At 53.3% G+C, this 68378-nt stretch overlaps 4 protein-coding genes and 1 long non-coding RNA gene across 6 annotated transcripts; 2 read left to right on the top strand and 3 right to left on the bottom strand.

Moving 5' to 3' along the window:
* The first annotated feature begins 239 nt into the window (after positions 1 to 239).
* TCFL5 (transcription factor like 5) lies at positions 240 to 17606 on the top strand. 2 transcript variants are annotated; one of them, XM_061436957.1, is made up of 6 exons: positions 240 to 991; positions 1940 to 2126; positions 2405 to 2567; positions 5050 to 5296; positions 7147 to 7288; positions 16825 to 17606. In XM_061436957.1, exons 1-6 carry the CDS (start codon positions 333 to 335, stop codon positions 16945 to 16947), a joined length of 1521 nt encoding a protein of 506 aa, XP_061292941.1. In that variant the 5' UTR covers positions 240 to 332; the 3' UTR covers positions 16948 to 17606. The 2 variants fall into 2 exon arrangements, with proteins under 2 accessions (XP_061292941.1, XP_061292942.1); XM_061436958.1 differs by having other exon boundaries at positions 241 to 991; positions 5053 to 5296.
* Positions 17604 to 38599, bottom strand: COL9A3 (collagen type IX alpha 3 chain). The gene is made up of 32 exons (XM_061436954.1): positions 36492 to 38599; positions 35822 to 35890; positions 34612 to 34647; positions 33959 to 34030; positions 33210 to 33263; positions 32056 to 32091; positions 31820 to 31843; positions 31523 to 31576; positions 31128 to 31181; positions 30683 to 30724; positions 29499 to 29555; positions 29067 to 29120; positions 28404 to 28457; positions 28160 to 28213; positions 27694 to 27747; positions 27250 to 27303; positions 26526 to 26579; positions 25930 to 25983; positions 25785 to 25838; positions 25595 to 25639; positions 25422 to 25475; positions 25286 to 25339; positions 24770 to 24823; positions 24593 to 24664; positions 24236 to 24271; positions 23726 to 23770; positions 22484 to 22516; positions 22171 to 22317; positions 21958 to 22012; positions 21316 to 21498; positions 19212 to 19289; positions 17604 to 18416 (listed from the first exon to the last, which is right to left on the bottom strand). The coding sequence occupies exons 1-32, from the start codon at positions 36735 to 36737 to the stop codon at positions 18226 to 18228; spliced, it is 2223 nt and encodes a 740-aa protein (XP_061292938.1). The 5' UTR covers positions 36738 to 38599; the 3' UTR covers positions 17604 to 18225.
* A 625-nt stretch (positions 38600 to 39224) lies between these two features.
* OGFR (opioid growth factor receptor) lies at positions 39225 to 47180 on the bottom strand. The gene is made up of 7 exons (XM_061436955.1): positions 46667 to 47180; positions 44448 to 44516; positions 43833 to 43911; positions 42852 to 42930; positions 42043 to 42109; positions 41294 to 41442; positions 39225 to 40571 (listed from the first exon to the last, which is right to left on the bottom strand). The coding sequence occupies exons 1-7, from the start codon at positions 46811 to 46813 to the stop codon at positions 39554 to 39556; spliced, it is 1608 nt and encodes a 535-aa protein (XP_061292939.1). The 5' UTR covers positions 46814 to 47180; the 3' UTR covers positions 39225 to 39553.
* Positions 47181 to 47272: 92 nt separating this feature from the next.
* On the top strand, positions 47273 to 52683 carry LOC133259430 (uncharacterized). The gene is made up of 4 exons (XR_009740387.1): positions 47273 to 47693; positions 47824 to 47900; positions 51285 to 51403; positions 52327 to 52683. It is a non-coding gene; the product is annotated as an uncharacterized LOC133259430 (long non-coding RNA).
* On the bottom strand, positions 49109 to 53677 carry MRGBP (MRG domain binding protein). The gene is made up of 5 exons (XM_061436959.1): positions 53474 to 53677; positions 52835 to 52956; positions 51013 to 51094; positions 50683 to 50757; positions 49109 to 50275 (listed from the first exon to the last, which is right to left on the bottom strand). Exons 1-5 carry the CDS (start codon positions 53619 to 53621, stop codon positions 50088 to 50090), a joined length of 615 nt encoding a protein of 204 aa, XP_061292943.1. The 5' UTR covers positions 53622 to 53677; the 3' UTR covers positions 49109 to 50087.
* Positions 53678 to 68378: the final 14701 nt, after the last annotated feature.

Consider the following 68378-nt stretch of genomic DNA (forward strand, 5'->3'; position numbering starts at 1 on the left):
TGGACTACAGTGGTCTCGACTCGCGGACGCGCGAACCCAGGTAGTCCAGCCCCGCGGCCTCTGGACCCGGAGGCTCCGCCCCACCCCCTTCGCGCCCTCTACCTGCGCGCGCAGCCCGGGAGGTGGAGCCGTGGCGGAGGCGGGGCGGGGCGGGCGGTTGGTCCGGCCGGGCCGCGGGGCGGGGCCGCGGGGCTGGGGCGGGGCCGCACCCGGGAGGGGCTGCCGTTGCGGGCAGGCGGCGCAGGCGCGCTGCGGCTGGCGGTTTCCGCGCCCCCGCCCGCCCGGCCTGGCCCCGCCGGCCCGCCCGCGCGCCCCACGCCGTTGGCGCCGGCATGTCGGGCCCCGGGCCGCGGGAGCCGCCGCAGGCGGGCGGGCCGGCGGGCCCCGAGGGCGCGGACGCGACGCTGGGCGAGGCGGGGCTGAGCTTCACGACCACCGACCTGAGCCTGGTGGAGATGACGGAGATCGAGTACACGCAACTGCAGCACATCCTCTACTCGCACATGGAGGCGGCGGCGGCCGACGGCGAGCTCGAGACGCGCCTCAACTCGGCCTTCTTGGCGGCGGCGGCGCCCGGCGCGGCGGCGGGAAGCTTCGCGGCGGCTGGGGGCGCGGCAGCCGCGGCGGCGGGGGGCGCGCCGCCCGTGTACCCAGTGCTGTGTCCGCCCACGCTGGCCGACGGCGGCTTCGCAGGCGCCAACCAGTGCCTGGGCCACATCGACTTCCAGGAGCTGCGCATGATGCTGCTGAGCGAAGCGGGCGCGGCTCCCGCCGCCGAGAAGACGCCGGGCGCCGACGGCCCGGGCCCGGGCGCACCCCGGCCCAAGGCGCCCGACGGCGCCGGCAAGGAGAACGCGGAGGGCGCGCCGGAGGCGCGGGCCAAGTCGGCGGTGCGCGTCCGCCTGGAGGATCGCTTCAACAGCATCCCTGCCGAGACCCCGCCCGCCCCGCGCGGCGCGGAGCCCCCGGAGCCCGGCGTGGCGCTCAACAAGTGGGTGCATCCCCCGGCGACCGGGCCCGGCCGGGTGCGGGTGTAGACCAGGGCCCGGTGCAGAGAAGCACCAGCCTCGGTCTGGGTGTAGACCAGGGTCATGTGCAGAGGCTAGCAGCCTCCGTGCAGCTTGCATCATAACAGGAAGCAGGCCTCAAGAGGGCCTGGGGCCGACCTGAGACGTTGTGTGCTCTGTGCAGGCAGAGTGAGCAGGTCTTGCGTACACACCACATAGCATTTCCTTTATGGTGTGCACTCTGTCTGCGTCTGCACGTGGAAGAGAGATGAGTTAAGTGCACAGATGCTCCTGAGGATCAAGGCTTTTCCCCAGATCGCCTACCTAAATGTCAGGAGAAGCCTCCGCTTCCCCTTGCATTGACTCAGGCTTAGGCTGACCTCACGCTGTGCAGATACAGCCCTGGAAAGAGAGAGGTCATATTGTGAGGCTTCGAGTGAAAAGCAGCTTCATCCTGCAGCCAGACTGCCAGCTCACAGGCACTCTCCCAGCGCCTCCTGGAGGGGAGTAACCTGTCTGCTGGGGTGTCTCCTCAGTTTTCTGACTGTCCCCACACTGTAGTTTTCCCCCCATTTTGCCCATAGTCGTCAGATTTTGGAGGATGGCAAAACAAAACAAAACAAAACAAACCACCAGAGATTGGTGTCAGAAGTGGGATGGGAAGGGAGTTGTAACTGAAAGATGACACACAGCTTCACCTTGCATTGTGAGGAAGATAGTTTGAACTTGTCCCCTACAACACTAGCGGATAATTGTTTTATAGAGATTTCCATGATGAGGGGCCTTTCATGGTAACAGATTCGAGTTAGAATCTGTTATCTAGAAAATCTAATGTTAACCACGGAAGTGTGATACTAAGTGATTGTGGTGTTTGAGGAAACTTACCCGCCACACACACTTCACGTGTTTCTGGGTTTCTTTTGTCTTGGCAGTTTGGTTACTCTTATTCGCCATCCATCCGAACTAATGAATGTTCCTCTTCATCAACAACAAAACAAATGTACAACATTAGTGAAAAATAAAACTACTGCTGCAACTACTGCTTTGCAATTTACATACCCTCTGTTTACTACAAATGCTTGTGCTACTAGTGGAAATTCTAATATTTCACAAACACAGGTAGGGAAAATAATTTGTAAAGCTTTGCTCTTTTGTATTAAAAGGATAAGTTGTATTTTAGTTAGGTCCCAAGGATTTTTTTTCCCTTTCATTAAGCGCAATAACATTTTGAAATCGAGAGTATTTATGTGGTTCGGGGATACTTAAAAGTGCTTATAAAAGTTCTTCAAGTTCATATGAATAGTTTTGGTGTTATTTCTATTAAAGTGCATTTTATTTGTACGTAGAGAGAAGATTGTCACATGTTGATAAAGTTCTTATTGCTTCATTTTCTCTAGAGTTCTAGTAACTCATGTTCTATACTTGAAACTGCCAAGCATCAGGATATTGGATTGCCAAGAGCATTTTCTTTCTGTTATCAGCAAGAAATTGAATCCACTAAGCAGACTTTGGGTAGTAGAAACAAAGCTTTGCCTGAGCAGGTTTGGATTAAAGTAGGAGGTAAGTGATACGGCAGAAGCTGGCAGATGCTTTCTCTTCCTGCCTGAGCTTTGCCCTTGATGTTGGGTGGGTTTAATTGGCCATGGGTGGGAGAAGGGGGAGGTGGTTTATAAACATATGAAATAATCTTGGAAGTCTGCTTGCATTTTAGGAACCCTTTCCTCCCTCTGCTTTAGTCACCTCACTTTGAACATTCATACCAATTTTGAACATCGAGTTTATACTTGGCCTGGAAATATTCAGTTTAGAGGCTGGTTTTTCTTAACAGTAACCTCTTTAAACAGAAAAACGATAGACTTATGTACATTTTTCGTTACCTTCAAGTTGCTGACAGATGTAAAGTTTTTTTTTTTTTTTAATTTCATACTTCATGAATGAGGCATGAGTCTGAAATCCGTTCAGAGATTTTAGGGGAAGAGGAACTAAAAAGCTTCTTGATGAAAGTGAAAGAGGAGAGTGAAAAAGTTGGCTTAAAGCTCAACATTCAGAAAATTAAGATCATGGCATCTGGTCCCATCACTTCATGGGAAATAGATGGGGAAACAGTGGAAACAGTGTCAGACTTTATATTTTTGGGCTCCAAAATCACTGCAGATGTTGACTGCAGCCGTGAAATTAAAAGACACTTACTCTTTGGAAGGAAAGTATGACCAACCTAGATAGCATATTCAAAAGCAGAGACATTGCTTTCCCAACAAAGGTCCATCTAGTCAAGGCTATGGTTTTTCCTGTGGTCATGTATGGATGTGAGAGTTGGACTGTGAAGAAAGCTGATTGCCGAAGAATTGATGCTTTTGAACTGTGGTGTTGGAGAAGACTCTTGAGAGTCCCTTGGACTGCAAGGAGATCCAACCAGTCCATTCTAAAGGAGATCAGTCCTGGGTGTTCTTTGGAAGAAATGATGCTAAAGCTGAAACTCCAATACTTTGGCCACCTCATGTGAAGAGTTGACTCATTGGAAAAGACTCTGATGCTGGGAGGGATTGGGGGCAGGAGGAGAAGGGGACGACAGAGGATGAGATGGCTGGATGGCATCACCAACTTGATGGATGTGAGTTTGAGTGAACTCCCGGAGTTGGTGATGGACAGGGAGGCCTGGCGTGTTGCGATTCATGGGGGTCACAAAGAGTCGGACACGACTGAGTGACTGACCTGAACTGAACTGAGTGGTGGTGGTTTAGTCGCTCAGTCGTGTCTGACTCTTTGCCAGTCCATGGACTGTAGTCCATCAGGCTCCTCTGTCCATGGGATTTCCCAGACAAGAATACTGGAGCAGGTTGCCATTTCCTTCTCTAGGGGATCTTCCTGACCCAGGGATCGAACCCACGTCTCCTGCATTGCAGGCGGATACTTTACCAGTAGCACCACCTGGGAAGCCCTGGTGGGGACAGTCTGCAGATGGGCAAAGGATTGAGTTGGGAGCAAGAGGCCATAAGGTGATTCAGAACATTTTAGACATAAAGAAACTGCTGAAGACAAACTTTGCTTACCTCTGACGTTAACTCTCAATCCATTTTTCCTGGGAAGCATTCTTTTTCATGTTGTCCAACAATAACACAGCTCACACAGTGTGCTTTCTGAGAGCTGATGGAGACAGGATAATGATGGAGTGCTCCTGCTTTCTCCCACATCAGTGATTAATTTTTCCTGGTCACTGTGACGTTGTATGCGAAAGTATACGTTAACATTTGTAAGGTACAAAGGTTAATATTAAAATAGTTCCTGTACTGACTATTCAGCTTAAGAAACAAAACATCACTGATACTTGTGAATTCCCCTCTATGTCTTTTTAAAAGTTATCCCCATTCTGAAATTTGTGTTCAGCAATTATGTCACTGTAGAAGATTTGGCTTTGTATGGCACCTTGGGAATGCTCATCACCACTTGTATTAGCTAGACCCCTGTTTGATGGGAACTTGACATGTTTCTGTAGCACACGTCACAGCTATGATGTGATTACTGGTTTTGTAGAGGGAAGGAATCTCATTTGTAAGGTGAGGGCATGTTTAACCCTAAACCACTTAGGTTTTGTCCTTTTCTGAACATTGCAGTTATAGTATCAGTTGTCATTTTAGAATAATTGCATATCAAGAATTGGAGAAAATACTTCTGGGTTTAAAAAAAATCCCAGATTCCATCCTGAATATCAGGAAAATCAAATAGCTTCTTGGTTTCTCTATTCAGAGATCCCAGTTAAAATGCCTCTTGATTTAAAGGAGAGACCTTTAACAAACTCTATTGATCACATAATACTCAGTGTATTTTAATTTGGTTTATGTTCAGTTTTATAGTTTGAAACCTGGAGCTCTGTGCCAGCTGCCCCTGTGGAATACTGAGGCTTCCTGTTCAGTTCTGTGTGCACCTTACCCATTCATGTTTACATCTTGGATTGAAAATAACTGAAAAATATATTCAGCATTTACGAGGGTAAGTTAAGAAGAACTGAAAAATTAAAATACCACTTTTTCCTTCTTTTGCAAAGAAGAAGCGCTATGTAAACAAGCCATAAGTAAGAGGAATCGGAGTAGGATACGTCAGTTGGACACAAACGTAGAACGAAGAGCCCTTGGAGAGATTCAGAACGTGGGCGAAGGCTCCACAGCGGCACAGGGAGCTTGGCAGTCAGCAGAGTCATCCCAGGCCACCCTTGGAGAGCAGACCCAGAGCGGGCCGCAGGGGGGCCGGTCCCAACGCAGGGAGAGGCACAACCGCATGGAAAGAGACCGAAGGTAAGGCCTGAACATCGGCAGCATAGGGTTGTCTCAGACGCCAAGCAGGTGGTGGGCAGTGCTGGTGGCAGGTAGCCTTTTGTAGAAAATGACGGTGTCACCATTTCTATATTCAAAGGGAGAGAAAGCCGGCAGGAGTCAGCGGCCACTGTGTTTTGTGAGGTGGGAGTACTCACAACGACCCCCAGACTTGATGAATCACTGGGAACACTCGTGGCTCTGGTCTATTTTGGACAAAGAACCCAGCAGAGCCAGCAGAGGCATGTGGGGAGAGCCAGGGGACCAGGCACCAGCTCCCAGGAACCCCTCCCAGTGGAGCCACTCGGGATGCCTGTCAGCCCCAAGCCATGGGAGTGTGTCCCCAGCCAGGAGAGCGGTTGAGAGACTTGGCGCCCTGGGATCCTACTAGTAGGGGGCTGACCGTGGGGGCCTTCCTTATCGGCTGCAGCCAGATCCCAGACCCCGGAAGGAAAGCTGGTATTTGGCATAAGCCGTGTTGTTTGCACCATGGCTTAGTCACAGGGTGGTGACTGGTGGTGGTGGGATCCCCCAAATCTGAGTTTCAAGGTGCAGGCCAGGGTCACTGGTCACTGAGTCACTCAGTTTTGTTGGGTTCTTCTAATAATGTTGGAGAAGGAGGAGGTTACAGCTTATGTGAGTTGTTTTATCTGTTGATTTTATTTGTGCTGTTTTGCATAGATCCAAAGGTGGTTATATTTTCCATTGCAGCTGGGTTTTTACATGATGATTCCCTCACATATAGTTAGTTAGTCATTTGTTGAGTACTGTACTAGTTTCTGTTTTAGGCTCAAGAACTAGAGCACTGAGCAAGACATATATTCGTCTCTGAACCTATAGTGTTGGACTAAGGCAATTTATTTCTTTTTAAAGGGAAATATTAAAGCTAGGCAGCTAGACACCTAAATATGTGTCCACACATAACTGAACTCACTGTGAATTATAATGGGCATTGTTCCCACTCTGACATGTATTTAATAAACATTTACTGAGTACCTACCATCTGACAAAAAGCCTTTTACTTACTACTACCTGTTGACAGTGAAGGTTTGAATTCTTCCTCTGCCATTTCCTAGTTTAACAACCTTCTTGTTCCTCTCGTCTCCTTATAAGTTCCTTGTGTATGAAATAGGTGTTTGAAGTGGGACGCCAGCATCAAACAAGCTGAGACGTTGGGCCTGGTGCCTGTGGTTGCAGAGCATCTAGTGAATTCCCACTGTTGCTACCTTACAAAGTTTCTCTTAAATTCTGAGTGTACACATGGGAAGATGAGCAACAAGGGCCATATTGTATCAAGTGTTCACATCAGCTCGTGCAGCACTGAGTGTAATTTGTGAAAGTTAAAAATAGTCTAAGAGTAAGCCTCCAGTTATGTAAATCATCTCTAAAAAGACCAGGTTTGGGAACATTAACAGGCTGGTAGTCTGTGTTCTAAATGAACTGGGACCCCTTGAAGGATGAGTGCTCTGAGTCCTAGCTTGTGTGAGCTCCTTGGCACCTAGCGGGCAGGTAAAGGCCTGTTGAGTGAAAGAACATTCTGCCCAGAAGAAGCACATACACAGTTTTGCTTCTGGTTTTGGGGCTTTGGGTCCATCCTTGCTCTAGAGGCTTGGAGCTGGCCCTTGCATGTACCCCAGGAGAAGTAAAGAGGGGAGACTCTCCAGGGAGCGTGACAAGGCTGAGTTGGCCCTCAAGGGGGCCTGGTGCTGCAGAGGGGATCCTGGTGAGGGAGGAGCTGCTCTTAGCTAATTCCTTGAGGAACATAGGCATTCACTTTATTCCCTTGTTCTGCATCAGCTTTTTGATGTGATTAATTTGGGTTTTGACCATAGGCGCAGAATCCGCATTTGCTGTGACGAGTTGAACCTTTTAGTCCCGTTTTGCAACGCTGAGACAGATAAGGCCACGACTCTGCAGTGGACCACAGCATTCCTGAAATATATTCAGGAGAGGCATGGAGATTCTCTTAAAAAGGTTAGTATCTAGGCCAGGAGACTTTCAGTCCTATAAATGGGTCAGTATTGCTATTTATCCTTTTCCTTGAAGATGTCCCAAACTGTCCTTTGTTTCCTGGACTTTAATATCAGATACTGAGTCCAGTGTGAGTAACACCCTGCTTGTTAATGATGGAATTATCTATTATCAAAGTACGAAGCACAGCTGGGTTTGTCCACCAACCGCAGAGCATGAGCCTGCATTGTCAGTTGTCAGCTAGCAAGGAGACACCTGCTCTGTATGGGGGCTCAGTGGGGTTTCAGAGACAGGCCTGTAGGGAGTGAATTTTTGCCCTCAGAAATTGTTGTGAAAGGGATAAAGCACAAATAGAAACAAAAAGAGGCAATTCATTGTCAAAAATAATCAAACAGTCTGGTTATCAAACGTGTTGAGAAGACAGAGCAGAGAGACCCTTCGGCCCGGGTGATGGAGGACTATGCGGGGACCTGCGGCAAGCATCTCAGTTTCTTGGTACAGTGAGCGCCTCAACCTTGACCCTGTCTTTTGGGGCTGAGGAGCCATTGATACCCTGCGAGCCAGCTGGGCTCCTGGTGGGACCTGATGCTGGATGTTAGCGAGGGTCCGACCCACCCCCTTCCTTGGGGTTTCAGATGAGAGAATGTGCCCGGCAGTGGCTCCTGTGCTCTGCCTCGGGGAACCTTGGGTCCAGGTGCCTGCCTCAGACCTTGAGGTGGGGGCACGTGGTTAGTGGAGAGCGCCCTGGTTTTGCTCCTGGTCCCAGCTGTCATGCTGCTGTTGACAAAGCATAAGTCTAATAAGAGAACTGAGCTGACATTGGTGTAATAAACAGGGAATCATTTCAGAACCATTTTAGAAAGAGCCTCCTATGTCTAGATCCTGGGGGCCTGAGCATGCCTCTCCCACAGCCAGCCTGTCAGGCTGAGTGCTGAGAGTTTCTCTTCTCCATTTCCTCTCCTCTGCCCATGTGCATTTCCATCTTGTGAGTTTTGTAATTTCGTCAAGTTCCTTATTTTCATTGTATATTTTTAATTGCCTTTTAAAGCCATACCTATGTTAGATTTGTGCTAATTGGATCATTTATGGTTATTTATAATGTGGTTATTCTGGTTATTTTTTTAACATTTTTTAGCAATATACTTGGTTTATTGTAATAAAATAAAGCTTCTATGTTTAAAAAAATGAATTTAATGGTTGGTTCTGTGTACCTTGTAAATGGTGAATTATTATTCATATGATTGATTCAAATATGATGATGGTGTTTACAACAACCAAAAGAACTTAACTGTCTCTATATTCAAAGATTAAATAGTTTAAAACATATTAATTTTTGTGTGTATTAGGTTTCCTGAATATTTCTGAAATTTAATTACATTGAGTTTGTAAATTGTTTCTGTGTCGGATTACAGGACCCATCAAAAAACAGGCTGAAGTAATATCAGCAATTTTGGGGAGAATTAGACTGGAAAATCCTAAACCTTTGTGTCGTTACTGTTTCGTTAGTGACATCCCCCCTCCCACTTACATGAACATTTTTGTTCTTAAAGGTAAAATACATAAAAGTCTTAAGTAATTTGCCAAGATTATTTCAGTATACATCTCATCCCACTGCCCTTTCTGGATCACCAGGGAAGTCCAAGACTCTGCTTTTTAAGAATAGTATTTTGTCTATTTTATCTATCCTGTTTCTCACATTCTGATCTGTAAAGATGGCAGTTTTTAACAGCTTGCTGAGACTTCCATTGTGACCGCTTATGTAGTCAAATTTTTAAAAATTCTGTGTTTATTTGGAAAGGACATGCATTCTCTGTTTGGTGAATTCTGTACGTTTATTAGGTCAAGGTTATGAAATACGGTTCAGGCCTTTCTTGTCCTCTCTTTGTCTGTCACACCTGTTGTTCCGAGAGCCCATGTGGCACTTCCCACTGTGATTCGCCGGTCCTGTCTCCTTGGGGCTCTCGTGCAGCTGAGTGTTGGGGCACCCCCTCCCCCCTGGGCCCTGAGGCTTGTCACCCCTCTTGATTTCATTAACCTTTTGCCTTTGATTCTCTCCTCTCTGTCTGTGGATGACACCAGTTTTCTTCCTCTTCCTGACTTCCTGATATAATTTCTTGACATGTAACTGTAACAATCTTTCTTTTTCCTACTAAAAATACAGATTTTATCATTGGCATTCTCCTACTTACAAATGTAATGTGAATATCAAGTTTGACCAGATATCATTTCAAGGTGTCTGATGAGTTGTAAAAATCCCTTAGAACTCAATTATTTCAATGAGGTTTTGTTGAAATAGATGCTAATTGAACCAGGCAGAGTGATAGTTTACCTTTGGTGCACTCGAGGGCAGGAGACATCCACTTGTCTCCCTCTCTCACTGTCCCTCCAAGTTCCCATGAGTCAAGTCCCAGGGACTGTGTGAGAGTCTGGATTGAGCTACACCTGAACTCTACTTCCGGCAGAACTATTGAGAATAAAGATGGCTACCCAGAGGTAGTCTGCTCATTGTGTGAAGGTTGTTTAGAAAATCTCTTGAAGAACTTTCTTACATCTGAGAAATGATGACTTCTGTTTAGTTATTCTCAAAGGTAAACTCTACCTTCTCAAATAAATATTTTATGTTTTATAAAATATATTTATAAAATATAAATATTTTATATTTCGGCTTGGGGTGTCAGAATACAGAAAATGATCAAAGCATGGTTCATTTTATATTAAGATCCACTGAAAATATTTTAAATATTGGGAAGAAAATTAGAGTATATTTATGTACAGATACAGCCTCTGAGCGTAGGTGGTTGTTGTAAATGGCAGAAGGCCTTGGGCGGGCTGGCCGTCTCGGTCACCATTTGGTCAGGCGGAGCACTCCAGCAGCTCCAGATGACTTGGGAGGTAGAGCAGTGGCAGCAGACACAGTGCTTACACTTCCCTTCGTGGTCATAAAATAAGTTTAAATCTACTATAGTCCAGCAGCAAAAAGACGACACGATTCAAAAACGGGCAAAGGACTTGAATAGACATTTCTCCAAGGAAGATGAGCAAATGGCCAATAAATACATGAAAAGATGCTCAACATCACTAATGATCAGGGAGATGCAGATCAAAAGCACTTTAAGGATATGAGATACTAGTTCACACCCATTAAGTGGTGGTGGTGGTGTTCAGTCGCTCAGTCGTGTCCAGCTCTTTGCAACCCCATTGACTGCAGCACACCAGGCTTCCCTGTCCTTCAGTATCTCCCAGAGCTTGCTCAAACTCATGTCCATTGAGTCAGTGATGTCATCCAACCATCTTGTCCTCTGTTGTCCCCTTCTCTTCCTGCCTTCAATCTTTCCCAGCATCTGGGTCTTTGCCACCCATTAGGTGTGGCTATTACAAAACAAAATAACAAGTGTTTGTGAGGATGTGGAGAAATAGAAAACTTTGGGATTGCTGGTGAGAATGTAAAATGGTACAGCTAGTGGTTCTTCAAAAAGTTAAATGTAGAATTACTGTATAATCCAGCAATACCACTTCTGGGTATTGTAAATACCCATGAGAGTAGAAAACCAGGGACTTGAACAGGTACTTGTATACCAGTGTTCATAGCCACGTTATTCACGGTCACCAGAAGATGGAAACAATCCAAGTGGTGGAGATAATCCAATCAACAGGAGAATGGATAAGCGGAATGTTTCTACAGCCAATAGAATACTATTCAGCCACAAAAAGGAATGAAGTTCTGACACATGCCTCACAACATGAATGGACCTCAGAAATAGGATGCTGAATGAGAACAGACAGACACAAAAATACAAATACTGTATGATTCCACTTATATGAAGTCATCCGGTTCATACAGTCAAAAAGTAGAATGGTGCCAGAGGCTGGGGGAGGTGGATGGCGAGTTAGTATTTAATGGGGACAGAGTTTCAGTTTGGAAAGATGAGAAAGTTCTGGAATAATGATGATGATTACACAACTTTGTGAGTGTACTTAAGCCACTGGATTTTACACTTATGAATGGTAAAAATGGCAAGTTTTATGTTATATATATTTTACCACAATAAAAATAGATAAACCTAGACTTAATTGTGTAAGAATGCTGTTCTTTAAAAAACAAAAAAACGGAAATGGATACACGCACAAAAATGGAGAGACTGGAATAATGAATGCCTGTGTCCCATAGCTCAGCCTCAGGCATAACTTCATTTTACCGATTCATCCCCATCCTCCCACCCTCACCAAATTATTTTAAAGTGTTTCCAGGTGTCACATCTCTTCATTTGCAAATGTGTCTCTAAAAAAGGAAAGTGCTGGTTACAAGCACAACCGCATCATCATCCTCTTCCTTAATCTCAATCCCTGTCCAGATTTTTCTGGCTCACAACTGTCGTTTTACAGTTGACTTATTTGAGTCAGTATCCAAACACTGTGTTTGGTTCATAGCTCTTAAATATCTTTTAATATGCAGTGGCTCCCTTTCCTATTTTCCTTATTGTTTTTTAATTGATGAGGTTGAAAGTCACTGAATGAAATTTGGGTCTGCTCGCCTGCACACAGTGAAGCCAATCTACTGACACCGGGTTGCGGTGAAAGAAAGGGGCAACATTTATTGCAGGTGCCAAACAAGGAGTCTGGGTGGCTTATGCTCGAATGACCCGAACTTGTTTTGGCGCCTGCAATAAATGCTGCACTTTCGTTCACCACAACCCGGTGTCAGTAGATTGGCTTTACTGTGTGCAGGCGAGGGAACCCAAATTCTGTTCAGTAACAGATTTTGGCACCCAGATGCAATGGAAATCCCATCTGGGTCACCAAATATTGTTAAACCAAACTTGGGTCTGCTCACCCATGTGCAGTATTACATGTCATGATTAGTTATACTCTGTGACAACATCAGAGAATTTTTTCCATATAATGTTTCTCATGTAATTTAACATACTAAATAATGTCAATTAGTTTAATATTTCCTCCCTGAGATGCCTCAGGAGTCTTCTGGAAAACTCAGAGTCAGCTAGTTTTAGTAGCTGTTATCAAAAGCAGTGGTTATCAAAAGCAGCTCAATATTCCAGGAAAACTTTGCTCCCTTAACAGAGAGGGAAAACCACATTGAGTCTTGCACCAGCTTACTTTTAATAGCAAACTTCATTTACTTAATTCATTTCAGTCTAATCTGAGGCCATCTTGACCACATGCAAAACTCTTAAGATTCTTTTTCCACAAACCTTCCATCACTTTCTGTATCCGTGTTAGTTTGTCCTTTATTTTTTCCCACCCAGAGACCAGAAGCCCTGGGACAAAACAATTTGCCCTTTACCCCCTGAACAAAGATATTTCCATTTTTTATATCTTCTCTCACTGACAGTGTATATTCTACTTGCTTTACACATTGAAATCCTTCCTTTACTACTTTTAGAAGCTTAATTACATATGTATTACAATTTTAACCCTTAAGAACTTTAATCTCTAGTGAAAACCAAGAAGCAAATAATTGAACCGTTCTTTACATCACCATGGGCTTCCCTGATAGCTCAGTTGGTACAGAATCTGCCTGCAACGCAGGAGACCCCAGTTCAATTCCTGGGTTGGGAAGATCCTCTGGAGAAGGGATAGGCTACCCACTTCAGGATTCCTGGGCTTCCCTCGTGGCTCAGCTGGTAAAGAATTTGCCTGCAATGCAGGAGACCTGGGTTTGATCCCTGGGTTGGGAAAATCCCCTGGAAAAGGGAAAGGCTACCCATTCCAGAATTCTGGCCTGGAGAATTCCATGGACAGTATAGTTCATGGGGATCACAAAGAGTCAGACATGACTGAGGGACTTGCACTTCACTTACATCAGCATGTTTTGCTTGGCAAACATACAAACACATTCTGTAACCTCTAAAAGCATACGTTTTCCTACAACTTTTCAATTTAATGTGGTACAGGACATGTGTCTAATAAGCCCGAGCATCTTTAGTTTTTTTTCTCAAAGAAGATGAAAGAAGGTGAACTTAGGCTTGTCCAGTGATCAGTGTTAATGCTCAGAAGATCTGAGCTCCTTGTTTGGTACCTGCAACAAACACCGCACTTTCCTTCACCACACCCTGCTGTCAGTAAATTGGCTTTACTGTGCATGGGCAAGTGGACCCAGATTTGGTTCAGTGAGTTTCAGTGACCCAGATGGATCCTGTCCAGCACCTGAGCACCTTTTCTCAGGGGCAGCACCAGGCGCTTGCCACCGACCGGGCGTCCTTGGCCTATGGCACTTCTGGTAAAGGAAAACAAGGTGCTCACATTGGCGAGTTGAGACGTCTTTGGTAAGTAATGGAACTGATGTGTGGCGACACCAGAGTATTCTTCCCTATCACATTGACTTCAGCTGCAGAGGAGTATTCATTGGGATTTTCCCTTTTGGACTAAGTAAGGCTTGGTCATGTGGCTTTGTTTCTGATGGCCACTGGTTAGGAACTCCCTCTTTTGAGACTAGGGAACTTGAGCCTTGAGAGACAGGTTTGCCTTGACTTGTTGATTTGCTTGGTATTTGACAACACTGGCCATGAATAATTAAGTGTGAGTGATCAGTGCTCTGTTCTATCTTGTAGTCTAGGGTGTATTTTACAAAACTGTTAAATGTTCAACTATGCTTCTATAAAAAGAAAAGTGATTTTTTTTTAAACACCACATGGCCACAACATTCTTCATTCAAACTCTAGAGAAAATTGGTTAAGATGAAACTGTTGAAATTCTGAAACTGGTTTTTTTTGCCTATCAGAGAAAACTGGCTTAGATATTTTCTCAGTATCATGACCCTCAGAGATCAAAATATTTCTAGGAGAAACCCTGAAGTTACAACTGTTACCATGTTCTTGAAATGCAGACACAACTCACAGTGCCTGTGACTTTAGTTGTGGGTTAATTAGTAGAAGTACAAATCAAAGGGGGAAGAGAGAAAGAGCCTTTTTAAAATCAAGTAAATTCAGCGTATCCCAACTGTTACGAAGTTTTACCTTTGCTGGGTGAGTTGCCAGGACGCTGGTGGTCACGATTTCCTGTCTTTTCATTTGCATTTTGTTTGTTGTTAAAACAGGAAGCTTTGGGGACCTTCAGGGAATGCTTGGATTCGCCTTTTGTTTTTGTGTGCGGGAATCCTGTTCTATGTGTATCTGTGTTTGCATTTGTCTTGTGTGTAAGTGTGCCAGCCCTGGGGACGCAAGCTCACTTCTCAAATGCAGCCTTTTGTGGTACATTCTCCAGAATTGGACTGCTTTCAGTCACAAACCAGTAAAATGTACAAAAAATGATTTTCCTTTGTAATATGGCCTGGCCGTAATACTCTGTAGATTTAGGGAAAAGATGGCTTGCTAATGGATACCTAAGTTTTGCTACTGTTATACAGCTTGCTGCTGCTGCTGCTGCTGCTAAGTCGCTTCAGTCGTGTCCAACTCTGCGATCCCATAGACGGCAGCCCACCAGGCTCCCCCGTCCCTGGGATTCTCCAGGCAAGAACATTGGAGTGGGTTGCCATTTCCTTCTCCAATGCATGAAAGTGAAAAGTGAAAGTGAAGTCGCTCAGTCATGTCCGACTCTTAGCAACCCCATGGACTGCAGCCTACCAGGCTCCTCCATCCATGGGATTTTCCAGGCAAAAGTACTGGAGTGGGGTGCCATTGCCTTCTCCGATTATACAGCTTAGGGCGGTTTTATAATAGAGATAGAGAATGGGATAATAGTTATAAACTGATAAGTTTTGTATTGAAATACAAGCTATGTGATCTTTGGATGGGTAATGTCTGTATAATATTATCATAAATAATAAAATAGAGATAAATGGGATAAAAGCTTTCAGATGAACTCTTTAGGAATAATTATGTATTAGTTTTTCCAAATTTTTGGGAACTTGAAACTAGTTTTGCTCAACTAAGTTCTGTGACAGAAATTCATTAAAGGTCTAAGTCATTTTTCATTAAGATAAAACACTGAACATTGATTGCTGGACAAGTCTAAGTTCACCTTTTGTCTTCTGAGAGAGAAAAAAATCTTAAGTTATTTGGGCTTATTAGACACATGTCCTGTACCACATTAAATTGAAAAATTGTATCATAGGAAAATATATGCTTTGAGAGGTTACAGAATGTGTTCTTAAGTTTGCCAATCAAAACATGCTGATATAAAGAACAGTTCAATTACTTGCTTCTTGGTTTTCACTAGAGATTAAAGTTTTTAAGGGTTAAAATTGTAATAGATATGCAATTAAGCTACTAAAAGTAATAAGGGAAGCATTTCAGTATGTAAAGAAAGTAGGATATTCACCCTCAGTGAGAGGAAGATATAAAGAATTGAAATATCTTTGTTCATGGGGTAAAGAGAGAATAGTTTTGTCCCAGAGCTTGTTGTTTCTGAATGGGCAAAAATAAAGGACAAATTAATATGTATACAGAAAGTGATGGAAGGTTTGTGGAAAAGGAACCTTAAGGAAAGTGTTTTACATGTGGTCATGATGGGCTCAGATTAGACTGAATTGAATTAAGTAAATGAAGTTTGCTATTAAAAGTAAGGTGGTACAATACTCGATATGGTTTTCTGTCTCTATTAAGGCAGCAAAGTTTTCCTGGAATATTGAGCTGCTATTGATAACAGGTTGTAATAAGTTTCCTTCTCTAACTGACTCTGAGTTTTCCAGAAGACTCCTGAGGCATCTCAGGGAGAAATAAACCAATTAAGATTATTCAGTATTGTATATTACATGAAAAACTTTATACGGAAAAGAATTCTCTGCTGAAGTTGTCACAGAGTGTTAAGTTCTCACGACATGCAAAGCTTCATGTTGGCGAGCGGGCCCAACCTGTGGCCTGTGGGACTTCCCGCCTTCTACATCTCACAGGCCTGTATCTTTTGTTTCCTGGAGGCCTGTGAGCCTCAGGTTGTCTGCTTGCACTCGCCTTCTCCTTTTGTGAGCTTGAGACAGATACAGCCATTAAAACCGAGGCCTTTTCTAAAGCATTTAGAGGTAGAGTGGCATTAACTTGACCCACAGCCAGTAGGATACTGGGGAGTCACCTCAGTCTGGCCATCGCCATGCCCAGTACTGAGCACTTAGCAACAGCGGGGTGGAGACTGTAAATGCCCCTGGTGGGAGGGGTGCGTAATGGTACACGGGGTCTGTGTGGGGTGGTGGAAAGTTCTGGAAATGGAAAGTGGTGATGGTTTGCACAAGAGTGTGAACATACTTAATGCTATTGAATTGCACACTTCCAAATGGTTAAAACGGTAGAGTTTATGTCTGTGTTACCACAATGAAAATAAAAACTATGGGTGTTTTTTTGAACATCAGAAGGGTTTACAATATGGTCTGGCATTTTGAGAATCTTTTGGAAAATGAAATACATGTAAAGGTAACCAAGGAAAGTGTTTGAATCCCCATCTTTATCCCCTTACAAGATGTGACATATATTTGTGACACCTTAACTATATGTTTTGATGTAGTTTAGCTCTTAATGTCAACCTTTTGTGTTTTTGAAAATAGCAGTTTTCATGTTTGTGCATACAGTACATTGATGGTCTTGTCTCGATTTTAGGAATTTGAGAGTGTATTTTGCGGTAAAACTGGCAGAAGGCTAAAGTTGACCAGACCAGACTCCCTGGTGACATGTCCTGCGCAGGAGAGTCTACAGAGCAGCCCAGCTGTGGAGATCAAGTGATGGACGTGAACACTGGTTCCTGGGCAGTAGACAGCCACGCCTTTGTGACACGCAAACATCACCTTGACCCTGGACTTCCGCTCTGACAGTCTAACTTGAGAGGGACGTGTCTCAGCTCATGGGACTCTAATGTGGACTTTGAAAGCCCAATTTGTAGAAATATTTATCTAGAACAAAATACTTACCCATTTATGTCCTCTTAGACCTTTTGGGGATGAAGACATCTTGACGATTAGTAAGTAATTTTTCAATTATCAGTCTGATTCCATCATGTTTTCTTAACATGATAACTTAAAAAAATTAACATCCTTTGTAATTTCTTTAGTCTTAAAAGGTACATTGCTTTTTACTTATTTTATTTACATTTTAGATATGCCCCGTTAGCAACTAGAATGAGTTAAATTTTTCTTAACTGTAAGTAGTTTGGGAATTTTATTTCTTTTGTTTATCACTTCCCCTTGTAATGATTTCCAGCTGGACCGAACTTTATTGCAAAATGCAGTCCTCTTTCAAACCTTTTTGCTGGAAATTTTCCAGAGACCTCCTTTAAAGGTACTTTTGTCCATAAATGAAATATTGTCACAGTAGTATTGCTTCAGTGCCCTCATTTTCATAGAGTCATTACGTTCTGTGTAATAAACTGTAATGTTTGGAACTGAGTTTTTCAAATGAGTGGCTTTATTTGTTACAACAGATAATCCCAATAGGCTTTAGTGCAATACAGTCACTTTCAATAAATACTGTCAACAGAGATAGTTAAAAGTTTGTGCACAAAAGAAGCAGGTAAATCAGACGAGACCTTTGTATGGAAGGGATACCGTACGTTAAATTCTTTATTTATTGTTTTGGTAATACTGTGGCCAGTCATTAATCTGAAGATTTCATGTGTCATTTTATTGAAGTGTTATCTTAGTCTTTACACAAATGCCATGTAAACAAGTTGCTGACTGTTCTTTCTCGGAATTGTACGGAACCTTCTGTGTGTACACCCTCAGTCCCTCTGAAAATGTTGGTCTGTGTCTGAGGTATGACGTTACAGCTGAAGGGACCATTGTAAATTCATGTAGAGACGGAACACTTCTGACAGCAGCTCGATGAAGCATGCTCTTGGGGACCAAGTGTCCAGTCGTCGCTGCTGAGGACGAGGAGGGGCAGCCTTGCTGGATGGCTTGCTGGGCGGCGTCCCCCATCAATACCAGGATGCCACTGGTCCCCACGATCCTTCCAGAGCCCACTGCTCAGTTGGCACCGCTTTCTCACTCTTCCCGAAGTTGTGTTTTAGGAGCTTCGGGGACCTGACTTCTCCCCGACAGCTGCCATCACAGCTCCTTGGCAGGCAGAGGTGTCGCAGATGCCAGGAGGCCCCTGAGCGCCAACGGCACCAGGAAGGCCAGGATCGCCGGGGAGCCCAGGCTCTCCATGAGCCCCATCTCGGCCGTCTTTGCTGATGCCGGGCACGCCTTGCGGTCCTTGAGAGCCCCCAGGAAGGTGAGTGGAGACACAGAAAGGGGACATCAGTGGAGTGTCCATTAAGCCAACCCAACGCTTGTGTTTCTCTAGCTTGTTTCTTAACTCTGGGAGGGGCCCAGGGGAGGCGCACTCAGGCTGGAGAACAGTGAGGGCAGAGGCCTTGCGTGGGGAGGATGGGCCCAGGGTGCAGGAGTCGGGGTTCTGTCCTTAGCAAGGTAGCGTGGAGTGAGTCAGTCGGTGCCGTGTGAGGAATGAGTCTTGGGTGAGGGATGGGGGTGCTGTCGATGAGGGTGGTAGCCACGGGGGTGGCCTGTGTGGGGGCACCTGAGCAGGTGGACAGCAGGTGGAAGAGGAGGTCAGCAGAGGAGAAAGCAGGAGCCGGGCGGTGCTGATGGGTGTGTGTTGAGGTGGTCCCAGCATGTATCCCCCCACCAGAAGGCACAGAAGGGAACACGGCTGGAGCTGCCCTCTTCCCTCTTGGCAGAGCATTTATATTTGACGTGAAAACTGCCAACACCCAGGGTACACGTGGGTCAATTAAGAGAAAATTCTGTTTGAACTGAACTGAAATACCTGACGGCTTTACTTGAATAGAATCTAACTGAATCTACTTCAACACAGGGTGATAAATTCATTGATTCAGCTTTTCCATATAAAAGTGGTTACTGAAACAGCTCCTGACCCCGCCTCTAAGAATGCTTTGCCAAGAGAGAGAAGTTGTTCTGTTAGAAGGCGATGAAGTGTGCTCATCCCCCAGATGTGCCCGTGGGACGTTAGTGACAGTGGTCTCGTACCTTGCAGCCCTTGGTCTCCGTCGGGCCCATCCAGGCCCTCGCCAGCTGAGCCTTTGTCTCCTCTGTCACCCTGGTTTCCTGTTAAGAGCAAGTGACATAATCATATGCTTAGAAGCTCTGATTCAAGTTCAAAGATAGACTGGCTGTGGTGAGTGGTGATCCGCCTTCTTACAAGCAGGGTGCCTGCTTTCTAAGCTTTTTACTGAATCAAAACACATTTAGAAAGGACACGCAGCAAAGTGTCGGGCTCAACGTCACCCACTTGTATGACTCCCAGTATCAGAACATCACTCTCGGACTTTGAGCTTGTTCAATCTGAGCGTTTACCATGTATTCCTATGTTCACCATGAGTTTTGACAGTTATTTAGGGTGTTTTCAAACACCCCCTGAACTCTGTTCTCTGCTCCCTCACTCGTGGCTGCTTTTGGCCTCTGTGGCCCTGGTGTCTGGAAGGTGCGCTAAGGCCCTCTGCGAGCACCCGCTGGCTGCCCGTGCCTTGTGTGATGCTGGCTGCAAGACCTGGGGATGTTCTGGGGAAACAGCCTCTTGTCCACATAGTGATGCTGCTTGAGGCAGACAGCTGGGCTGGGGGCATCTGTCCTGCCTGACACTAAAAGCAGTGACACCAGTTTCCTGTCAATTGGTGTTTGTCGTTTTTCCCATCACAGAAGGTAGCACACCTTCTGCAGAGGACTAGGAGCCCCAGGGCCAGGCAGTCAGGGCCTCCCACGTGTCCTGGGCTTCCCCGGCCTCTACGGCTCCCTGACTCGTTTTGTTCTGGGGAGATGGATGCCCAGCAGTGACAGTGGCATCTGCCCGAGGACCTATAGAATATGTTCTCTTTTAACTCAAACAATAACCCTCAGGTGTCCCCAGCCCGAGGCAGGCATCCCAGGGAGCACAGTGACCCTGCAGCTGAATGGCTGCCTCCACTGAGTCCTGTCATGCTGTTTTTCTGAGAATCCATAAAGGTGATGAATGCTGTTTTTGAATTTTATTTTCAACAGTCTTAAAGGCACTCAGATCCCTATTTGGATAAAACCTTGTTGGTCTGTCTTTGGGGGGAACCATCCCCCACTGCAGACAGTAAAGTCTCCAAGACAACAGGAAGCTGTCTGACAGTGGCCTTCAGCCTGCCGGGAAGAGAAGGGCGTCCGCCGGCGTTTGCCCTCTAGCGCTGAAAATACTCTCAGTGTCTTTACAGTAACGAAACGACACCACTAATTACAGAAGCGATTTCATCTACTGAAGTATTTACACTGAACCTCACAGATGAACAAAGGAACTCACAGAAGTAAGTTTCATTTTTCTTAAACGGTTTTTCAGAAATAGAAAATTATTTGGTTAATAAGTTTGAAACGAACTAGCAGCAATGAGAGCTCTAAATCCTGAATTTGGGCTGGGAAGCTAGCTGACCTGAGACAGTCAGACTGTGGTAGCAGATGATGTATAATGAACCAAGTATTCAAGGCCTTTTTTAGAAGAGGTTAATGGCCAGAAGTTCCCACAGCCGTGTTACTGTGTGGGCACTGAGCTTCCCTCGACGACGGCACCACGGCAGGGGGTCAAGGTTTCCGCCTCTTTCTAAATTACCTCTCCTAGTTCTTAAGATGCATTTCTCAATATCATTAACTTTTGCCTTTTGCCACAGAAATGTTCACACATGCCAGTTTTCATTACAGGAACTGTTCTTACATATAAATGGGGCTCCTGTTGGTTCATTCCTCTCATTCTTCTCAGCCTGTCCTCCCCCAAATGTTGTTCTAATGAAACTTGAGAAGAACATCACATTTTGGAAAATGTTGTCATACCCTTGGGTTTAATAAGGAGCTGGGCCCCAGAGCATGAAGGGCTGTACCCCAGGCATTTCTAGCAATGGCTTAACCTCTGGGGCTTTTCTAGAGGAGCCCGTGGGGAGGGGAAGGGTGGGATGAGAGGAGAGGGGAGGGGAAGGATGGGGCCCCTGAGGCCTCGTGTCAGTTTCCCCTCTGGGCCTCTTCCCCGCCCTGTCCCCATAAGGGAGCATCTCAACGTGGAGACTGCATGGAGATACTGGTGGGGGGCTCCAGCGTGTGGCTGCATGGTGGAGTGGGCTGCACTCACCTCTGGGTCCAGGGTCTCCAAGCTCTCCTGTGGGACCTCGGTATCCAGGGGGCCCTCGAGGCCCGGGGTGACCAATGGAGCCTGGGGGGCCCGGGGGGCCCGGGGGGCCAGCAGGACCCGGTCGCCCGATGGAGCCTGGTGCTAGGGGCTTCCTCAGGTGCGCGGCCAGTTGCGCGATTTGCTCTTTTGGAAAACAAAGATCAGGCGTGTATTCATCAGAAGTGTGTTACGTGAAGTGTGAGCATACCGCTCTTCAAAGACAGCTTGTTCATTGACTGCGAAGGGCTGTAACTGCTTTGGGTCTGTGAGAAATGGTGTCAGTATGCTGTCCCTGAGAAATGCTGAGGAGCAAATCACAGGCCTAAGAAATGCTGAGGGGAAGGAGCCCACCCAGTGCAGACCCCAGGGATGCCAGCAGTGGGCTTGGCTGGAAGGTGATGGAGGGTGGGGATGAGGGTGGGGTGGAGGTGAGGCTGGGGGTGGGGGGTGGCAGTGGGGGGAGGGGGAGGCTGGGGGTAGGGGAGGGGGAGGCTGGGGGTGGGGGGAGGGGGGGGTGGGGGTGAGGATGGGACCCTGCTGGGGGTGGGTGAGGCTGCAGGCACTGTGGACCAGGCAGGGTGGGGTGGGAGGGAGGACACTCACCACTGACCAGCCCCCCGCACAGCTCCCTGATGTGTTGCTCGCTGGCTTCTTTCCCCTGAAATTCATCCCCAAATCCATCATCATATTGGGCCCACTGACTTCTCTTTGGGGCACCCCCACGAACACTAGGAACCCTGATTGTCTGGAAAGGACTTGATCCAGATCCAGGAAGAGCCCAACATGCAGGAGCACTGGCTCCCAGGGGACACGTACCGGGACCCCAGGTTTTCCAGTGATGCCAGGCACGCCTCGCACGCCCTGGAGGCCCACGGGGCCAGGGGGGCCAGGGACGCCATCTACGCCGCTGGTGCCATTGGGGCCCTGGATGCCCTTAGGGCCCAGCTCCCCGCGACTGCCAGACTGGAGGGAAACAGAAGCAGGGAGGGGGTCATGGCCGAGCCACCTGCAGGGGCTTCTCCCTCGGAGCTGGCAGTTTCCCCACTTCTGACCCACACGGCCATCAGTGCCCCAGAGCCAGCCTGGGGCCCCAAGGGGGCCGGGGAGCCAGTGTCTGCCAGGCACTCACCTCTCCTTTGGGGCCAACAGGGCCACTGGGACCCTGGAAAAGAGCAGAAGGGAAGTTGTGCACTTCAGTTACTCACGTGTTGTTGGCTGTGGGAACTAGTTCCCCAGGAGCCAGCTTTGCCTGTTATTAGATGGGGATGAAGAGAAAGCGAGTCGCCCATGAAGCTGCTGTCTGATTACATGACAGCATCCACAGGGGTTACTCCTTCTTACTCTAGGTATGTTTCTTATATGTTCATAAATATTGTATATTCTTTTTATATTTTTATATTGCTGAGATTGTATTGTAGCTACTGATGTTTTTAAACTTATTTTCCCTGAAGTTGCTCAGTCATGTCCAACTCTTTGCAACCCCAGGAACTGTAACCTACGAGGCTCCTCCATCTATGGGATTTTCCAGGCAAGAATACTGGAGTGGGTTGCCATTTCATTCTCTGGGGGATCTTCCCGACCCAGGGATCGAAGCCGGGTCTCCTGCACTGCAGCCAGACGCTTTGCCATCTGAGTCATCAGGGAGCCACCTTATTTTCCCTAAGCAGTGTCATTAGCAGTGGTGCACTTCTCACCCATGTTTGCTTTGTTCTCACTCTTGTTTTACAAGGTAGAGCTGAAGCTGTCTGTGGCTGAGGCCCCCCCTTCTCCAGTTGTGAACCCAGGAATCTGCCTGGCAGGCTGTGGACAGGGAGTGGGCAGCAGCCGGCGGCCAGATGGCCCCGGACCCCTCCTCCACCCGGGCCGCTCTCCGGTGAGAGCCCGACACCACCTCCGCTCCAGCCACAGCTGGTGCCCAGCACCCCAGCCGGAAAGGTTGGCTCTGGGCTACGAGATTCTGCTGGAGACGAGGGTCCTGGACTGAGCCGTTTCCAGACTTAAAGAAAGGCTTGGTCACGGAGCCAGAGACCCTAGCCACATGCGGCCACGATGGTCCCTGTTCCCAGACACCCTGACTGTTCCCTTTCAGTCACCTCCCAAAGTGTGACTGTCAGTTCTATCAGCCTTTTGTTCTATCAGCTCGGTGGAAGCAGCGTTTTCTGTAGCTCAGCCTCAGCTCTGGCTAGTTCATACTGAAAAGTCACAGAGGGAGTGTGGAGAGGGGGTGAGGGATAGAAGACCCACCACAGGGGACAGCACAGGTCCCACCCTCTGCCTCGGCCTCGACTCGGCCCCACCCCCACCCCACAGACCTGCAGATGCTGCCCTCCCCGCACCACAACCATGGCAAGAGGCCGCCTGTCACACTCACCAGTTCTCCTTTATCCCCAGGAAGGCCGTCAGCACCTGCGATGCCCTGAAATGACACAGTGCCGAGCTGCCGACACCCATTCTTGGCGGGAGCCGTGCCCAAGACTCAGGCCTGGGTGCCAGGCAGACAGCGAGCAGAGCCTCAGGTGGGTTTGGACCATTTTAGGTGCTCTTGGTGCTCCAGGGGGTTGGGGGGTCAGCAGCAGAGCTGTGGGCCCCTCTCCCACCCTGGGCCCTCCAGAGAGAAGGTGCTGCTCCTGGGACCCAGACAGCCAGTGGGGAGCATGCCTACTCTGAGGGTCCCTGAGAATCACCCCCGGCCACAGGCAGCCTCTGTTGTACCCAGGAGCCAACTGACCCCGGTCTGCATGGGTGCTCTGAGTTGTCAGCCTGGGGGCCAGGAGTGGGGGCAGCGACAAAGCTGGAAGGAGGGAGGGAGGGAGAGAAGGAGGTGCCCCCAGCCCTGAAGACAGTGGCAGCCCCCCAGCTGACCTGACCACTGATGTCTCACCTGGTCGCCCTTGGGGCCGGCAGCTCCTCCCGGGCCCTGGTCAGAAAGGGGTGATGAGCGTTAGAGGATCACAGCGGGGTGGGGGAGGGGGCCAGTGCCCTTCCCCCACTGGGGTGCCAGGACCAGCTCGGCACACATGGGCTCCTCCCATACACTTGGCATCTTGGCCCCTGAGCGTGCTGGGAGCTTGCCCCTAGCCTCCTCCCTGATGGCCCCAGCCCCCAAGTCTCAGGGACAATGGGGACCCCCCAGTGCTGACTACTGGGCACCAACACTGCCTTTGAGTGTGTTGTGGAACTGTGGGAGGTGGGATGAGGGGCGTGGGGGTGCAGGGATTCCTGCAGGGACAGCACTTACCCGGTCGCCCATGCCACCTCGGAGGCCTTGGGGGCCCGGCAGGCCGGGGTCTCCTATGCTGCCCTTCCGGCCCTACAGACAAGGGCCCAGCTCATCAGCCCCACAAAGGAGCCCAGTGTTGACTCTCCCCAAGCCCGACTGGCCCACCTGGGCTCCCCGGCCCCAAATCTCACCCACCTGGAAGCCACGGACGCCAGGGGCCCCGGGGGGGCCTTGCGGGCCCAGCGCCCCCTGAAAGACAGAGGGAGAGCGTTAGTCCAGCTCCGCCTCCCCTTGGGGGCTGGGCGGGCAGGCAGGCACAAGGACTGACCCCAAGCCATCTGGCCCAGTTGCTGGGGAGGGGGCATCCTGGGGGCAGCTGAGGTAGCAGAGGTCAGGCCCTGGGACCCCGTGCATCAGCCGGACGTGGCACCAGGCACCAATTCCCCTGTTGCCCTGGGCACCAAGGCTGGTGGCATCATTGCTGGGTCCGTGGAGGGGCCTGAGGTGGGGCTGCTCCCTCGGCCTGGTGCTGGGTGCTGGGCCTCTGCACCCTCAGCCAGAGTCTCAAGGACAGGACAGCTGGGGCCCAGCCACCACCATGTCCCAACTTTCACAGACTCAGCCCTTTCATACCTCTAAGATGTCACCCAAGCCCACAGAGAAACAGGCCCTGAGCCCATTGCCCCCCGAGACTTCATTTCCCCAACTCACCGCTGAGCCCCTGTGTCCAGCCTCTCCACGCTCGCCGGGCATGCCAACATCTCCCTACACTCGAGAAGGGACAGAGGGTGTCAGCAGGCTCCACACACACACACACGAGTAGGGGGCAAGAGCTGCAGATACTCACAGGGACACCAGGCTCTCCCGAGGGGCCGGCCTCACCCAGCTCTCCAGGTCTGCCCTGCGGGGGAGGGGTGAACCCTGAGTGCCTGCCTGCAGGGGAGGGCCCCCTCTGCCCCCAGGACCCAGACTGCGGCTGCACCTTCCCCTCTCCCTCTCCTGGAGAAAGCAACCACGTACCAGTTCTCCTTTCTCACCCTTGGACCCTGCTCGTCCGGGGAGACCCTGTAGGTCAGAGGTCAGCACATAAGGTCAGAGACAGAGCACCCTGAGAGTGAGGGGCTCCCGCAGCCTCCCTGGCCTTGATGCAGAGACCCCACACACACCCCTGCTCGGGGTAGATGGCCGCCCGGTAGCTGCATGCACTCACCGGTAGCCCGTTGGGCCCCTTCTCTCCCGGGGCACCGTGGCGACCAGCTTCTCCCTGTGAGGTTTGTGGGACACGTGCTGGGGTCCTGCAGGCTGAATGCCCCACACACCCTCCTCCTCCCTGCAGACCCCCAGGTAGGACCAACCTTCTCGCCATCAAGTCCTGGCACACCGTCCCGGCCATCCTTGCCTGGCATGCCCTGGGGATGGGACAGTGTGAGGCCGGGTGAGCGGTGGGCCCCCTCCAGGCCCTGCCCTTCCCCACTGCCCTGCCGTGGGTCTACCCTCCTGGGCTCAGGCAGGTGGTGACCTGTGCTGTCCTCCAATCGTGCAGGTGAGGGCAGGGAGGATGCACCCAAACTCTTCACAGCACTCCAGGGAGTCTGCTGTGCCCACTTTACAGACCAGGAGACTGAGGCCTAGGAGCCAGGATCTGGCCTTCGATCGAGCCTAGGCCAGGATCGAGCCTAGTCCCACAGGCTAGACCAATTTTGGAACCACAGACATAACCACGTGCTGGGAGGGCGGCAGGACGGCAGCCAGGGTCTCTCCCTCCCCTCCCCTCCTTTAGCTCTGCCTCCCACGACCGGTTGTGCCGCCCTGTCCTCTCAGGCTGGGGTGGGGGAGGAGCCAGGGGGCCAGGAAGAAGTGTGGGTCCGGGCTGAATGTGGGCACAGGGTTAGGAGAGCTGCACAGGTCACCCACCCTGCCCCCCCATGCGCTGGCAGCCACGGACACTCACCGGCTCTCCACCGGGCCCAGACATGCCGGGGATGCCTTTAGGACCAGGCCTGCCCTAGGAGACACGGAGGGACCACAGTCAGGCCTCGGGGACTGCTCTCCCAGATGTGTCACTGGGTCTTGGGAGGGGGGCAGGAGGCTTGCCCACCACTTCCTAGACTCAGGATTGGCTGGGGGACAGCTGTGGGGGCCAGACCCAACCCTTAGGGGAAAAGGCCCATCAAGCAGGAGCTATCTTAGGGTCTTGGGGATGCTCTCAAGCCAGGGGAAGATGAGATGGGTTTGGAGATGGTCACTTCAGTTCATTTTGGCAGATGTGTGATTATCTCAGTGTCACTTAACCCGAGAGTCATGTTTTCTGTTGCTCCATCTCTCAGCTGGGCAGTCCTGGCACAAGGTCAGGCCTCACAGCCCAGGGCCTCTTGATGGACGTCAGTGGTCCTCTGGCCCCTGCCTGGCCACTCCCAAGAGGAGCTTGTTAGGTGACAGTAGCTTCAAGGAGCCACAGGGGAAACAAGGCCGGGGGCTCCTGGGGAAGCTACCTGGGCTGGGGGGAAGGCTTTTCTCCTCAGGCCGGGCCTGGCACTACCCAGGGGCTCCCCCTACCTCCAGGAGAGGGCAGCCACCCCAGGCCTCCCTGGACTTGCTGTCTGTGTGACTCCCCCACCCTCATGGATCAGGTTCTGCCCAGGAAGGACCCAGAGAACCCAGGTTCTCTCACTTACAAGGTCGCCCTTGGGGCCACGGAACCCCTCTGGGCCCCTCTCTCCTCTGTCGCCCTGCAGTGACAAGGGGGAACACGGAAAGAGTTAACAAGGTGGGGGGCGGGTGACCTTGCTGAGGGTCGTAGAGGCCAGAGGGACCCCGACCACACCTCCACCCACTTCATGCCTGGAAACAGGGCGCAGATCTCCCATGAGGGCCAGGCTGACTCCTCGGGAAACTCGACCCCGTGCCAGGCGTGCCCAGTCCTTCCCCTCAGGCATGCATATGGGTACCTGCCTAGGTGTGACACATGTATCCCCCATGTGAGCCCACGGGACAGTGAAGCCCCGGGAAGGGCTGGGGCAGCCCAGTGGGTCTGGGGAAGGCGACTGGGTGAGGAAGAGAGGAGAGAACAGAGCTGGGCCTGCAGGGGCCACCCCACCCACCCCCAGACACACACATACCGCTTTCCCAGGGGCTCCTGGGATCCCGGGGGGCCCTCGGAACCCAATGGGACCCTGTGGAGGAGAAAGACCCTGAGCGTCTCACTAGAAGCCTGGGGGCGTCCCCAAAGCACCCAGGTCCATCTGGAGAGGCCCTCCCAGGAGCCCCCAGCAACGGCCCCATCAGCACCCCGCTAGGGTCCCCAGGCCTCTTCCCTTCCCCACATTTGCCAAGCCCCCTCCCCAATGCCCCCCATCTGCCCCTCCCACCCCCTGGACCCACAAAAACCTTCACAGGCTCCGGTTTGGGGAACAATCCAGTGAGTGGACTCTAGAGACAGCCCTGCCATGGCCATGGGTGAGGACCCACACTCACAGGGCCCACCTGACCTCGGGAGGTGGCCCCCAATGCCTCTTCACCTCAGGCTGGCCCATAGCCCCTCAAGGGCCAGGTAGGCGGGAGGGGGGGTGTGGCTTGTAGACTTACCCGGTCCCCGGGGGGTCCAAGTGGCCCTGGAAGTCCTCGTAGGCCCCGTGGACCCTGAAGGGAGAGAGCTGGAGCTGTAGGGCCCGGGCCAGCAGTCCCCCAGGAGTGCACACCCCCAGGAGCCATGGAGACCCTGGTCTCAGGACCCCCACCCAGTCCCGTCCTGGGAGTTGGTGGACCACTCCTCACAGCCCTGAGCTGTCCACCCCACATCCTCACCTGTCCAACCCCTCTCCCTGCTCACCTGCAACCCCACGGTGCCCGGGATACCAGGGGGTCCAGGGGGGCCGGGGTCACCCTGCAAGAGAGGCACAGAAAGTGGTGGTGGGTGGGGCCAGCCCCAGCTCTCCTCCTTGCCCTCTCTCCCTACCTACTGCCCAAGCCCTAGCAGTGGGGGGCGCTGCCCTGACCTCACAGCTGTACCTCCAAGGCCGAGGGGGCACTGGCCGTTTTCCAGAGAGGTCTCACCCTGTCCTTCCTCCCAGCAAGGACCCCAGCCCTCCCCGGACACCTTGTGGTGGGGGTCAGCCGCTCACGTGGCAGTCTGGCCACTCCCACCATGCTAGAGGGGCCCTAGTCTGCGGGTAAGGACAGACACATGTCCTCCAGGGAAGTGGCCATGAGGGAGGGAGGGCAGCGGGTCTGCCCAGGCTCAGGGAACCTCTGTGTGAGGCCAGGTGGTGGGGGTCTGTGCAGAGACCCTGCCCCAAACCACCAGGCTCTGGCAGGCAGGCCCAGAATGGGGGGATGGGGGGTTCACAGAAGCCGCTCAGTCAGGGTGCCCCCACCTGCCTGCCTGGGAAGCAGCCAGCACCTCTCACTCATCCCAACCCCTCACCCCAACCCCACCCCAGCACCCGTTCCTCCCCACCCCCCTGCCGGGTTCCACCCCATGGCCGGCCTCTACCTTTTCGCCATCCTTGCCAACTTCTCCGGGCTCCCCTTTGTAGCCGGTGGGTCCCTGAAAGAGCAGTGAGCAGACAGTCATGGCCCCACCCCCAAGCGGTCCTAAACAATTAGGCCTGCCCAGCCCATCAGCCAGCTGGGGAAACCAAGGCCTTGGTGGGAGGAGCAGTGCTGGGCCAGGATTGGGGTGGGGGTCTGAGATCAGCTTTCCCCACGCTGTCTCTCGATGCCCCTATCCCGGCGGGTCACCAGTGTTGAGGGGACAGGGACACAGCAAGGACCCCCAGCAGGGTGGGACCCCAGCCCCCACTGCTTCCTGCAACAGCCCTGTGACCCCACCACCCCCTGACCTCTGCCCATGTGGGGGCCTGGCCACCTCCTAGGGAGTGTAGGGGAGGGCTGGGGTCTGTGTCAACCCTCAGTGGCTGCTTACCTTGAACCCTGGCATTCCTGGGGGCCCTGGGGGGCCTGGCGGGCAGATGGCCGGGCACTGTTGGGAAACAGAGTGGTCAGACCCCTCCCGGTCAAAGAGAATAGGAGTGGGAACTGAGGTCAGAACATGGAGGCCCTGAGATGGGCCATTTGGCACAGGTGAAGGGGACCTCGGCCCCTAGGGGGCCTCCTAGGGGCTGAGACAGGGCCTCACTCAGGACCGCCGTGGGGTGTAGTGAGGCACTGCAGAGCCAGGCCGCAGCCACCAGCCCCTCGAGGCCGCCTCCACACACCCAGCTCTGATGTCTCAGCCCAGCACAGGTTCAAAGTAGCTATTCAGCACAGTGGCTGCTGGCTTCACAAAGGAGCCTTCATCACACAGCTCGGCAGCCAGCCCTGCTCGGGGTCCCCGTGGTGCATGGAGGTGCCAGAGGGAGGCGTGTGTGACCCTTGGGCATCCCCAGGGTCTCGGCGAGCCCAGGGCTGGTGTGGGGGCTTCCAGATCATTCCACAGCTCATCTGGTAGAGCCAGTGACATCACCCCCCAGTTGATCCCCTAGCATCAGGGGCCCAGCCGTTCTCCTCTTTCCAGAAGACCCCCTGAAGCCTCCCCAGGGACACCAACATCAAGCCCTCAGGACACAGGTGGAGGCGAGAAGGGCCGGCAGGGGCACCAGTGGGCTAGCTGGGCCAGGCCAGGCCCTCTGTTTAATAACTTACAATGGCTTCTTCCAGGAGGCTGGGTGTTGGCCCACGAACCCCAGGCCTCCAGAGTCACTGTTCTTACATGAGAGACAAAGCTCAACTACTAGACTGTAGCCTGAAAGTTTCTGTCTGCCCCATCAAGGCGGTCAAAGCTTGCCCTGCGTGGCTAAAACCTGGCCTTCACACGCAAAGCCTGGCTGTGCCAAGGAGGAGCAGAATTGGTCAACATGTGATTTTGCTTCAATTAACTTCCATTTGCGCTACCGTGCATGCCAGGGAGACGCGATGGTGCAAGGCTAGGCTGTGGGGGTGGGGAGAGGGCAGTGTGGGGGGGATGCCACACCCAGAACTGGTGCTGCCTGCACTGAGCCCATTCCTAGGGAGCCCCCATCCCTGCCTTCCTGTGCTCTCCAGATGGGGCCCCCTCCCACCAAGACAGGCACCCCCACAAAAGGCTTTGAAAAGGCCGCACATGCCCACCTGAAGATCAGTAGCACCTTCGGGAAGCACCCCTGGGTGACCCTGGAAGACAGAGATGCCAGCTTCGACACAGCCCTCCATGCTCTCTTCCTACAACCCACCACGCGAGACCACCAAGGCGCTCGGGCCCTTCATCCTCCAGTGGCCAGTGCCAGCTGGCCCCTCTGCAGAGTGCGTGACAATGACAAAAACCGTCTGCCCTTGGGATGGGGCGGTCCCCAGGCCTGAGCCCCACTAGCTGGGGTCAGCTGATGCACTGCTCCAGCCTGGCCCTAGCCCCTGTCTGGGGTGTGGCCAGGACTCTCCATGCAGACATGGGTCCTGGGGCTGACAGCCTGGGGGGCCTGAGGATGGGCACCCTGGGGACAAGGGAGTCCCACCCACCAAGCAGTCACCCATGCCTGAGACTCGCCCGAGAGCTTGAGAGCCTCTGTCCAGTACTCACAGGGGGGCCAGGAGGTCCTGGGGGGCCAGGGAGGCCTGGGAGTCCTGAGGGTCCCTGTGGGAGGGGTTATGACTTAGAAAGAGCAGGAGCAGCCCCCACCAGGGGTGAGGCGACCAGCCTCCTCCAGAGACGAGCCCCCCGACCCCGACCTCCCCATCCCACCCCCTGCCCAGGACAATGCACTTATGGTGCCCCCCACCTGCTCGCCCCTCCCCCACCTTCTGCATCCCGAGATCCACTCTGTCCTTGGACTTCAGCCACTGAGGACCACAAGCAAGAGGAGAGGGAGAGGAGGGGTGCAGGGAGAAGGTGAAGGAGGGAGGGAAAAGGGAGGGAAAAGGGAGGGAAAGCCCCTCCCCCATAGTTGCCTTTGGGGAGTCCTGGCAGCCACTCACCGGGGGGCCCCGGAGGCCAATTCCACCTGGGAGGCCGCTCACCCCTGCCTCTCCCTGGGAAGGTAAGAAGTGAGAGAGCGGGGTCTGCACCCAAGGAGCTCTGAGGACCCAGAGCAGTTCAGACTCTGTCCTGTATCCCCTTCACAGGGCTGGCCAGCTCTGTTTAGGTACAGGGACTCTGTCTCCCCCCACCAAGCCCCACCCTCACCCTGGCTTGGGACCTGGTAACCATGTTGGCTCTGAGTGTGGTGGGCATGCTTTGGTGGGGGGGTGGGCACGAGAGTTGTAAGTACTCACAGGAGGTCCAGGGAGGCCTTTGCCCTGCAATGCCAAGAATGGGGTCAGGGCTTGCTGGGGACGGGAGGGGGTTGCCCACTACCCATCCCATCACCCTGAGCTGGTAGGGCAGTCACTGGGGATGAGAGGATACAGCCTGGATGGCACTCAGGACCCCAGAAGAAGCTGCAGAGGGGCTGCATTTGGGGAGCTTTGGGGCCCTCAAACTCCCACCAGGAGGAGACGCCAGTACTCACCCCCAGCCCAGGTGGCCCTGGAGGTCCCAGACTTCCCTGCAGGAGGAAATGAGGTGTCAGAGGGGCTGGCAGAGGCACTATGCCAGTGTATGCAAACCCATTCCCCTCCCTCCCAAGTCCATCTCCCCTGAGGAGGGGTTCCTATTTCACAGAAGACTAACAGCAGGCGGTGGGGGGACCTCTGATGTCTCAGGGGTCTGGGTCCAGCCCTTTACCAACAATCCTGCAGAGGAAAAGCTAGAACCGGTCCCACCTTCCTGGGAGCACTGCTGCAGGCAGGATGGACCACCAGGTGTGACCCACGCCACACAGAGGAGCTCCATGGCCGGTTCCTCCAGGAAGCCCTCCAACCTTGGCCCACAGTAGAGAGTCCCAAAGCTCCAGCAGCCACCTGCCTGTCAGCACTCTCCTGGACCTCCTCCTGCCTGCATCCCAACTTCAAGGTTCTTGTACTGGAGGCCCTCCCCTCCTGGGTCCCAGGCTCCCAGCAGAAAAGCCTGGTGCTAGCCCACTTTCTCCCACCCTCCTCCATCTCCCAAACCCTCCTTGGCATCACCCAAGCACCTGCCCTCCTGCAGGCAGCCTCTCTCTTCTTTGTTTCTACTAAGAAAGCTCCGTAGCCCAGTTCCCAAAGGCAGTGCTGTGTCCTGGGTTCCCCCACACCCAGCCCCCTGTCCTCTGCACTCCAGGGCTGGGAAACGGTCATTTCTTAAAGCGGGGAAGGAGAGGGAGTGTTGGGTTCAGCTTTGCTGTCAGCACCACGAGAGAAGTTGATCAACCAGAAAGAGGCTTTGGTGGACACTGGTCAGACTCAGGGGACAGGCTGGGCCATGACCATGGCCCCTCAGAGAGAGGGGCAGTGGTTCACCACGAGAGGAGAAGGGCCAGCCATGCCCCGCCCATGCCAGCCCCTCAACACGGTCTGAGGGCTGGGGCAGCTCTGACCAGATGGGGTGGGGACAGGGAACGTGCCACCCTGTGTCCACCTGCCCTCCTGCCCCCTCCACCCCACATCAGGGGCGGGGCCCAGCCAGTCCAGTCACGGCAGCTGTCCTCAGAACCCCCACCCTGTGGACAGGCGGTGCTCAGCTAGACTGCCCTTGGCCAGGACCTCAACTCCAAGCTGAAGCCACTGGATGCGGTGCCTGCCTTACCCGTTCTCCGGGAGCGCCCTTGGGTCCAGGAGGTCCATCCTGCCCGGTCAGACCCTGGGGAGCAGATGGAAGGAGGCAGGCTAGAGGGGTCACACAGGAAGGATGTGCCCCTCCAAAAAAAAAAAAAAAGGGAGGATGTGCCCCTCCAGGGGACAGAGCCAGCCATGGGCCCTTCTCTAAAGCCAGTCCAGAGAGGTCAGAAAGACTAGACTAGTACCTCCCCCCACTGGCCACACCCACCGTCCACCTGGTGTGCTGTGCTGGGGGGGTGGGGGCAGCGTGTGGGAAGCCAGTAGCTGGAGCCCCTGCTGGAGTGGACAAGCCCAGGGAGCAGGAGAGTTCCCCTCTTGGACCCCCTCCAGTGCTTACAAAGCCCCCATCCTGGGGCTCCGCCTTAAGCTCCTGAGGACCCCTGATGCAGCCGCCAGGGGCTTGGAGGGGTCTGGATAATGGGCCTTTGTTCCCAGAGAAGCTGGCAGGACTTTCGCCCTTCCTGTGTGCTGGCGCTGTCGTCTGGCAGACAGGGCCAGACACTGACGGGTCTGGGACGGAGGCCAAGGGACCCCGCTGGGGGACCTCTGGAGATTCTCTTGGGCCAGACTCTCCTATTTGAGCTGGCCCAGCTGGAGAGCAGCAATTAAACCTGACTCCTGGGCGCTGGGATGGAGCCCCTCCAGGCGGGAGGGGATGGGGGCTTGCACGAGGAGAGGAGGGGAGCGGGCAGGGAGGGGAGGAGCAGGCACACTCACATCCACTCCAGGCAGTCCAGGCAGCCCGGCCTCTCCTGGTTTCCCTGGCTTCCCTGGGGCCCCTTTTGGTCCCTGTGGGGGGAAAGGGCAGAGGCATGACAGAAGCTGAGCCAGAGACTGGCCTTCACCAAGAAGAGAGACGTCCTCCAGTGGGGCCCGAGGAGGGCCTCTCCACTAGACCCTGGCCCAGCTGCCCACCTTCGCTGGCACCTCCTCCAGCAGCCCCCTACCTGTCTTTGGCCATATCTGTATCATAATCACCTGGACCCTTCAACCTTCCCAGTGAAGGGCTGGGATACCCTCTGTGAGCCTAGAGCCCTTAATTCCTGGCCTGAACAGCTCCAGGAGGGTCACTTGTGGGACCTCTGACAAGCTGGACGTGCAGGGTTGTGTTGACCCCTCCCCTGGCCCGAACAAGCTTCAAAAGCCAGACCCTGCCCTGAGAGGCACCAAGTCCCACCTACTCCCCTCCCACTGCTTTCTGCTCTGCCCCTTCTCCCAGGCCTCCCCTTTGGTGACCCAGGGCCCAGCATGATGGGAAGGGATGTCAATGACCCCTCTGTTATAGGCCCACCCCTCCCCTCCAGACTAGAAGGTGGACATCCCCACCCCCTCCCCACACACACAGCCCACACCGCAGCCAGGACACTCACCGCGGGCCCAGGCAGACCAGGAGGACCAACTTCTCCCTGCAGAGGGGACATGCCCATGTGACCAAGCGTCCCCAGGGAGCAGAGCTGGGGCAGAGGAGGCTCCAGAAGACAAGATGGAGCCCCTCATCCTGTCGTCCACACCGGTGGGCCCCTCCCTTCCAGGGGCAGTCACAGCAGTGGGTGGTGGGGAGAGGGCAGGTGGTGGGGAGAGGGGTTAGCTGGACAGATTGGGGCTTTTGAGCCCACTCTGAGGGCACAGGAACATCCCAGAAATGATGGGAGGCATCATGAAGCCCACCCCTCCACCTGCCTGAAACCTAGTCAGAGGTGGCAGCCCCCACACTCACAGAGGAAGGCACCCCAGCACCCCTCCCCTCTGATGACCACCCAAAGCTTCCAGGCCAGGTATTACGTGGAAACATCCCTAGAGGGAACAATGGAGCCTGGCTCCTATCGGCTGCGGAGCCTTGGGGTGCAAGGGGCCCAGCCCCACCAGGAGTGGAGGCTGCCTGGGTCCAGGGCCCAACACGGCTGCACTGGGCAATGGCCCTTCGGAGGGGGTGGAAGGAGGGAGACTCGGGCCATCAAGAGCCGGGCAGGCCCCTGGGACTCAAGGAGCTGAGAACCAGCCAAGGGCGGCGCCACCGGGGAACAGTACTGGTGAGGAGAGGTCTGGAGGGCCCTAACTTTCATGGCCTGGCTGAGTCTCTCTGGGTCCAGGGCTCTCACCCCACCTGGATCTGGGGGCAGGCTGTGGGGTCTCATCTGCTTCCACACGGCCAGGGCCACACTTAGGTTGGGGCACTTTGAAGATGATAGCCCCCCAGCCCCTTCAAGGCTGGCTCCAACCTCTAGTAGCCACGGAGATCCTGCTAGGGGCATAGGCCCATGCCTGGGCCTTCACCTCCAGAAAAGAGGAGTGTGGGCCCTCCAGGGACCCAGAGACATACCTCAGGGCCCACACTTCCACCCCAAAGAGCACTACACAGCCACCCCCACCTGTTCTGGGGAGACAACCCCTGAGGGGTCCACTGCAAGCAGGAGCAAGGATCATTTGTCCCATTTCACATCCCACAGGGGTGCTCATTACCCCCAACATCACCCCAGCTCTGGGAGGTGGACTCTCTCTCCATCAGGCCTGGGGCTCAGGGAGTTTGGGGCCAGAGTGAGAACCCCACAGAAGTTTCCCAATAATCCCCCCTAAACTCACATCAATGCCATCCTTTCCTGGCTTCCCAGGTGGCCCTTGGGGACCGGGGGGGCCTCGAGGTCCCACTTTCTGAAATGGAGAAACATCATCAGGTGGCAGCACCCCATGCTCTCCCACTGCGGGTCCCCCTGGTTGGCCCTGGGGTTAGCCTGACAGAGCACCCCCTCCTCCCAGTCCGGAGAAGAGCTCGGACCTGTGCAGGGGTCCGCACCGCCCCTTCCCCCATTCTCCTTCAGACCCCCGGGCTGTTGCAGTGTCCCCTGCCACCTTGCTGGGCCAAGAGGGGCCACGTCCGAGGCCCACGAGGAACAAAGGCCACATTGTGTGTCTCTGGTGGAGATGCAGCTCTGGCACCACACCCGCTGGGTTGAGGACGGAGCAGTCCCTGAACTCAATCCCAGGGTGTCCCCGTGTCTATGGGGGCTCACCCGGGCAAGGGCGAGCCTGTGCCCAGGTGGTGCGGAAACTTTGCAGTGACAAGACTGTGCCCGCCATCTCCAAGTGCCCCGGAATTCCTGGCTCCCTCGCTGATTCAGGGAGACTGGCTACAGGGGGCAAGTGGGGAGCTTATTCCCTGGCTGCGCTGCTCAACAGGTGACCACAGAGCCATGGACCCCCACCCTAGCTGCATTCAAAGGCAAGCCCCATGCGCCCCGGGTCCCATGCTCACCTGTGCCTCAGTCAAGATTACGGTGGCAGCCAGCAGCTGCCCCAACAGCAGCAGGGCCAGGGTGGGGGCTCCGGCCATGGCTGCAGTTGCACTCTGAGCGGAGCTGGCGGCGGAGGCAGGGGCCTCGAGCTGGGCTCGGCGGGCGGGGCTGGTGGTGGGCCGGCCAGATGCCAGTTCCCGCCCCGCCGGCCCTCGCACAAGCCCCCCATTCAGCCAGCCCACCTGGGTGGGCGGGGGCTTCTGCATCGCCCCACTCCCTGCCGAGCCAGCCAGGGAAAAAAGAAACCCAGTGGCATTTTTGGGGCCAGCCTCTGAGTTAAAATTATCCTGGGACTGGTGAGTTACACACACACACCTTTCAGCAAAAAAGAAAGAGGCTCTTTTCTCACTTGGTCCTGGACCAGGGTGTGGAGGCAGAGCCCCACTCTGAAGGCTCCTTTGAAGAAGGGGCAGTCCTGGTCCTGTCAAGGGGCTGACCGAGTCACATTCTCCTCCCTGGGGTCCTGAGAGGGACCCCGCTGCCCAAGGCCCAGGAAGTCCTTCAGAGAGAGTGAACACATCTGTGCCAGGGACCAGACAGGGCCCACCAAGGATGCCAGTCCCTGCCGTGAGCAGACGCCCAGGGCCATGCCTGCCAGGCTGGAACCCCCCTCACCGGAGCCCTCACCCCAAACTTTAACTGTACTGAGTGGTCCATGTACCTGAACCAGCACTGGCAAAGGCCGGACTCTCACCCGGCACTGCCACCCCAAGAGGAAAGTGGGGGCCCCACAGAGAAAGGAAGTGCCCCCGTGACCCCAGGCTCGAGAGAAACAGTGGACAGGGGCTGGCTGCTCCTTTCCCACAAGCTGGGTGAGCTGTGCTTCACCTGGAAACGCATGGGGACAGCAGGGTGAGGGGCAGCACCTGAGGCCAGGGGCACTCAGTGTCCCGCAGGGGGACACTCAAACGTCCAGGTCACCTACGATTGCTCAGAATCCGCAGCTCCCCCCTGCTTGGTGTCAGAATCTTTAGAATTCCCTGGGAAATAAGGCTTCAGAATTTCTGCAGGAGGCAACTCAGAGCTTCTGAGTCGATGGAGGAGGTGCGTGGAGGTAGACCACACAGTTAAGAACCTCCCTTCCCTTCCCCATTGGGTTCAGCTGTGAACCGCTTGTCAGGCTTGGCCACACCCTCCAATCTTTGTTCAGTCGCTAAGTTATGTGCGATCCTTTGTGACCCCACGTACTGTAGCCGACCAGGCTCCTCTGTCCTCCACTATCTCCTGGAGTTTGCTCAAATTCATGTCCACTGAGTTGGTGATGCTATCTAACCATCTCATTCTCTGCCTCCCCCTTCTCTGTCTCTAAAGGAAGGGATAATTATATCAGGAAGGGACAAGAGAATCTCCAAAATTCCTGCCTTCAAGAGTCATCCTAGGACATCCTCACAGACGCAGGGTGAGGCTGTGGGACTGGGGGCGGGGCAAGCAGCTCCATCCCACACCTACTGACACGGCCTCTCACCCAACCCCCCTTCCTCCTGTACTTCCATGCCTGACACAGCAGGGGCGCCAGAGCGCTCCCGCTGGACCAGACTTGGGGAAGTCTTGCTGTGAAGTCAAGGAGAGACCGAGTGCCCGGAATCCCATTCCCCCATCCTAGCCCTATGCAGACCCTCCCACCTGCTGCCAGGAAACACCCTCCCTTGGAGAGCAGCCCCTGTCTTGAAGCCCCAATAGCCACAGTGGCCTGGGGAGAGGCCAGGGGGCTGGCTTCACATCTACTGGCCAGTGTCCAGGGTTACTGCCCACCTGTCTTGGGCCATCACTCTTCCTGAAGCTTGCAGGTCAGGTGGGTCTGAGCGGCCTGCCAGCCTATCGCCAGGTCCCACTGCTGGGCACAGATACTCCCCTCCCCCAGGGTTGCTCCAACGGGGTCTTCCCCTTCCAGGCTCCAAGCTTTTCCATCTGAACCTGAGCCTGATAATGGTCTGGATAAGGACCCTGACCCCTGGGGTCACTGTATGGCCCACACTAGCCCCAAAAAGTGACTTTAAGTTTGTCCATCTCCCCCCGCCCCCACACACTGGACAGGAGGTGTCAGGGGAGCATGTTAGCGGGATGCAGGTCCCAGCTCCCAACCCGCAGAATGAACTAGGCTCCCTCCCCCTGCCCCCCACCCCCAGGTGTGACCTCCATCATTTCCACGTGTCAGGAGGGGAGAGGTCAGTCCTGGCCAGGAGACAAAGCCAGGCTGATGGCAGCATGCCCTGTGGGTTGGGGGTTGCTGAAGGAGGGTGGCACTCTGTTCCCATGCCAGGTTGGAGGGCCCAGGGTCCCTGTGTGGAGGACCCATGGGCTGAGGGGCGGCTGTGGCTGCCAGGGTGGGGACAGAGGGGACAGAGCCATGGAACCACCACAGAGCTTGTGCTCCGAGGCGCATCACAGAGCCCCAGATCAGGGCACACCTAACACTGCTCCACACCCTTGAATTGCTGACAAAAGGCAGCCTAGGGACCCAATGCCCAGCCCCAGAGGCTCTGGGTGGCCATGGGGTCAGGCATTTTGGGGGGTGTACACTGGGGGGCACACATGCTCAGGAGGGCTGCACCAGGGTCGTGCCCCAGGCACTTCCACAGCAAAGTGGTGACGCAGCTGGGCCATGTGCACCCAGAAGTCCAGCCAGAGGTACTCATGAGACCAGCCCCTCCCCTGCCCTGGCCATCCACGGGCTGCCGTCCATACCGAAACACTCAAAGTCAAATGAGTTTATTCAGAAAAGGCCTCTGGATCAGAGTAAGAAAATGAGTGCCCCCTCCCACCCCTCCAGACCCTGAAGGGCCAAGTTACAAAGGTTGGTGGGGGGGAGGGGGGTGACAGCACACAGGAGGGAGGAGGTGGGAAGTGAGGTGGAAGGAAGAAGGCTGAAGCCTCAGCCTCCCCGAGGACTGGGCCTGGCCTCCTTGCAGCTGCAGTGACCACCAGGGACAGGCCAACAGAGCTGGACACTGAGAACAGCTGACAACGTGGCTCCCAGGCCTGTGGCAGGGCAGGGCCAGGAGGGCCACGGGCGTCTGCTTCCCTAAGGCTCTCCGGGATGGACACAAGGCCCCACCTCTGTGGGCTCTGCTCTCTCCTCCACCTCCAGTGCTGCAGTGCCTGGGCTGCCAGGGGCACTCTGCCCCAGCCCTGCCTGGCCTTCTGTTTCCTCTTTGATCCCATTTGCACCCTCTTCAGCCTCTGAGCACTCAGATGGGGCAGGGGGCTTAGTCGTGGCCAGTGTCAGGGTGCCACCATCTGCTGCTGCCTCTGGGTGATCACTGGCACCTTGGTCCATCTTCCTTCGCTTCCTTACCTCATCGGCCACCTTGGCCCCTGGGGGCTGGGGGCAGGGCTGCTTGGCCTCCTCTGGGGCCTGGCTGACCACTTCCTGGGTCTCCACCCTGAGGCTGCCCTGGCTGAGGGCGCAGCCTTCCAGGTTCAGGGCGATCTTCTCCACCTCAGAGGCGCTGGCGCCTGGCTCCCCCAGGGCCCGCTCCCGCAGATTCGCCTCCAGCTTCCTCTTCTTGCTCTCCTTGGGGTTTGGTGACTCTGGTCCCTGCTCCTCGCTGGTCTCATCTCCCTGGTCCCTTTCCAGGGCTCTGACCTCCTGGGACTCTGTGCCAGGTAGCTGGGGACCCTCGGCCAGTGGGCCTGCCTCCTCGTCCTTCCCCAGCCCACAGGTGTGCCTCTGGGTGCCAGCTTCAAGGGGGGGTTCCCCAGGGCTCTCCTCCTCCTTCGCCTGTCTGGGGCAGGCCAGCCGGGATGAGCAGGGTGGTGAGCATGGCTTGAACTTCTGCAGTTTGTCCTGGGGCCCCCAGACGAACCTGTAGCGGGGCCGGAAGTGCTCCCAGGCGAAGCGCAGCAGCTCGCGGCGCTGGTGCCGGCAGCGCACGGTGAACACAAAGTAGTCCAGGGCGCTGTGCCGCAAGCCTGGCAGCTGCCTCCGCACCAGCGTCTCCTCCAGGAAGAAGCGGGCCAGGGGTGCCTGGTAGTGCGCCAGCCCCAGCTCCCCCAGAGACTTGAGGATGCGGGTGATGCGGAGGTTGTTGTGGCTGTGCCTGGTGGGGACAGGAGGCGCTGGTGGGGCTGCACGTGGGTGGGCGGTGCTCAGCCAAAGACTGCCCTTCTCCAGCCCCCCCTCACACTCCCCCAAGAGGCTGGTGTCCACCAGCAGAGACACTCCAGCCCACAGGTCAGTCCCCATTCCTACCCTGTCCTCAGGTCCCTGAGAAGATGGCCTATGTGCCTGGATCGTGCAGGTAAAGAACTGTGATGCGTTCCCTAGAAGGGTGACTGTCCCCTTGGTCCCATGGAACACGCACCCTCAGCACAGCTGGAGAAGAACCAGATGGGGACCCTCTAGAGGCAGGGGTCTGTTGCCCATGTGCCCTGAGCTGCTGCCCCTCCACCCAGTGCATTCTAGGGGGAAGAGGGGAGCATGTCTGCCACACCCTCCAGGTGGGATGCTCAGTGATGTAGTGAAAGTGATGGAGCCCCTTGGCAACCCAACCCATGCCTACATGGGTGGCAGGCCATAGCAGGAAGCCCACAGCTGAATCAGGTGGCACTCACCCCTACTCCTCCCGCTCCCTCTCCTGTCCTGCCCAACCTGGTCCCATCCTCACCCCACTCTGTCTTGCCCCCACCCTGCCCTTGCCCCACCTCCACAAGCTCAGAGGATGCTGGGAGTCTCAGGCTCTGCCTTGCAGGCCCCTCCCCAGAGATGTTTCTCGCAATCAGAGACCAGCTGTGCAGAACCCCAAGCTCCTGGCCTGCTCACCAGTTGAGGTTCTGGAAGCGCTTCTGGTAGTTGTGTGCTCGGCACACCTGGCCGGTATCTCGGTCCTGGAGCTGGATCCCAAAGAAGCCCAGCATGAGCTCGTAGGCCTGGACCAGCCGCTTCCTGACCTCCGCAGACTTCTTAAATGCCTGGAAAAGCCCCCAAGGGTGGCAGAGAGCTCAGTGTCAGTGCAACACAGCCAACAGCTGGACACCTTCCTCAGGCCCAAATTCATCTGGGGCCTTGGCTCAGAAGGCCAGGGCGCAGGAGCCTGGGGCTGCTCACTTGACTTTGAACTGGCTCCAGACCTCCCCAGCCTGAGGCATGTGCTGTAGCCTTGAGAGGAACTCCCTGACCTGCGGGAAGACCTCAGGGACCCTAGGGCTGGACACAGGGCTGTAAGCACCCATCCTGTCTCCTGGGCACACCTGCTTGGCCTCCCCGGCTCCTGGAGCCCCCTCCCCACTCGCCAGGCATCATCGATCCAGCCCAAACCAGGGCTGACCAAGGCAAAGCCTGGTCACTCTGACTCTGCTTGTGGCCCCTTCCCGAGACCCCTGGACATGAGCAACCCTCTCAGTCAGATTTCTCTGGAAGCCTGCAAGGAGCACTGAGGGCCAGAGGCAAGGACCACTTATGAGGGAAGATAATAAAACTGTGGGTAGGGGAGTCCTTCAGCTCCTGTTCCCCAAGGGACCCATGAACACCTGTGGCTAGCCGTGACCTGTACCTTGACCTCCAGAGCTCACCTCGATCTCCTGGAGCGTGAGGGGCTTGGCGTGCCAGTTCACCCCTGGCTCCCGCAGCGGAAACAGCCTGTGAGGGAAGGGATAGCACAGGCCTGGTAAGCAACACTCGCGGACCCTGGGGCTCGGCTCAACTCTGGCAGGGCTGGCTGGACCTGGCGTGCCACATGTGCTGTGATCTCTCCCCAGTCAATAAAGTCAAAGGGTGAGGATGGAAGAACTCCAGGGGGAGTGCCCAGGATAAGGACCCAGGACAGCCCACCCACAGGAGTCCCAGCCCACCCAGAGTCCAGCCTGCCCACGCAGCAGGAGGGCACCTGCCAGACAGCGACCAGCCTCTCTACCATTCCCTTTCATTCTCACGTTCTTCTTTGCCGCCCACCATTAATGCTGCGGAATTATTCTCAGGGATATCCTGTGCCCTGGGTCAGTCGCCTGCAAGCCGTCCTTAAAGGACACTGCATTTGCAGGCCAGCGTCCGGGGAGCACCTTAAGACACCATTAGAATCCGCCCTTGCGGCAGAGGGGCTCTGTGGACAGATTCAGGACAGCCTCATGGGGCCTCCAGCGAGCCAGCTAGTCGACTGCTCTTGCTATCCCCCAAAGCCAGCGTCAACCCCCAGCAGCTGAGGCTGTTTCCAGCTGGAGAACCCAGACCCGGTCTCCCCTTAGCTGGCCCCTGCCCGCAGAGCCAGGCACGGGGCACAGAGGGCAGTGCGCCTGCTCAGTAAGCCCGGCGCCTGGAAGAGGTGGAGCCAGGATCCAGTACGGGCGGAGCCTCAAGCCCCTTCTCAGAAGCCCCGCCCACTCACCACTGGATGTAGGAGTGATTGTCCTCCAGGAGTTCATAGTCTTCCTTCCAGTTCTGAAGAATGTCCTCAATGAAACAGCCTGGGAGGCCCACAGAGACAAGTCAGGGGGACTACCGAAAGCCCCTCCCCTCGCCCCTTTCATGAGGACCTTGGGGTTCAGGTTGTGCACACCTCCTGTGATGTTAACCCAATTTAGGCTGACCACCACTGTGCAATCTGGAAGGTGAACCCTTATGGCTGATAGAGGGCAGACCGGAGTGGGCAGGCCATGCTGGCACTCTGGGTGGGAGAACCTGGGAGGCCCCATCGGGTAAGAGAGAGTGGTCCCAGATCTAAACCTGTCTTTGCAGAAGGGAGGCCTTGCTGCACCCCACAAACCACAGGCTGCTAGCTGGAGTTCTGCCTTCACACAGGGCCTGCTACCAAGCCCTACGCTGCAGCCTGGTCTCCGCAGGGCACCCCCCACTTTCTGCAAAGGGCCTGGAGGGGAATATTTGAGGCTGTGCGGCCCCTGGCGCGTGCAGCAAAGGAGCCATGGACAACACGTATGTGGATGGGTTCTGATAAAACCTCACCGTGGACACTGAAATTTGAATCTCATATGATTTTCACATGTCATAAATGTTATTGTACCATAAAACTTCCCCAACTGTTTAAAAAGGTAAAAACCATTCCTTCCTGTTAGTTTATGTATGCAGCTTCCTCACTATGGAGGCAGAGTCAAGTAGTCGTGACAGAGATTGTGTGCCTGCAAAGCCACCAGCATTCATCGCCTGGCCCTTTGGAGCATGGTGGCCACTGTGTCCAGGCCAAGGGTTGGGGCCCTGGGAGTCCCTCAGCAGCTTTGGGGGGTGGGTGGGTGGGTGCTGTGGGGGTATATCTGAAAGCCACAGGTCCAAACCATGTCCCAGCAGACCAGACAGGCAGAGGAGAGAGGAATACCCCTAGAATGGAGCTGCCGGCAGCTGGGCAGGTACACACCGTTAGGCAGGAACCGAATCTCATTTTTGTAGAAACTCAGGTTGAGCATGTCGCCATTGTCATCTCCTTCTACCAGATCCTACAGAGCCAGAGAAAGGTGACAAGGTGTCATCCAAACAGGCTGACTCCAAGGACCCCTCATACTGAAGCATTCCTGGGCTGGGTGGGAGGGAGGAGGTGTTGGCTCTTGGCCCGTCAACCTCCAGATATCCTGAGGGCTGGTGAAGACCCCAAATGCCAAACCTGGGTCCCCCACGCCACAGGGGAGGACCAGCCTTCACACTTGGGAGACAGCAGCCACCTCTGACCACCAGTGACGACCATCCCCTCCTCAACAATGTGGGCCAGGGCTGGGAGGTCCCCTTCATCTGCACCCCAGAGACAGCCCAAGGGTTCCCTGAGACTCTTGGGTACAGAGGGCAGGGGCTGAGGACAACAGAAGCCATGAGATGGGCTGGTGGGGCCTCCTGTGGATGAGCTGGCGGCTGGCGCAGTCACAGTGTGAAAGGTGAGGGTGCTGTGGTGGGAGTTAGGGCGTGGTGCTGTCACCCCGTGATTACAGGAAGGATTCAGTCCTGGTGGGCTGCAGGGGTGGGGCTGTGCACAGATACCTACCGGGTAGTGGTGCCGGTACCGGCGTGTGTCCCGTGCAGCTCTCCAGTTTCGGGACCCTGTCACCTTGAGCTGGAGAGAGAGAAAGGATCAGATCCCAGTGGGGAGACCCTCCCCATTCTTCAAGGCAGCCAGCAAGCAGGACCCACCCCAGGGAGGACCCACCCTGGTAAGGGCAGCAAGGACTGGGCCTAGCTGCCAGCAATATCAGAGGGGCCAGAGTAGCTGGAGTGAGCCCTCAGGACTACAGGCCAATGTGCATTCTTGGGGTGCCCCCCGACTCCAGCATTACTTTCTCCTCCCTTGTTTGCTGGCATCACAGTCCAGGACCTCCTCTGGGAACCCCACCTCCCCCAACATTTCCTCCTTGCCCTGCGCTCTAAGCTAACACCTAAGGGGCTGTATTGGAGAAGGAAATGGCAACCCACTCCAGTGTTCTTGCCTGGAGAATCCCAGGGATGGGGGAGCCTGGTGGGCTGCCGTCTATGGGGTTGCATAGAGTCGGACACGACTGAAGCGACTTAGCAGCAGCAGCAGCAGCAGCAGCAAGGGGCTGTATACCCAAGGGCAGTGGCCTTGCCACCTAGAGCCCCAGATGCTTCTGAAGAGGGTTTCTTAGCCAGATGCTGGTTAGGTCAATGGACAGTGGGTGGAAATGAAACTCAGCAGAAGCTGCCCCACCCCTCATCAGCATCCATTTCTCAGCCTCCCTGGGTCGGTCCAGAGGGTGGGTCCTGGTCAGGTGGTCAGGTGCACAGCTCAGAGCAGGGCCAGCACCATGGGTGCACAAATGACAGTGTCCAGGAGGAAGCACCAAAAAGCCACACCGGGACCCAGTGTGTGGCAGCCAGGAAGGACCATGGGGGAATGGAGAGGGGACTGGGACTTTGTAGAAGGAGAGAAGCCATAGCAGAGGGGCAGGGAAGAGGTCAGAGGACCATGGGCATCTCACAGGAAGGTCCACGTGCTGAAGCACTGCTTTAGGAGTGTGGCCCATGGAGCTATAGTGAGGATGGTGTCCTGCCACCTAAGCTGCACCACGTCCAGTGGGCATCCGCCTGGGGGAAGAGGTGGATTCCTGCCCTGTGATCTGTGCCCCTGACCACTGCCCAGCCTACCTACCCTAGGAACTCGTGCACCCCTGAAACACTGGAAATGTGCCGAGGTCGCCGGCCTTCTCAGCAGGCCCAGGAGCCCCTTGGGGTTCCTCTTGCTGACCGACCACTCCAAGACCCGGAGAGAAATTTGAACACCAGAGTGCTCATCTGCAGCACGACAATCCATCACTGAGACCACTAAGGCTGGAACCCAAGCTTCCCCAGATACGGTGCCAAGATATCCTCATCCCAAAGGGAGGGGGACACGTCGTGACAACTATCACTTGGAGCCCTCTCCCTCACCTAGAACCCCAGCTGGAGCAATGGCGTACCCACTCGGGGATTGTGACACCTGGTAAGTACCAGCAAATAACTGCCAGTAATGTTGAATAACCATGGTTATGACAAGTAACCAGTGGTGACAACAAGGAGCTGGTGGGCACACCAGCTGCCCTGGCTCAGGCAAGCCACACACATGTAGCCTCCAAGGCCACCTCCACACACATGTAGCCTCCAAGGCCACCTCCAGACGACATGAGGTCAGCCCCAGTCAGAGCGGGTAGGTGCTGCACCTAGTGAGGGTCAACGGAGTGGGGCAGGCTGGGGGCTCTGGGGCCTGGGGAAGGGTGGAGTCTTGGGTAGGGGAGCCGGGGTGGAGGTAGCAGCTCCAGGAGAGAGGCGGTGAAGGAGGCCAGAGCTGAGGGCTGGGTCTGTCTAGAGGACAGAGCCAAGGGCCTGAGGCTGGGATGTGACAGGGGAGTCAAGGATGTGCTGGGGCCATCCTCTGGAGGAAGTGTCACCGCGCCGATCTGGCCCTGGGGATAAGGGTCTGAGAGTGGCCCCGGATTCCCTGCAAGGTGCCCTGGCGGGGGAGCACGCGGGGGAGCGGGTCGGAGCGGACCTCAGCGTGTCCTGGGAACCAGGAAGCGAGTAGCCGGAGGACAGGGAGGGAAGGGGGCCACCGCTGGAGATGGGGAGCCGGGCCCCAAGCCGGGTCTCTGGGAGGTGCCTTCACACCTGGCCCCGTGGCGGGGCGGGGAATGGCTTGCCAGAAACCGGGCTTTGCCCCCTTTGCCGCCGCGGCCTCCCCAGGGGCGCCGGGTTCCCAGGGCGCGGGGGCGGCACCTGGAGCGCGCTGGGCGGCGCGTCCTCCTCGGCTTCCGCGTTCCCCAGAGCGCCGGTCTCGCCATCCTCGCCGGCTTCCGCCCGCGGGCCCTCGCCGTTCTCCTCCTCATCCTCGTCCCAGGTCGAGTCGCAGTCCGAGTCCTCCATGCTCCGGTGGCGGTGGGACCCGCTCCGGCGGAAGCGAAAGTGAAACAGGGAGGAAACGCGGGGGCGGGCCGGGGGGCGGGTCGGAGGCGGGCCCGGGGCTGCCGTCTCGGTCCGCCCAGCCCGGAGGAGGACCGTCCCCAGGATGTACCCTCCAAGGATGTCCCTCTGGAGGAGGCCTGTCCTCCCACACCGAGAATATCCCTCCCCCCGAGAAAGCCCCTCCGGAGGACGCTCCCCTCTCCCCCAAGGTTGTCCCCCCCCACCCCATGCCCACCTAGGTAGGGATTTCTCCCTGGAGAGGACCCTTGGGGGGTGCTCCCTAGGGTACCCTCTCAGGACCCTCCCAGGTCCCTTTTCCCCTGGAGAATGGCCTCCTCCACCCTGGAAGACGCCTACACGCAAGATGTCCAGAACCATTGCCCCGCCCCTGTGTTCTCCTCAGAAGAATGTAGACAGGAAGCCCGCCCCCTGAGGAGGTCCCCCAGAGCACCCCCAGAACGTCCCTTCCCCTCCGAACACCCTCCCCTGCAGGGCACCTCTCTCCACCATGATCCCCCCAAGGATGACCTCAGGGAGGGTGTCCCCCTGAAGGGTGGCCCCCCTGGAGCTTGTTTGTAGCAGATGTGCCCCACAAGTGTGCCCCTAGGAGGATACCCCCAGTTGTCTGAGAGTCCCATAGTGCAGTGTCCTCGTGGGCCTGCCCTCCTGTCCCCTCTGCTGCAGGTAGTGGCTGTAAGACAGCATGGGTGCTGCAGTCACTCACTTGGAGGCACCAGGTAAAGACCCAGACACCCGGAGACAGGAATGACCCGGGGTCACCCTCAGGGCTGGTCAACAGAGACTGAGGCCCTGCCCAATGCTGCAGGCTGCCAGGCCTCAGGTTGGTATGCCCAAGGATGTGACAGTCCTTGAGCTCTGCATCTGCGGACAGCTCAGAGCTGGACAGAACCTGCCAGTCTTGGCCACGGGCACGGCTGAAGACCCTTCATGCTGGTGCCAACTCCTTGCAGGCTTACCAACCTCCGTTATCTCTCTGGGTACCATCTCGCCTGGACAACCTTCAAGGACAGTGGTGACTCCCCCAAAGGTATGGAGTTCTGGGCATTTCTGCAAATCTTCTGCCACTGATGGCCAGGGTAGGTGTCCCAAGGAGAAGGCAACAGAGGCAGACGGCCAGGCATTGTGCTGTGCTATGCTAAGTCACTTCAATCGTGTCCAATTCTGTGCGACCCCATAGACGGCAGACCACCAGGCTCCCCCGTCCCTGGGATTCTCCAGGCAAGAACCCTGGAGTGGGGTGCCATTTCCTTCTCCAATGCGAGAAAGTGAAGTCGCTCAGTCGTGTCCGACTCTTAGCGACCCCATGGACTGCAGCCTACCAGGCTCCTCCGTCCATGGGATTTTCCAGGCAAGACCACTGGAGTGGGGTGCCATCAGGCATTGTGCAGGGCTGGCCTATTGCAGACTGTGGCCACAGGCCTGGCCTTCTTAGCTGACTGTGACTAGACCCTGGCTGTGACTTCTGGAGGGATGGGGCCCTCTGATGAGGCACTGATGGGTGCTGGGGCGCTCTGAGAGCACTTGGGTTGGTAGGCAGGCCCTCCCACCTCTACCTGAAAACAGATAAGCATGCACTGGAGGACACAGTGCTGTAGCCCCAGGCCGTAGCACTCAGAGCACAGCCTCCCATACTGCCTGCTGCCACACACTTGTTCTCACATGGGGCCCAGCTTCTGCTTTACAAGTGCCAGTCACATTTGACTGTACCAGGGTGCCATCTAGATGCCCCTCCCTGTGGTAGGAGGCCCCTCTGAAAGTGTGATCTTCTCCTGGAATCTCACCCCATGGGGCCCTTAGGCACCAGGTCTGACTGTGGGGTGTAAGCTTCTGCCTCAGCTTCCTGCACGGGGCAGTCAGGACGGAAGGCCAGGGCTGCTCAGGGTCAGTAGACCTGACATGAGACACTCCGTGCCAGGCACTGCGGGCCCTACTGGGGCAGCAGGTGCCGGCCTCCGACCCCCACCCGGCCACCTCTCAGCCCATGGAGCCCCATGGGCTCAGGGATTTCCAATTGCCTGTGGCTGATGTTGGGGGGATGGGTGGCACCAGTGTCCTCCCGGTTTGTCAGGATGAGGGTGAGCGCCTCCTCTCTCACTTGGGAGGCCTGAGCTCCGCCCCAGTTCTCATGCTGGGGGGAAGCAAGCACTACTCCCATCAGGCACCACTCCAACTGGGTGCCTCTCTTGAGGTTTTTTATTTGAAGGGATGCTCACACGCAACAAAGTAGCCACTCTAGACCTGTTACTAGTTTGTATATTCATTGTATCAAGTGATCCAAGTACATCAAAGCCTAGCTTCAGTTATAAATCTTGGAAAAAGACAACCTCCTACTATAAGAAAAGTTAACTGTGATATCAAAATCACACAACTCCAGTTGCTTTTTTGTGCTTTAATGTCCCTCAGTCAAAAGCAAGTATGTCTCAGTCAGCCTGGTGCCCAGGCCCCATCAGTCCTCGGCCTGCCTCCCTCTGCTCATTCATTTGGTCTGTTTGCGAGTGGACTGACTCGAGAATACAAAAATAACCGCTACAAATTCTCTGTATCTGGCATATAAAAACTGAGTGAAAAGTATCTCAGTAGTCTGTTACCTTAAAACAAAACATCTCAGCAAAAAATACAACACAGGTTCAACTTCTGCAGTACTTTTTTCGTATAAAACCCTAGTAAAATAGGCTTCTTAAAAATTAAATAGTGAAATACCAACCAAATTATATACATCATTACAGTACAGATGAATGAGGCAAAGTACCCAGTTCTCAAGTCTCCCTGGTGGTGGAAGGGCCGGCGCCTGTGGCCTGACGCTCCCCCCCTGAGGCTGCAGTCAGTTGAGAGCCAGCCTTTGACTGGTGGACAGACGGAGAAACGGGAAGACCCGGGCCCCTCAGAGCAGAGAGGCAGTCCATGATTTATTGCTTGCTGTGTCCGCGCTCTGCCCACGCAGCCTGGTCCTCAGGCCCATGCCAACGCTTGGCCCCAGGTGCAGCTGAGCCACAGCGATGGAACCCATGAGTGTCCAGAGAGGACGCGGCCTGGGCTTTCACGTCCCAGGTCTCAGCATCTGAGCGGGACCCATCCTGGGCGTTGGGGGCCATCCGAGCCCAGACGGTCTGAGTGGCACCTCAGGAGCCTCTGGCACCCGAGGGCAGGCAGTAGGGCCGGTGGTATTTGACCCTCCCACTGCCTCGAGACCACAGCACCCGCCTGCTGTGAGTATCTACGTCCGGCGCCGCTTGGCTGCGCTGGGGCTGGAGGGGTTGCTGTTGGCGGTCAGGACTTTGTCGGTGACCCGGCTGCGCTTCCGCTTGTCTGGCCCCTCTTTGGACCCCAAGTCCGAGTTGTTCTTTTCTTTGTCTTTGCTGGACTTTTCTGTTGCTTTCCCCAAGCTTCCTGAAGATGAAAAAACTGGGAGACAAAATCATTTGGCTGAAAACAGAATATCCAAAATTTTATTTCATCTTCCTGTTCAGTTACAAAAATCTATACCTATGTACATGACATCGACCCCAAAAGGCTCCTCCCTAGCTGAGGTGCCTGCACGGCTGTGCCCATCTTTGCTTCTCGGGGTTTGCCCTGCACTGAGAAGGCTGCCACCCATTCTACTTTAGTCGGGCAGCCTCCTGCACCCCCACCCCCAAGGCTGGCTCCAAGAGTGACTCCCCTGTGTGGGAGGCTCTCCCCAACCAGACAGAAGCTGCCTTCTCAGCTGCTGAGACAGACGAATGACCCCATTGCCAGTGATGGGGAAGCCTCACCAGGCTGGGGTCCATGCCCCTGGGGCCCTACGGTGGGAGGGCAAGCTCCACGCTTACCATCATCAGCCCCGTTGTGGGGGTCCACATCTTCCTTCATTTCCTCTTTCATTTCCTCCTCTATGATCACTTTTCCTGTGGGGAGATAACCGACGATGACCTGGAGCCCACAATGGTGAGCGCCATGGCCCCGCCTGACCACGGTGGCTCAGGCCAGGGGCTGCTGCCGACTTGGGAGGTGTCTGCCCCTGTCTTGGAGGCCCCCAGACCGCCCCATCCTGGAGGGTGAGCACCACCCAGCCAGTTACCCTCACTCTCTGAGGCTCGTGACCTTCACCCTGACACCACCGCCTTTTCCCATTCCCAAATCTGCCCTTGCCCGAGTCATACCTTCTCGGACTTCTTGAATGATTTCTTCTGGAAGGATGAAGTTCCTCTCTGGATTTGGGAACGGAAGAATCTCAGACTCGTGCTGATGACAAATAAGGGGTTTTTTTAGAAGCAAAGAAGAAAATATGATTTTAAATATCACATTTAAAAAAATGTGACTAGAGATGTAAGAGCCAACTCAGGAGTGACCAACGAGCACAGATGGCTGTCCTGAGGGGCTGCAGTGGGCAGGCGCAGGGCCTGAGGCCTTTGTTCTCTCTCGTGGAAACCAGGAAAACAAAGCAAAATGGAGGCAGCACCAGGAATGCTCGCCAGGCTCCACTTGTTCCCCAGATCACGTAGGCCCAGAGGGACAGAGAGCCGGAAACACCACCACCAGACAAAGGGAAAGGTGAGCTGGCGGGAAAGGTCTCTGGGTTGGGAGGGGATTCAGGAGACAGGGCTTCTAGTCCCCAATTTGGGAGCTGAGCTGCAAGCCTGGTGGTCAGCGAATAAGTGTGCCAACTGCCAGCTGGGAGCTTCACAAACCCTGAGAGCTCCCAGGCCCATGGTCATCCCATGGGATGAGATCCACAGACCCATATTTACAAGGTCCCAGGTGACCATGGCATCAGCTCTATAGTGGTGCTGGGGTCCAAGGAACTGAGGAAGGAAGGGCTACCTGTCCTGGACTGAGAGCCCCCCTGGTGGCCCCCACAGCTGAGTATCACGGGGACCCCGTACTGGGCGTCACGGCCTCAGCACCCTCTAAGCCAGCGTCTGCACTTGAGAGCCATCTGTCCTGTCTACCGCACCAAAGGCCCGCAGGACAGGGGCCCTGCCATACTTGTCTCTGTGTCCAGCTCTGGGCCCCAGCCTGGAGTGGAGATGCAGGAAGCGTCTGGGGGCCAGGTGACACCCCAACATGACAAGCATGGGGGTCCTGTCAAACTGCTGAACATGGGAATTCTGGGGGAGTGAGGCCCCAACTGGTGGGCACAGCCCTTTGGGGGGCCTGCTTCAGTTCAACAGCTTGACCTCAAGTTCCCAGGTGCTAACTGCGGGCTGGGGGTCAGAGCAGTACTGTCATTTCTCTCCCTTCTCTGCCTTGGGACAAGGAGATGCAAACGACTTGCCCAAGGCCAACAGGGAACTTGTGGTGGTGAGGGTTAAGGACACAGGAAGGTCTGAGCTTCACTCTCTGCCTCATGACAAGCACCAGGTTTCAGTGGGAGGGGGATGGGAGGAGGGAGGGGCACAGGGTGGGGTGCCGGTGCAGCCCCAAGTCCTGACGCCTGCTGCCACAGGGCCCTGACTCCTGCTGTTCCTCTGCAGGGAACACCCACCTGTCTTTTCTACTGTCCTGGTTACTGAGTTGACCTGCTCTCCTTCAGACCCAGCATCTGGGGGTTCCCTGAGGGTGGCCTTCCGGTCAGCCTGGTTCTCACAAGAAGCCACCATATTCATCTCAATGTGACTCAGACCCAGTCACCTCCCTGCCTATAGCCCTCGGGAGTTTTCCACAGGACTGACAACCTAAGAGCCCCCTCCCACACAGGCCTCAGCTCCCTAGTTATCTCCTGGAAAGATCTTAACTGAACCTTGCCTCCCCTCCCCAAATCTAAGGTAGGTTCAGTACAGTAGCTAGCTACTGTCACCAGACTTGTGTTTTCATAAAACTACCCAGAGCTATCTCGTTTAACAACTCGTCACCTGTGGGACATCCTGGGTGTCAAGGTCCCTGAGGCCAGGACCTGGGTGGGTGGGGGGGCGGACAAAGGCAGGGTAGGTGGTGTGGAGGGGGCTCCCTGCCAGCAGCTCTGTCTGCGGGGGTCCAGCTCACCAGTGCCTGCATGTCATACATGGTGCTCAGGTGGTCCCAGATGACCTTGGATGGGACCTGCCGACCGATGTTCTGGCTGAACTTGTCTCGGATACAGATCATGTGGAAGTGCCGGTTCACACCTGCAGAAGGAAGGGGTCGGCTTGTGGGGGAGGGGTAGGCCAGCTGGTAGGGTAGAAAAGAGAGGTAGGGGGCAACGGAGAGAAAGCGGGCAGTGGTTGCAAGGGTGTAGGGAGGCAAAGGTGGAGGAGGTAGGAGGTGCGGGGGTAAGAGGTGGGAGAGGGAAAGGCAGGGGTCTGCAGCGGAGGTGTAACGAGGGGACAGGGGTCGGGGTGCACGTGAGGGCTGGAGTCAGCCGGGATGGGTGGCTGTACACAGGAAGGGGGCAGAGTCGGGTGGGGGTAGGGTATAGAAGGGGGCAGCGTGGGCAGGAGTTGGGGACTGCTGGAGGAAGCATGGGTGGGATGCGCAGGTGGGGGCAGGGTGCGCAGGTGGGGGCACGGTGCGCAGGTGGGGGCACGGTAGGCGGGGGTGCAGGCGCAGGAGGCCCCGCCCCGCGCGCCCAGCGCGCGTCCCCGACCGTTGTCGGCCGCCCCGCCCCCACGCGGGTGGGCCGCCCCGGCGCGGCGCTCTGCTCACCGACGGGCTTGTGGCCCAGCATGGCGTGGAAGAGGCACACCTCCACCTCGGGGCTCCACACCACCGTCTCTTCGGCCGGGCTGGTGGCCGCCTCCCCCGGGCCCTTGTCGCCGGCCGCGCCGCCGCCTCCCACCTCGGCCTCCCCCATGGCCCCGCCGCCCAGCGACGAGCCCCGGGCGGGAGCGGGCACGGCCACGAGCTCCGCGCAGGCGCACTCGCGGCGTGGGCGCGCGCTCGACGGGCTCGCTCTCGGGCTCTCGCTCGGCGCAGGCGCAGGCGCAGCTGAGCGCTGGGTCGCCGCGCCCCCAGGCGGCACGGTCCCGCGGCGCAGCGCCGGCAGAGCAGGCGGATCAGGCGAAGGAGTCGGTTTGCGTAGATGGATGGAAATGCCCTAAATTAGATAGTTCCAGTGGCTGCACAGCTCGGGGTAAACCCCGCTGAACTCTGCGCTTACGATGGCGGGAATGCAAGCTGCACCTCAGTAAGAAGCAAAGAAAAAGAACAGGCAACCTACAGTTCCTGCGAGTAGGGGCTCCAAGGGCTTCCACTGCCTCCAGCTGACCCTCGGCCTGAGCGCTGCACAGAGAGGCTCCTGAACACCGGGGCAGGGACGTCGGGGTACAGCCTTCCCGCCCGGGGCCTCCAGGGTGACCGGCACTGGGCCCTGGGGGGTTAACCCTGGTCGGGAGGGGCGGGGCCTCTGGGGGCGGGGCCAATGGGGCGGCCGGCCTGGGCAGTCAGGTGACAAGCTCAGAGCTGCGCCCAATCAAGATCGCCGGCCCCGCCCGTCCCCGCCCCCAAGGGCTTCTCCCCGCCCCTTCTCCGTCAGCCCACGCCCACGCGGTGCCCCGGGCGGGATACCCAAGGCTAGGAGTGCTCTTGCTCTTCTTCTCCCCCTGGGTGTAGACTCCGGGTCGGCCTTCCGGGTCCCTTTCTGCCTCTGCGGTTTGCCAGCCGTGTGAGCCAGGCAAGACGCTGAGCCTCTCCAGGCCGCAGTGTCCTCCGTGCAGTGCAACTAACGACGGCGCCTTATCCTGGGGTGCCCTGGGCACACTCTCGCGCTTCTTAGCGGGCATTCGGAACTGCTCTGGCCAGCCTCACTCCCGGAACAGCGGGGACTCAGAGTCTTGGCCTCCCTCGTGTGATGCCAGTCCCCACAGAGTGGGGACACGTGGCCCAGAGAGGATTTCACAGTGACCCAGTGCCACCGGCTGTCCTGGAGCCACGATGTGGAGGGACACTGTGACTTCGCTGGGACTGTGCTCCTTTCCTCTCTCTGACCCACAAGTGGGACTCCCCTCAGGGCTTGCTGTGAGGTGGAACAGAGCACAGCCCAAAGCCACTTCACATGGGCTCTGTCACACAGAAAGTGCTGACAGACAGTGGCCCTCATCATTAATCTCCCTACACTTCCCAGTCACGTCGGGGTCCCTGCCCCTCCACCAGGTCCACCTTCTGCTCATTCTATCCCCACCCAATTCCTGTCTTCTTCAATCTGGAGAGCCTCCTCCTCTAGGAAGCTACACAAGATGCCTCTAGGATGCCCACAAGACAGCCTCAGCCCATCTGTGCCTCTCATGCAATCTTTTCCTCCTGCCTGGGGTCACCTGGGTGCTGGGCTGTGTCTTGGTCCTCTCTGGCCCCTGTAGCTGAGCTGTGTTCAGCCAGCAGCTGTGGTCCTCAGACACCTGGTTCCTTTCGTTCCAGGCAGATCCTGGCATGTGTATCTGCAATCAGACTCAATGCAGAAAGACAGGTTGGATGATTTGGGCAAAAGGAAACTGCCTTCTCCACATCTTTCTTACATGAAGCCTCCTGGGTACTGCCCATTTGTCTGCTTCACCAGGTTTGTGTGGCACCGTCTCTACCCATGGGTATTGAGCCCACCTCTGTGCCCAGTGTCAGGGTGGAGCTAAATGCCATGCTCAGCTGCCAGGACTTTGCCTAATCCCAGTGAAATGGCTCATTTCTTTGTGTCCCACAGACGTGAGCACAACCGGAGCCAGACTGAGGCAGGATTCAGGAATCTGAACGCTGTGCCTGCACCTTCAGCCTCTGGGTTGTGGTGAATCAGATGTCAGGCTTCAGATCACCGCACTGGTGATCCAGCGTGGGCCACTGGGCCACCTGGGACTTATTTAGAATGTGCTGCTGCTGCTGCGTCGCTTCAGTCATGTCCGACTCTGTGCGACCCCATAGCCGGCAGCCCACCAGGCTCCCCTATTCCTGGGATTCTCCAGGCAAGAACACTGGAGTGGGTTGCCATTTCCTTCTCCAATGCATGAAAGTGAAAAGTGAAAGTGAAGTCGCTCAGTCATGTCTGACCCTTACGACCCCATGGACTGCAGCCTACCAGGCTCCTCCGTCCATGGGATTTTCCAGGCAAGAGTACTGGAGTGGGGTGCCATTGCCTTCTCCAAGTGCCACTTGGGAAGGCCTATTTAGGATGAGTCTCCTCAAAATAACATACAGAAGAAAAAGTGTTCAAAAGTGAAGTGCAACTGGGTAGAGAGATGTGTGTGGGCCACCTGTGTATCCTGGGATGATCATGAGAGTCTGAGCTGAAGGAGGCCCCTTTAATCCATGAGTAGAGAGCTACTGTGAAAATTCCTCCATTATGGTCAGTTTCTTCCCACCTGGTTACAAAGGCAAGGGGTAGGTGTTGTTAGGGATGAAACATAGGTGTTGGGGAAGGAGGTGGTCACCAGGTGATCACTGATCAATAACTGCCTCCTGAGAGCTTGGCACAGGGGTGTAGGGAGGGTCTGGGTGGGGGCCCTATCTGCTGGGAGCCCATAGTTGGAGGATCACACTGAAGAAGATGTAAGATCTTATGTGAAGGAGCAGAAGAGAAGGGAGCTTCACTGAGGATGAGGACAGCCCTGGGTGGCAGGACTTCAGAAAGAGGCCACAGGTGCAATGGGAGCCTGACTGTGAGCCCCTCACTCCTGATCTCAGTGCACAAGGGTCCCTGATCCTGACATGGCTCAGACACCACTCCTGGACCCACTCTGGACACATATTGCAGGGATCAGCTAAGACCAAGGGCTTGCACCAAAAGTTCAGGGCACCTAGACCTCCAGAGCCCTGGGAGGGGTGGAAGATGGGCAGCTTTTCTCCCAGTAAAGAAGACAGTGGATCAAAATACCAACTGTTACTTTTCACAGAACTAGAGTAATTTAAAAATTTGTACAGAAACATGAAGACCCCGAATAGCCAAAATAATCTTGAGAAAGAAGAACGGATCTGGAGGAATCATGTGTCCTGACACTAGACTATACTATGAAGCTACAGTCATCAAAACAGTATGGTACTGCCACAAAACAGACACACGGAGCAACAGAACTGGATAGAAAGTGCAGACATAAACCCTCACAATCGTGATCAATCAATTTATAACAATAGAGGCAAGAATATACAGTGGAGGACAGACAGGTCTCTTCAATAAGTGGTGCTAGGAAAATGGACAGCTGTGGGTAAATAGAATGTGTTTATAAAGTTTTCTCAAACCACATAAAAAAATAAACTCAAAATGAGTTAAAGACCTAAATATAAGACCAGAAATCATAAAAAAATCCTAGAGGAAAACATAAGAAGAAATCTTTTGGGCATAAATCATAGTGATTTGGCTGGCGGGGGAGGGGGGGAGGGGGGGAATCAGTCTCCTAAAGAAAAGGAAATAAAGGCAAAAATAAACAAGTCAGACTTAATTAAACTTAACAGCTTTTGCACAGCAAAGGGAACCATTGACCAAAAAAAAAAAAAAGACAATCTACTGAATGGGAGAAAGTATTTGCAAAGGACATGACTGATAAGGAGTTAATATCCAACATACATAAACAGCTCACACAATTTAGCATCAGAAACAAATAACCTGATTTTTAAAAGGTGAGAGGAACTGAATAGACATTTTTCTAAAGAAAAAATTGCATTTTTTCTAAAGAAAAAATGTCTGCAGCCAACAGACACATGGAAAGATATTCATATTGCCAATCAACAGGGAAATGCAAGTCAAAACCATGATATTACCCACACCTGTCGGAATGGCTGTCATTGAAAAGAAGACAAATAACAACAGAATGATCTCTGTTCATTTCCAAGGCAAACCACTAAATATCACAGTAATCCAAGTCTATGCCCCAACCACTAATGCTGAAGAAGCTGAACAGTTCTATAAAGAACTACAAGACCTTCTAGAACTAACACCCCCAAAAGATGTCCTTTTCATTATAGGGGACTGGAATGCAAAAGTAGAAAGTCAAGAAATACCTGGAGTAACAGGCAAATTTGGCCTTGGAGTACAGAATGAAGTTTGCCAAGAGAATGCACTCTTCCAACAACAAAAGAGAAGACTACACATGGACATCACCAAATGGTCAATACCAAAATCAGATTGATTATAGTCTTTGCAGCCAAAGATGGAGAAGCTCTATACAGTCAGCAAAAACAAGACTGAGCTGACTGTGGCTCAGGTCATGAACTCCTTATTGCCAAATTCAGACTTAAATTGAAGTGGCCATCATGGAGTGGCCATGATGGTGGCCATATGGTCAACAAAAGAGTCTGAAATGCAGTACTTGGATGCAATCTCAAAAATGACAGAATGATCTCTGTTCATTTCCAAGGCAAACCATTCAATATCACAGTAATCCAAGTCTATGCCCCAACCAGTAACGCTGAAGAAGCTGAAGTTGAACGGTTCTATGAAGACCTACAAGACCTTTTAGAACTAACACCCAAAAAAGATGTCCTTTTCATTATAGGGGATTGGAATGCAAAAGTAGGAAGTCAAGAAACACCTGGAATAACAGGCAAATTTGGCCTTGGAATATGGAATGAAGCAGGGCAAAGACTAATAGAGTTTTGCCAAGAAAATGCACTGGTCATAACAAACACCCTCTTCCAACAACACAAGAGAAGATTCTATACATGGACATCACCAGATGGTCAACACCAAAATCAGATTGATTATATTCTTTGCAGCTAAAGATGGAGAAGCTCTATACAGTCAGCAAAAACAAGACCAGGAGCTGACTGTGGCTCAGACCATGAACCCCTTATTGCCAAATTCAGACTTAAATTGAAGAAAGTAGGGAAAACCACTAGACCATTCAGGTAGGACCTAAATCAAATCCCTTATGATTATACAGTGGAAGTGAGAAATAGATTTAAGGGCTTAGATCTGATAGATAGAGTGCCTGATGAACTATGGAATGAGGTTCATGACATTGTATAGGAGACAGGGATCAAGGCCATTCCCATAGAAAACAAATGCAAAAAAGCAAAATGGCTGTCTGGGGAGGGCTTACAAATAGCTGTGAAAAGAAGAGAAGTGAAAAGCAAAGGAGAAATGGAAAGATATAAGCATCTGAATGCAGAGTTCCAAAGAATAGCAAGAAGAGATAAGAAAGCCTTCCTCAGTGATCAATGCAAAGAAATAGAGGAAAACAACAGAATGGGAAGGACTAGGGATCTTTTCAAGAAAGTCAGAGATACCAAAGGAACATTTCATGCAAAGATGGGCAACAGTAAAGGACAGAAATGGTATGGACCTAACAGAAGCAGAAGCTATTAAGAAGAGGTGGCAAGAATACACAGAAGAACTATACCAAAAAGATCTTCACGACCCAGATAATCACGACGGTGTGATCACTGACCTAGAGCCAGACATCCTGGAATGTGAAGTCAAGTGGGCCTTAGGAAGCATCACTATGAACAAAGCTAGTGGAGGTGATGGAGTTCCAGTTGAGCTATTCCAAATCTTGAAAGATGATGCTGTGAAAGTGCTGCACTCAATATGCCAGCAAATTTGGAAAACTCAGCAGTGTCCACAGGACTGGAAAAGATCAGTTTTCATTCCAATCCCAAAGAAAGGCAATGCCAAAGAATGCTCAAACTACCGCACAATCGCACTCATCTCACACGCTAGTAAAGTAATGCTCAAAATTCTCCAAGCCAGGCTTCAGCAATATGTGAACCGTGAACTTCCTGATGTTCAAGCTGGTTTTAGAAAAGGCAGAGGAACCAGAGATCAAATTGCCAACATCTGCTGGATCATGGAAAAAGCAAGAGAGTTCCAGAAAAACATCTATTTCTGTTTTATTGGCTATGCCAAAGCCTTTGACTGTGTGGATCACAATAAACTGTGGAAAATTTTGAAAGAGATGGGAGTACCAGACCACCTGATCTGCCTCTTGAGAAATGTGTATGCAGGTCAGGAAGCAACAGTTAGACCTGGACATGGAACAACAGACTAGTTCCAAATAGGACAAGGAGTTTGTCAAGGCTGTACATTGTCACCCTGTTTATTTAACTTATATGCAGAGTACATCATGAGAAACGCTGGACTGGAAGAAACACAAACAAACTGGAATCAAGATTGCCGGGAGAAATAGCAATAACCTCAGATATTCAGATGACACCACCCTTATGGCAGAAAGTGAAGAGGAACTCAAAAGCCTCTTGATGAAAGTGAAAGTGGAGAGTGAAAAAGTTGGCTTAAAGCTCAACATTCAGAAAACGAAGATCATGGCATCCGGTCCCACCACTTCATGGGAAATAGATGGGGAGACAGTGGAAACAGTGTCAGACTTTATTTTCCTGGGCTCAAAAATCACTGCAGATGGTGACTGCAGCCATGAAATTAAAAGACGCTTACTCCTTGGAAAGAAAGTTATGACCAACCTAGATAGCATATTAAAAAGCAGAGACATTACTTTGCCAACAAAGGTCTGTCTAGTCAAGGCTATGGTTTTTCCTGTGGTCATGTATGAATGTGAGAGTTGGACTGTAAAGAAGGCTGAGCACCAAAGAATTGATGCTTTTGCACTGTGGTGTTGGAGAAGACTCTTGAGAGTCCCTTGGACTGCAAGGAGATCCAACCAGTCCATTCTGAAGGAGATCAGCCCTGGGATTTCTTTGGAAGGAATGATGCTAAAGCTGAAACTCCAATACTTTGGCCACCTCATGCGAAGAGTTGACTCATTGGAAAAGACTCTGATGCTGGGAGGGATTGGGGGCAGGAGGAGAAGGGGACGACAGAGGATGAGATGGCTGGATGGCATCACTGAGTCGATGGACGTGAGTCTGAGTGAACTCCGGGAGTTGGTGATGGACAGGGAGGCCTGGCGTGCTGTGATTCATGGGGTCGCAAAGAGTAGGACACAACTGAGCGACTGATCTGATCTGATTCAGGTATGACCTAAATTAAATCCCATACAATTATACAGTGTAAGTGAAAAATAGATTCAAGGGATTAGATCTGATAGAATGCCTGAAGATCTATGGACAGAGGTTCATGACATTGTATAGGAGGCAGGGATCAAGATCGTCCCCGAGAAAAGAAATACAAAAAGGCAAAGTGGTTGTCTGAGGAGGCCTTGCAAATAGCTGTGAAAAGAAGAGAAGCAAAAGGCAAAGGAGAAAAGGAAAAATATACTCATTTGAATGCAGAGTTCCAAAGAATAGCAAGGAGAGATAAGAAAGCCTTCCTCAGTGATCAATGCAAAGAAACAGGAAAACAATAGAATGGGAAAGACTAGAGATCTCTTCAAGAACATTAGAGATACCAAGGGAACATTTCATGCAAAGATGGGCAACAGTAAAGGACAGAAATGGTATGGACGTAACAGAAGCAGAAGCTATTAAGAGGAGATGGCAAGAATATACAGAAGAACTATACCAAAAAGATCTTCATGACCTAGATAATCACGATGGTGTGATCACTGACCTAGAGCCAGACATCCTGGAATGTGAGTCAAGTGGGCCTTAGGAAGCATCACTATGAACAAAGCTAGTGGAGGTGATGGAGTTCCAGTTGAGCTATCCCAAATCTTGAAAGATGATGCTGTGAAAGTGCTGCACTCAATATGCCAGCAAATTTGGAAAACTCAGCAGTGTCCACAGGACTGGAAAAGATCAGTTTTCATTCCAATCCCAAAGAAAGGCAATGCCAAAGAATGCTCAAACTACCGCACAATTGCACTCATCTCACACGCTAGTAAAGTAATGCTCAAAATTCTCCAAGCCAGGCTTCAGCAATATGTGAACCGTGAACTTCCTGATGTTCAAGCTGGTTTTAGAAAAGGCAGAGGAACCAGAGATCAAATTGCCAACATCCGCTGGATCATGGAAAAAGCAAGAGAGTTCCAGAAAAACATCTATTTCTGTTTTATTGGCTATGCCAAAGCCTTTGACTGTGTGGATCACAATAAACTGTGGAAAATTTTGAAAGAGATGGGAGTACCAGACCACCTGATCTGCCTCTTGAGAAATGTGTATGCAGGTCAGGAAGCAACAGTTAGACCTGGACATGGAACAACAGACTAGTTCCAAATAGGACAAGGAGTTTGTCAAGGCTGTACATTGTCACCCTGTTTATTTAACTTATATGCAGAGTACATCATGAGAAACGCTGGACTGGAAGAAACACAAACAAACTGGAATCAAGATTGCCGGGAGAAATAGCAATAACCTCAGATATTCAGATGACACCACCCTTATGGCAGAAAGTGAAGAGGAACTCAAAAGCCTCTTGATGAAAGTGAAAGTGGAGAGTGAAAAAGTTGGCTTAAAGCTCAACATTCAGAAAACGAAGATCATGGCATCCGGTCCCACCACTTCATGGGAAATAGATGGGGAGACAGTGGAAACAGTGTCAGACTTTATTTTCCTGGGCTCAAAAATCACTGCAGATGGTGACTGCAGCCATGAAATTAAAAGACGCTTACTCCTTGGAAAGAAAGTTATGACCAACCTAGATAGCATATTAAAAAGCAGAGACATTACTTTGCCAACAAAGGTCTGTCTAGTCAAGGCTATGGTTTTTCCTGTGGTTATGTATGAATGTGAGAGTTGGACTGTAAAGAAGGCTGAGCACCAAAGAATTGATGCTTTTGCACTGTGGTGTTGGAGAAGACTCTTGAGAGTCCCTTGGACTGCAAGGAGATCCAACCAGTCCATTCTGAAGGAGATCAGCCCTGGGATTTCTTTGGAAGGAATGATGCTAAAGCTGAAACTCCAATACTTTGGCCACCTCATGCGAAGAGTTGACTCATTGGAAAAGACTCTGATGCTGGGAGGGATTGGGGGCAGGAGGAGAAGGGGACGACAGAGGATGAGATGGCTGGATGGCATCACTGAGTCGATGGACGTGAGTCTGAGTGAACTCCGGGAGTTGGTGATGGACAGGGAGGCCTGGCGTGCTGTGATTCATGGGGTCGCAAAGAGTAGGACACAACTGAGCGACTGATCTGATCTGATTCAGGTATGACCTAAATTAAATCCCATACAATTATACAGTGTAAGTGAAAAATAGATTCAAGGGATTAGATCTGATAGAATGCCTGAAGATCTATGGACAGAGGTTCATGACATTGTATAGGAGGCAGGGATCAAGATCGTCCCCGAGAAAAGAAATACAAAAAGGCAAAGTGGTTGTCTGAGGAGGCCTTGCAAATAGCTGTGAAAAGAAGAGAAGCAAAAGGCAAAGGAGAAAAGGAAAAATATACCCATTTGAATGCAGAGTTCCAAAGAATAGCAAGGAGAGATAAGAAAGCCTTCCTCAGTGATCAATGCAAAGAAACAGGAAAACAATAGAATGGGAAAGACTAGAGATCTCTTCAAGAACATTAGAGATACCAAGGGAACATTTCATGCAAAGATGGGCAACAGTAAAGGACAGAAATGGTATGGACGTAACAGAAGCAGAAGCTATTAAGAGGAGATGGCAAGAATATACAGAAGAACTATACCAAAAAGATCTTCATGACCTAGATAATCACGATGGTGTGATCACTGACCTAGAGCCAGACATCCTGGAATGTGAAGTCAAGTGGGCCTTAGGAAGCATCACTATGAACAAAGCTAGTGGAGGTGATGGAGTTCCAGTTGAGCTATCCCAAATCTTGAAAGATGATGCTGTGAAAGTGCTGCACTCAATATGCCAGCAAATTTGGAAAACTCAGCAGTGTCCACAGGACTGGAAAAGATCAGTTTTCATTCCAATCCCAAAGAAAGGCAATGCCAAAGAATGCTCAAACTACCACACAATTTCACCCATCTCGCGTGCTAGCAAAGTAATGCTCAAAATTCTCTAAGCAAGGCTTCAACAGTACGTGAACCGTGAACTTCCAGATGTTCAATCTGGATTTAGAAAAGGCAGAGAAACCAGAGATCAAATTGCCAATATCTGCTGGATCATCGAAAAGGCAAGAGAGTTCCAGAAAAACATCTACTTCTCCTTTATTGGCTACGCCAAAGCCTTTGACTGTGTGGATCACAACAAACTGTAGCAAATTCTGAAAAAGATGGAAATCCTAGACCACCTGACCTGCCTCTTGAGAAACCTATATGCAGGTCAGCAAACAACAGTTAGAACTGGACATGGAGCAACAGACTGGCTCCAAATAGGGAAAGGAATATGTCAAGCCTGTATATTGTCACCCTGCTTATTTAACTTGTATGCAGAGTACATCGTGAGAAATTCTGGGCTGGATGAAGCACAAGCTGGAATCAAGATTGCCGGGAGAAATATCAATAACCTCAGATATGCAGATGACACCACTCTAATGGCAGAAACCAAAAAATAACTAAAGAGCCTCTTGATGAAAGTGAAAGAGGAGACTGAAAAAGTTGGCTTAAAACTCAACATTCAGAAAACTAAGATCATGGCATCTGGCCCCATCACTTCATGGCATATAGATGGGGAAACAATGGAAACAGTGACAGACTTTATTTGTGGGGGGGGGGGCTCCAAAATCACTACAGATGGTGACTGCAGCCATGAAATCAAAAAGCACTGCTCCTTGGAAGAAAAGTTATGACCAACCTAGACAGCATATTAAAAAGCAGAAACATTACTTTGCCAACAAAGTTTCATCTAATCAAAGCTATGGTTTTTCCAGTAGTCATGTATGGATGTGAGAGTTGGACTATAAAGAAAGCTGAGCACCAAAGAACTGATGCTTTTGAACTATGGTGCTGGTGAAGACTCTTGAGAGTCCCTTGGACTGCAAGGAGATCCAACCAGTCCATCCTAAAGGAAACCAGTCCTGAATATTCATTGGAAGGACTGATGCTGAAGCTGAAACTCCAAAACTTTGGCCAACTGAGGTGAAGAGCCAACTAACTGGAAAAGACCCTGATGCTGGGAACAATTGAAGGGGGGAGGAGAAGGGGACGACAGAGGATGAGGTGGTTGGATGGCATCACTGACTCAAAGGACATGAGTTTAAGTGGACTCCTGGAGGTGATGGACAGGGAGAACTGGCATGCTGCAGTCCATGGGGTCACAAAGAGTTAGACACGACTGACTGAACTGAACTGAACCAAACAACTGTTGTCAAGGATGTGGGGAAATGGCAACCCTTGTACACTGTTGGTGGAAATTAAATTAGTGCAGCCATTGTGGACAACAGCAAGGAGGTTTCTCAAAAAACTAAAAATAGAACTACCATATGACCCAGAAATCCCACTCCTGGGTATATATCCAAAGCAAAACAAAACAAAAACACTAATTTGAAAAGGTACATGTACGCTGATACCAGCATTATTTACAATTGCCAAGATACGAAAGCAACCTAAGTCTTCAATAACAGATGAATGTATAAAGAAGATGTGGTGTATATATAGAGAGAACTAAAGAACTTATTGATGAAAGTGAAAGAGGAGAGTGAAAAAGTTGGATTAAAACTCAACATTCAAAAGACTAAGATCATGGCATTTGGTCCCATCACTTCATGGCAAGTAGATGGGGAAGCAATGGAAACAGTGACAGACTTTATTTTTGGGACCTATATATATATATATATATATATATATATTTGGGACCTATATATATTATATACACCGTTTTATATATATAAAACGGTATACTGCTGCTGCTGCTGCTAAGTCACTTCAGTCGTGTCCGACTCTGTGTGATCCCATAGATGGCAGACCACCAGGCTCCCCCGTCCCTGGGATTCTCCAGGCAAGAACACTGGAGTGGGTTGCCATTTCCTTCTCCAATGCGTGAAAGTGAAAAGTGAAAGTGAAGTCGCTCAGTCATGTCTGACTCTTAGCAACTCCATGGACTGCAGCCCACCAGGCTCCTCCATCCATGGGATTTTCCATGCAAGAGTACTGGAGTAGGGTGCCATTGCCTTCTCCAATGGATAGCCATAAAAAATAATGATATTTTGCCATTTGCAGCCACATGGATGGACTTGGAGAATATTATGCTAAGTGAAAGAAAGGAAGTCAGACAGAGAAGGATACACTGTATGTTATCACTTATATGTGGAATCTAAAAAATGAAACAAACTAGTGAATGTAACAAAAAGAAGCAGATGCAGATATAGAGAATAAACTAGCAGTTACCAGTGGGGAGAGGGATGTGGGGAGAGGCAATTCAGAGGCAGGGGATTAAGAGGGACCAACCACTGTGTATAAAATAAGTTATGCAAACATATTATTCAACACAGGGAATATAGCCAATATTTTATAAAAACTATAAATGGAGTATAAACTTTAAAAACTATAAACAACTATATTGTACACCTTGAAGAAGGAAATGGCAACCCACTCCAGTATTCTTGCCTGGAGAATCCCATGAACAGAGGAGCCTGGTGGGCTACTGTTCATGGGGTCACAAAGAGTCAGACATGACTGAGTGATTAAGCACATATTGTACACCTATAACATATAATATTGTACATCAACTATAGTTCAGTAAAAATTAATTAAGGGAAAATGACGCTGAGCCTCCTCCCCATCTGACAGTGAGAGAGCAAGTAGAGTCACATGACAGATGCGACACTAAAGTCGTTGCGCCTTGTGTGTGTGAGGAGCTGTGTGGCTCCCCTGCCCTTCCTGTGTAAGGTGGGTGGTATGTGGCCACACCCTTGGGGGCTGCAGATGGGCAGAGGGAGGAAGCTCTGGGAGAGGCTTGTGGGGAGAGGGGAAGCTGACATGAAGTGCGTGGTGGGGGTGTGCGTGTGTGCGCACATGTGTGTGGTGAGGAGGAAGCCTTGTGGAAGTAAGCCCCAAGAAAAAGGAATAGAATCCACAGAGAATGGATAAAGAGCAAAAGGTACTTTGTATTAAAAGCAAACTTTGAAAAGAAATAAAGCTACAATCTACCTACCTTTCCATCTATCCACCATCAGCAACCTTGCCACAGTTCCCTAGTCAAGGACAGGACCTGAGCTCCAGAAGCCACCCTCCTGTGACCCCTTCCTCCTAGCTCACCAGGCAGGCCTGTTCTGGTCCTCCTGTGCCCCAGGGGCCACAAATGCCCGCCACCTTTGCCTGTCTCTCTCCTGCCCGGACTTCAACTCTCAGGTCCCAGGTTGCCACCCCAGGGGCCTCCCTCTGGTTCCCAGGCCGAGACCTGGGAGGAGGATCTGGGGGGTTGCTGGGGGTCCTGCTTGCCCACATCAATCTGCTCAACCACGGCAGTCCTCTGGCCTTATCCTGAAATCTGGACCTGGAGGACAGCTGTCACCCTAGTCCTGGGCTGAGGAGCCTACAAGGGCAGGCTCCTGCATCCCCACATTACGCCTCTAGGGGGCGCTTCCCACCCACTATTTAGACCCAAATCTAGGCTCCTGCAGGCAGGGACCCAGAGAAGGCGTTTCCTGTTCTCTGGGACCTGGCCCACCCAAGAGAGCCAGTTAGGGTGCTTTGAAAAGGAAGTCCAATTCCTCAGACCAGGGACACAAGGAATCACTGTGATGACCCTGGGGATGTCTGTCCTGCCCGCTGGGCCAGCCTCCGTGGTCAGCACTCTTCCCTCGTACAGTTCCCACCAGGCCACCCACGGGGCCCAAGGCTCAGTTGCTGGTCACTCCTGACTGGGAGGTTGGCTTCTTTTGAGAGGGTTGCCAGATTCAACTTGTAAGAACAGAGGATGCTCAGTCAAATCTGAATTTCAGATAAACAATGAATAACTTTGTAGTATACATATGCCCCAAACATTGCACAGGATAGACTTATACCCCAAATTATCCACAGTTTATGCAAAGTTCAAGGTTAACCAGGCATCCCATATCTTATCTGACGATCCAGCTGCCTTTGACTGAATCATCTTCTGGTCTGCAGCTGCCAGGTCCATGATGTTCCATTGGCCTCCCACTGAAGTGACTGTAGAGTGAGAGACAGGGTGGCCCTGGCACTATGGGGGGCTCATTAGGAGGTGTAGAGGGGACTGAAGACAGCCAAGGGGAGCCAGGTCCTGGCTGCCAGGCCTGGTATTGTAGGGGCCCAGGGCCCCAGGGAGGGTGCAAGCCATCCTTCTTGAGGGACGGATCCTCAGCTTGTTTGTGCCAGGAGAAGCCACCTGGAAGCCTGTCCACGTGTGCTTCTCGAGTCCCTGGGCCTGTGGGAGGGTGTGCAAGTTCTGATGGACCTGGGCTGCTCGATTGGCCTCTTGCCAGCAGCCTTGGCCTCACCTGGGACTTGTCAGCAGTGCAGGCTCTGCCTCCACGTGCATATGCATGCACACACGTGCACACACACATGTACGTGCACACACATGCACGTATACACAGCTCCCCCTCCAGAGGTCTCGGAGGGGAACTTGGTGGGAGATGCCTCCCGACTGCCTCCCTCGCTCCTTCCAGCGAAGTGGGGAATGAACTGAGCTGCTGCTTACCATCTTTATTTTCTGGTCTCTTGAGGGAAGTGACTGCACACTTTCTGCCTGTTGTGGGATACGTGCCTGTCACAGCCCTGGGTCACAGCCAGCTGTTATCGGAGCCGGCCCTGCTGGAATGGTCTTTGTCTGGCTGGTGTGTTGCAGCTGTGAGGACTGGTCGCCTCACCTGTGACAGCAGGGACTGAGCAGACAGGAAGTGGAGGGAGGGTTTCCCGGGCAGGGGCTGTCAACATCCCCTTTGTGGTGGGGAAATGAGATGGGCTGGAT

The sequence above is a fragment of the Bos javanicus genome, chromosome 13, assembly GCF_032452875.1.
Source record: "Bos javanicus breed banteng chromosome 13, ARS-OSU_banteng_1.0, whole genome shotgun sequence".
Taxonomy (NCBI): Eukaryota; Metazoa; Chordata; class Mammalia; order Artiodactyla; family Bovidae; genus Bos; species Bos javanicus.

Bases quoted from the DNA above. Each gene is read 5' to 3' on its own strand.
- COL9A3 (XM_061436954.1), bottom strand. From the start codon at position 36,737: ATGCAGAAGCCCCCGCCCACCCAGGTGGGCTGGCTGAATGGGGGGCTT. The intron at 29,556-30,682 runs GTGGGCATGTGC...GTTTCCCAACAG, and splicing joins AAGGTGCTACTGATCTTCAG to TGCCCGGCCATCTGCCCGCC. The intron at 25,340-25,421 runs GTGAGTATCTGC...TCTCGAGTGTAG, and splicing joins CGGGAGAGCCTGGTGTCCCT to GGAGATGTTGGCATGCCCGG.
- TCFL5 (XM_061436957.1), top strand. From the start codon at position 333: ATGTCGGGCCCCGGGCCGCGGGAGCCGCCGCAGGCGGGCGGGCCGGCG. The intron at 992-1,939 runs GTGGGTGCATCC...TTGTCTTGGCAG, and splicing joins CCCGGCGTGGCGCTCAACAA to TTTGGTTACTCTTATTCGCC. The intron at 7,289-16,824 runs GTTAGTATCTAG...TCTCGATTTTAG, and splicing joins ATGGAGATTCTCTTAAAAAG to GAATTTGAGAGTGTATTTTG.
- OGFR (XM_061436955.1), bottom strand. From the start codon at position 46,813: ATGGAGGACTCGGACTGCGACTCGACCTGGGACGAGGATGAGGAGGAG. The intron at 42,110-42,851 runs GTGAGTGGGCGG...CTTCCCTCACAG, and splicing joins AATCACTCCTACATCCAGTG to GCTGTTTCCGCTGCGGGAGC. The intron at 40,572-41,293 runs GTGAGCAGGCCA...TGTCCCCACCAG, and splicing joins CGCTTCCAGAACCTCAACTG to GCACAGCCACAACAACCTCC.
- MRGBP (XM_061436959.1), bottom strand. From the start codon at position 53,621: ATGGGGGAGGCCGAGGTGGGAGGCGGCGGCGCGGCCGGCGACAAGGGC. The intron at 52,957-53,473 runs GTGAGCAGAGCG...TTCCTTCTGCAG, and splicing joins GCTGGGCCACAAGCCCGTCG to GTGTGAACCGGCACTTCCAC. The intron at 50,276-50,682 runs GTAAGCGTGGAG...TTTGTCTCCCAG, and splicing joins CCACAACGGGGCTGATGATG to TTTTTTCATCTTCAGGAAGC.